At 37.0% G+C, this 72089-nt stretch overlaps 2 protein-coding genes and 1 long non-coding RNA gene across 3 annotated transcripts; 2 read left to right on the top strand and 1 right to left on the bottom strand.

Moving 5' to 3' along the window:
• The first annotated feature begins 1281 nt into the window (after positions 1-1281).
• On the top strand, positions 1282-6567 carry TM4SF4 (transmembrane 4 L six family member 4). Its single transcript, XM_035334429.1, has 5 exons — positions 1282-1713; positions 1971-2060; positions 4405-4538; positions 5569-5758; positions 6050-6567. The coding sequence occupies exons 1-5, from the start codon at positions 1540-1542 to the stop codon at positions 6065-6067; spliced, it is 606 nt and encodes a 201-aa protein (XP_035190320.1). The 5' UTR covers positions 1282-1539; the 3' UTR covers positions 6068-6567.
• On the top strand, positions 2157-3988 carry LOC118171368. The gene is made up of 2 exons (XR_004753173.1): positions 2157-2187; positions 2577-3988. It is a non-coding gene; the product is annotated as an uncharacterized LOC118171368 (long non-coding RNA).
• Positions 6568-12302: 5735 nt separating the features above from the next.
• WWTR1 (WW domain containing transcription regulator 1) lies at positions 12303-42358 on the bottom strand. The gene is made up of 5 exons (XM_035334419.1): positions 42179-42358; positions 24480-24679; positions 16561-16694; positions 16369-16481; positions 12303-16144 (listed from the first exon to the last, which is right to left on the bottom strand). Exons 1-5 carry the CDS (start codon positions 42336-42338, stop codon positions 15960-15962), a joined length of 792 nt encoding a protein of 263 aa, XP_035190310.1. The 5' UTR covers positions 42339-42358; the 3' UTR covers positions 12303-15959.
• Positions 42359-72089: the final 29731 nt, after the last annotated feature.

The raw sequence follows: 72089 nt of genomic DNA, 5'->3' as shown, positions 1-72089 counted from the left end.
CTTTCTGCCTGAAGTTATACAGAATTAAGCGGTTGAGAACAATAGAAATATACCAAGTACACATCTCAATTAGTAATAACTGATTTTCCTTAATTTTGGTGCTTATTTTGCAGCAGAACCCCAAACTTGCTGTCAGGGGCGGTACCTGTCTGTGTTCAATCATACTGGCACCTTTAAGAAAAATGACAGTTAGCTCTCTCAGAAGTTAACCACCCTTCTAATTGCACTTTGCAACTCCTAGAATTACGTACAGAGCTAAATATGATTTCTAGTATTACTACTGTCACTTAAAAAGACATTTCCCTAAGAACAGATCTGACCCTCCACTCCGGTAAAACTGCTTTGTATCTTTCTGTTTCAGCAGAAAGGTAAAGTTAACTGACCGAGGTTCTGGTTCCAAATACATTTCTATAGCATCAATAAAGGCTCAGGATGTCCCTGTCCCTGTTTTTTTTTTTTTTTTTTTTGTTTGGTTAGTTGGTTGGTTGTTTTCCTCTAGCTGCACCATTTCTGTGAAAAATGGTGGGGTGCTTAATCCAGCTTATTCAGCACTGCCACTTAACCTGAAGCTTCAGTTTTGCATATTTCAAGACAACTTTGGACAGTTCACGATGATGTACTTCATCATAGCACAAGTTCAGCAAGGCAATATACCAAGTCTAAGTATCCAGTGTCCATTAGAGATCTACAGGACTTGCTTTAACAGCGGTACTTGCTTAAGTAAAATGCTGCATGCCAAGTCAGTTGAAGCTCAGCTTGAACTCAGAGGTTTGCTGCACACAGTACAATTTTAAATGTAAATTTTGTCTGAGCACGGATTAAATGTTAGTCTTTGATAGAACAAAAAATGACAAAGCATAAGAAGCAGGCCCACTGAAACTTTTTCTGCCCTTTCCTTTTTATTCAGATACCAGCTTGCAAAGCACTGCTTTCATATTAATTCATTATATATTGAAAATATGCAAGCTGTCTGTTTCAAAACATTAAATGACTAGCTCAAACTTCCCAAAGAAAAGAAAATTCACTAGAACTTTTCTATTGTACACAGCTGCTACTAACATAGGCTGATTCACTATGTGTTTCCAAGTCAGTCTCTACGAAGTAGTTTGTAGAATGAAGGACACTGTATTGTAAAAATGATGGTCTTGAACTAAAAAGAATTTCGACCCACAACCTGAGCCCAAATAACCAAGTGTCTCATTCACATTAGTAAAATATTAACAAAGGTCATCGGTTGTCATAGTAAAATGAGCAGTTGCACTGAACGTAATTTCATTTATGGAGGTTCAGAAAATTGACATCATGGCTGTGAGAACATATAAATAACCAGAATACAGCATTTCAGATCAAAGGCAGCAACGTCTCTGAAGGGAGCATTCTATAGGTTGAGTTCATCCAGAGGCACAGCAGAAACTGGATTTTGCAAAATAAACTGAGAAGCTTCTTTTTTAGAAAACATTTCTGAGAACATCTGAGAGATTTTTTCCTCTGCCTTCAGCTGTTTGCAATTTCTTTAAAAAAAAAAAAAAAAAAAAAAACATGTGCACCGGAGGCTGTGCTAAGTGCCTAGGAATCACTCTTATCCCTTTAGCTGTGCTATGTACTCTTGCTAACATTTTGCTGTTTTTCCCTGGAGGAAAAGTGGTTGAAAACAATCAAAATATTACAGATGAGGTTTGGTACTTCGGAGGGATCTTGGGATCTGGTGTATTGGTGAGTATATAAATTCAGATATTACAGTCATTTTTGTACCACCTAAACCATGACTTTGCATTGTTGAATTTTCTCAAATGCAGGCTCCAACACTGCAAATTCTTCTTTGATAAGCAAATAAGTTAAAAATCACCCAACAGTTTAGCAATAAGTTACTTAATTTAGTGTTAAGGAAATAAAGAAGTAGAACTATTGTATTTAAAAGCAATTGTAATTTGAATTCATCCCAAATCAAACTGTATTTCTGCCTTTGGTAGATGATCTTTCCTGCTTTGGTGTTTTTGGGCCTTAAGAATAATGATTGCTGTGGATGCTGTGGTAATGAGAGCTGTGGAAAGAGGTTTGCGGTAAGTGAGAAGAAATGTGGCAAAAAAGTAAAAGATGTATTGTTATTGATAAGAATATATATGTCTTCTGCTCACAATCATTGAGAGACTAGACAGATGCTGTCCAAACTGTAAGATGTAAAGCCATGTCATTTTGCTGAGTGCTTAAAATATAAATAGTAGGTTGTTGTACCTTTAATGCTGTGTCACAGGTACCAAATCTGTACTGCCTTGATATATTCAGCAGTCACAACATACAGTTGTGATCACAATTAAAATGAATTTCTGAAAGATCTGCACTTGGTTTTGCACAGCATAACAGTTTTCTCTTTAGCCATTTTTTTGCTGGCAGTTTTAAAAATAACTTTGACAGTTGTGCATTATATTATCAGCTGAGGCTCCATTACCATGCAGGAGGCTGTGAATATCTGAGGTTCATAGGAAACCTCAAGTTGGAACAAGCCTGGGAAATTCACATAACTCTGCATCCTGCTTAAAGCAGTCAGCCCTAAACCAGGCTCCACTTTGAATTTATAGTTTCCTTTCACACCGCAACTGAAAAGTTTCAAATGGATACCTTTAGCCACTGGTAAACAACTCAAGCATTCTATTTACAAGGTGAGATTAGATATAAAATAGGCATATTTCTCCTAGAAAGTCTGTCCTTCTGAGATAATTTTTTTGGCACAAGTAGATCATTACACTCTTTTATAAAGGAACAGATTTTCACTTCAAAAAAAAAAAAAAAAAAAAAAAAAAAAAAAAAGAACAAGATTCATGGCTGTGAGATTAACAAAGAGCCTTCCCTATATTCCCTATGATCCTATCTTCCTGCAATCCCAAGAGCAGGTGAAACATTTTAGGAAAAAAAATGGAGGCACATATTTCTCTTTATCACACTGCATTACCAACTTTCTGTCAGCAGTGAAGAAAGCTTAGCTTTCAAGACCACATATAACTCAGCATCTACAAAACCACTAATGTTTTGCTGCCAGACTTCCACTCACCACCCTGCAATTCAGAAATTCAGATGAACTTGGAGAACATCTATAGAGACAGAAGTGACCCTCTGAGCTGTGTGTGCTCTCCACCTGCGGTCATGCTGGCACACTTAAGATAAAGCATATGTAAGGATATTGCTGTCCATACAGCAACCTCCATTCTGCAGTGCTGTACCTTGCTGATAAATCCTACTAGTGCTGTAGCTGACTGAGAGACTGGGAATATTAGTACAGTCACAACACTGTATTAAGAGTCCTGGTGGCCTTACCACAGCATGACTGAGAACTGAACTTGCTCTTGTATTTTGGCAGAAGTATCATTACTGTGATGTCTACTACATTAATATAATTTTTGTTAGCCTCATCAGATATGCCAACATAAAAATACATGCCTGTTCGTGTTCGTGAACCATATCGACAACTCCCTCATTAATATCCTTTAACCGTTGGTTAGCCCTGATGTGGTCGGCAGTTGGACTTGATGATCTTTGAAGGTTCTTTTCAGATGAATGGTTCTGTTCTGTTCTATCTCAACACTCACAAAAGATCCTTGTGATGACATCTGTATAAGCGCTCAGAGGCTGGAAAGTGCATTTCTTTTTTTTTCCCCCACTTATATCACTTTGATCCAATAAAAGATATCTAGCCCCCAACTATTATGGCTACCTCTGTCTACAGACAATTAAGGTTTGAATTTTAAGTGTTTAAAATTCAAGTAGAGCATTTTGGATATATTTGGACAATTTGCTTACATATTAGTGTATGTGAGAGTGTACTAATGGAAAGCCAGAAAAATAAGGAAATTCTTCTATTAATTCCAATTGCACTACTAGAGCTAATGGCGATAAGTACCTGTGAGAAGATAAAGAAAAATACACTAATATGAAACCTGAAGGGAAGACTCAAGAAGGAAAAATACAATTACTTGGTCCAAATATGACCAAGATACCAAAGTTAACTTGTAAAGGGTACTGTAGATTTATTTATTTTTAATGTGGTAAGTGGTCCAATACTTCAGTCTTCAGCAGAAAGACAGCTACTTCAGTGAAACACTGTACCTTGAACAAAGAAAATTCTTCAATACATACTGCATAAACGGGAAGAGTGCCATCTACTGTACAGGTACCAACTCCATGAATCTTTAGGCAAATAGTGCCCTCAGCTAACTCTCTCAAAACTTCTAAATACCAGTGCTAGTATAAGTTATGTATTTTTCATGCAATTGCAAACTAAAACATTTCAGCTGTTCAGCAGCTGACTGTTTTGACCATTAAGAGCTGAGCTTAGGGAATGTACCTTTACATTAATACGGCACATTTCATTGTTTGAATGAGAATAAAAATAACATCACTTTTCTCTGTCAGATGTTTTCCTCTATAATATTTGCTGCAGTTGGAGTTCTGGGAGCTGGATATTGCTTTGTTGTGTCAGCAGTAGCCCTAAACAGAGGCCCTAAATGTAATGATGGAAGACAGTGGCTCTATCCCTTCCAGGACGGGTAAGACAAGACAACAGGGAATAAATAAATAAATAAATAAATAAATAAATAAATAAATAAATAAATATGATTTAACTTTGTGATACTTTGTGATATTGTTAAACTTCCAAATCTATTGTATAACAATAGGAATTTTACTATTAATCTAAAACAGATGCTCTTTGAAGACCCAACAATGCACAGCAATACTAATTAAGGGACAAGAACAGATGTGTAAAGAATAATAAGACCAATCAAAACTACTGAATTTCAAAGGAGCCAGTAACGAGTACAGCCCTCTGGTTTATTCTTGGGATTATAAACAGTGTTCGAGGATAAATTCAGTCCACTTGATTAGCAGTGACATCTTTTATTGAAATACAACGTTTTTCAAGTAATTAATGTTTATACCATTTTTAACTTGGTTTTAGAATTTCAAAGTTTTTTCTTTCTCCCACTGCAAGTAAAACATGTTTGCTGTCATTTATATTTATCACTTCCACAGAGATGGCATGAATGACAAAATCTAATGCTGTGCCCAAATAAAAGCCCGGGGTTTGTGCTAGAGGGGGAATTACAGAAGATGCCGTATTCCTAGGGAAACCCTACGATTCTTCCATGTTTTGTGGGTCCATTTACTGCACCACTAGATGTCAGCACTGCTTCGTGCAATATCAGAACTAAACCGACAGTAGGAAAGCCACTTGACTTCAGACAAGATAATAGTAGGGATGAACATCCTTTTGGCACATACTTGGCTATGGTTTGGTAATGTCTTCTTCCCAAAATACCACAAACGATTAGATTGTATCTAACACATTATCATTGATTGTGCCTTCTCCTTTCAAATCAATTACTTCAGAGGATCTAGAAACTACAACAAACGAACGTTCTAAACAAAATGTGCTGTAATGGGAATACTTTTTTACAATACTGAAGGTAACAGAACTTCAGTCACATATTACAAGAGTTACAGCTTGTCAGCCTTAACAGGTCACCTCTCTGGGAGCTAACATAATCTCCATAACCATCTTGTTTCCCTTCTGCACAGGAATTATCTAGGTAACCACACAATATGGACTACGTGTAAGTCACCTGAAACTATAGTTCCTTGGCACCTGACCCTCTTTGCCTTGCTGCTAGTGATGAGTGGGATCCAAGCAGTGCTCTGTGGCATTCAGGTTGTAAACGGACTCTTTGGAACAATCTGTGGGGACTGCAAATGTTGCGGATGTTGTGGGGTGAGCAACTAATGTATTTCTTTCATTATTTTGTGTCCTGATAACAGCTATATATGTACTTGACTGGCTGACAGTTTGAAAAACTAAATGAGCCTTCACTCAGCACCATGATCATGTTTTCTAAAGTACAGTTAAAATCTTACAGTGTTGTCAGGTGGTGAAAATATGAACTCAGTCCTTATTTGTGCTGTTTATCCAACAGCTTCCTGTAGCCACTGGAAAATAATAAAATCCTTTGGAAGTCACAAGAACATTACCCACTAAATAACCTCCATATTTTTGATCTTCCAGGGAGATGGAACTGTCTAAATAATATTAATAGTGCAGAGAACCTTCTCCTCTTGGGAAGCTCCCAGAAGAAACTGCTCTACAGAGCAGCCCTCAAGATATGTTGCCTCTGGCTAAGAAGACCAGAATGAAGGCCACTTCGCTCCACTGATGTTACGAAGCCCTGACTTCCCTTCTAGCTAGCCTTCCTGAAACCCCTCTTCATGGAATAAAATAAGTGAAATTCAACTCTCACAATCATATTTATTTTTGTAAAACAGCTTCCATTTAACATTTTGCCTGAAAATACTCTCTTTTTATTTTTCTCTCCTGAATCAGATTTCTAACTTTGGATTACAAAACAGTTCTGGTACAAGTTCAGTTGTTATACAGTTTCATCTAATTTATTTTGAGATTTATCAAATGGCAATGTCACAAACAAGTGTAACTTCTCATGATTATACATTTATGTACATGAAAAAGCAAGGACTTCTCTCTTCCAGACTGCTATAATTAAAATGCTTTTTATAAAGAGACTCTGTTACAAAAATGATTCATTAATCTCAATGTGAGGTCTCTTTTCTTGACTGTGTCTCACTGATGGGTGTATTTAGCAGCACAACTGTGCCTGTAAGCATATGGTCAAAGCAATAGGCAGAAGAATAGATCTCTGTGGATCTCTAGTTGGCAGCATTATGAACCAGCTTGGACACCACTGTACACAGCTTCAGGAATTCATTGAGAAAGGCCAATGCACAGCCATTTCTTAGCATGACAGGGTTCTGACTTCTTCCAGCATTTTATTTCTCTGATCCATGATCAATTTTCCTGCTGCCACCCTTGAAGGAGGAGATATAACAACACAGCATGACTGTAGAAGATGAAACTGAAAACTGAGAGTATAAGGAAATTTTGTAGAGACTTTAGCAGAGTACTTCCACAGACTGGAATTCTTTGTATTCCAGGGCATCCTGAGAAAAAGGTTCCATCTCTGTATTTAACTCTTCTTGACAAATTTATTCTCCACAAAGCTATCCAGTTGTTTCTTGAATTGCAAGATCCCTTCCGTAGCTGAACTTCATATCGTGGGAAGAACCTCCTTTGTTCATAGATACAAAATGCATGAAAAAGTTTTTCATGCATTCTGTATCTATGCTAGAGATATACAAATAACTTCAAGTATTTAAAAACAGTAAAAGGTGGTGAACATTATGCACAAATGTTAAATAGATAGATATATACAAAGAGTTACATTAATAAAAGCAAAGGGGCCTTAATGAGGGGGCCTACATTGTGCAAGATGATTTAAAAAAAAAAAAAAAAAAAAACTCTTTAGAAACAGCTGTCTCTCCCACCTGTTCTACTGCATTGCTAGGGAATTTGAGAGTACACTTTATATCACCACCCACTGATGCAACCATCTTACATTTACTCTTTCATCTGTGGTTAGCAGCTGTCCTGCACCTCATCTTGCATTTGTCTTGTTTTATTTATATAAAGCCCTTGGGAATATGGAATGTTTTAGCATGTGCAAATGGCAAATGTTAATTGTTATACTGAGTAGAAATCCTGGTTGCTTAAAGGAAAAACACTATTGTTTGTGAAATCTCAATGATGCAGCTGTTATTTGAAACTTTATTATTCACTCAAAAACCTAGCTGCCCAATGACTTGAGTGCTGAGAGTATGGTGATTTTGACATTGTGAGGTGCAGTTTCAGCTGAGAGTTTACTTAAAAAGAAACAGGTAATTTAATAACTCTGATTACAACATCTTGAGCACGTGCATGTGATTTTAAGCCTGCACATTTCAGCTTTCACCTGACAATACCGGTGCCCCTGCAGCGCTAATTGTGTACAATTGGAGCTCTCTTTATTTGTGCTGCCTCCCTCATGTTGTGGTTCCATCTTTCTCCCTTCTCCATGGGCAGTTATGAGGCTTGGCAATGCAAGTTCCAAAGGCGAAGCTGAAATGAAACAGCCACTGGGGATGGGAGTGATTGTTCAAGCCTGCTGCTGACACCATCCCCACAGGACCCTGTGTGTCACAGCCTGCTGGATAGAGCCAGGCACCAAGAACTTTGGGTGAGGGAAAGGGTGGCATTTACCAGTACTTGAAAAGGTGCACACGTGCATAAGAGGGTTTTACATGGGCTCATGGCACCTCTCAAAGAACTGAAGGGAGTGCTGTTACTTTGCTCCAGAAGTCTTGCACTTCTGCAAAAATTGAGAAGATAAATATGGAAATTCTGCAAGACACAGTTTACTATAATGTTAGTTTTTAGAATGAAACAAAACACCCTGACCACAAGGTCTTGATTTTTCTGGACTACTGCATTTGAAAATAATAATCACATCATAAAGAGTTAAAAGACAGCTGAGGGAAGGGACACACGTTACTGATGACAGAGGATATTGTGAGCTTTGAGGACAAGGCAGAAAAAAAGCCTAGGAAAGATTTTAACTTAAGCACTGCACTGAAAATAACATTGTCCGAATGCCCTTCTGACAGAACTCTATGGAGACCAGTGTTAGAAGTAAAGCTCCAAGAAGCCATATGCACACTATTTATTCACCCAGTAGAAAAATGGCAGCAAAGTTTTCTGTAGATGTGCAGCTGTTGGTGTTGCCTGAACAGGCTTTCTGAACTCATGCAGGGAAAAAAAAGAGAACAGAGGGCCCACCAGTGGCACTGCTACATTAAATTATTGTCTGGGAAGGTCAGACTATTGACACTCTTCCTGCAAAATGGATGGGCTTTTAAATTCATCACAATCACAGGAAGTTCCTCCCTAATGAACAGTTTTATTATAGCTCTTGTATGACAAGACACAGGGAGTGGCAATCTGCACAGAACACTGCTGACCAAACTGGAGGAAGGCAGAGATGACTTACCAGCTGTGAGTCAGCATCATTATGAAAAAAACTGAATGACCTTTATAAACAAACACACACTCAGTATTTCTGCCAAAGAAACCTGATTAATATGCCTGAGTAAATACCCCATGAATTAAGAAACGTTTCTCAAAACAGATTCACAATCTAATGCAGTATTATTGCCTAGGGACATGGTATATATCCACACTTACGTTCTATAAAATTACATACACAGAAGACTGGTTCTGTAGTTGATCACCTAAAACATCTCTTTAAGTCTTCTTGAGCTGCATCAGCAAATCAGAAGATACGTATAAATCCTCTGTAGATTTACATAAACTTCCTAGTCCTTCAGAGTTAAGAAAATGGGCCCTGCTTTGCTGCAACTGATAGGGAAAAATGCAGAGAGCAAAGAGTCTAATTTTGAATAAACACTCATTTTCAGTTCGTAGACTAGATTCATATACTATCATGTACATGAAGGCCAGGCAGCCCAAAGTAAGCTGATAAAAAATTGCATTTATATTTACACCTACTAGATGTAGGAGATCCTCAGCAGTCTAAGTGTGATGCATCCTCCACAAAATGGGTGATTTCAGACACTATTTCTGAGAGCTTTGGTGCCCATACATAGCATACCAGTTGGCATGGTCCTGCCTTGGGAGAGTGCTTTCTCTCCACTGACAAGTTCATTTGCAAACACACACCAGTGAAGTAAGCATATAAACAAAATATTCCCATTTTATATGTGGAAAGACTCACTCAGAGGAATGACATGAACTACTGAAGCCTCAGTAGTGAATCTGCGGCAAAGAGAATAGAACAGTTTCTTCATTTTCCCTGCTGCTTGCTCTTTGCCCTAGCCTGTGGCATATGCCATACATAACCTTATCCAAAAGCACTTTTTCATCCAACTGAAAAGCAAATATTTCCCCGTATTTTCGTACCCTAAAATGAGTGAAATGTTTTGGCTATTTCTCATCTTCCATCTTTAAGTTTTTTGTTTTGTTTTGGTTGTTTTTTTGAAGTAATAAAATGTTCCCTTTGGCACAAAAAAATAAAAAATAAAAATTACCATGTTAAAATGGAACTGTTTATAAATATTGCATGTACAATTTACTATGAGGACCCTCAACTAAGAAGCTGTAAATACTTGGCCTTTTTTTTTTTTTTTTTTTTTTTTAGGTTAAAACTAAGCTAAAATAAATGTCTGCCTTTGAATTTCTGTTTGGTGGAGGTTCCAGGGCTTTTTCACATAGTAAGCAGACCATATTGTTAGAAGCATTCTAAAAATTAATGAGAATAAATTGTGTTAGGGAATGATTCTAGGAAGAGTATTAAGTCTACTTAACAGTGACAGTTACATTGAATCTCAAATCACCTAAGAGCCAAATACAGACTGAGTGTATTTCCAAGTGTCATTTTTTCTACACGATATAAGAAGTGCTATACAAGTTAATCTGAATGTTGCTATTTTAGATGGTAGTTGTACAAAACTGTTCTCAGGTAGGATAAAAACACTAAGCAATAGACCTCCTTTCAAGAGTGTATTAGATTACTACCTATATGTGGACATAAATCACAGCATGTGTTTGAGCACTGTAATTTATAAAATATACAGTGGCACACAGCTGATGTCTTGGGAACCCCAAAATGGCCATATTGGTTCAGCCAGCTATGATTTAAAAGATTTTAAAGCCACAGGCTGCATGTAGAATTGATGGGCTTAATAGCCATAGGTGGATGGCCTTGAATTAGGCTCTGTGGGAACCCCTTTATGGCACCTATGGTTGATGGATGTGTGTGTACATTGGCACATGCTGTAGAGTGGATCTATAGAAAAAGTCAGTACCTGAGGCTCAATGTCCATGCTACACACATTTTGGTGGCTTTGTTTCAGATTAACTCCAGCTTGGGCTGTTGGCCTGATTTAATTATAAGGGCACAGTAGATGCACTCCTGAATTAAATATTCTAGGTAAGTTAAATTTGAAGTGAATCCCATTCATGCTTTTCAAGACAGCACATGATGCAAACAAATTAGATCTTCAAAAAGCACTCTCCTGATCCAGAGAAAGGTATTAAGGTATTTGCATTCTACAATTTAATTACATGCTATGGGACAAAATCCCCCTTTTTTGTTGTCTAAAATCTACTACCAATCAATCAAATTAGGTGACTTCCATTCTTCATTGTCACCTTACCACAGCATTCATGTTAAGGACCTTCTTAGCCTTGCCTAATATTGAAACTGTGTCATTATCTCTGATCAGATTGATGGCATTTTTTATAGATTTATAGAGGAACATAATTGTATTTCCTTTTCCTTCACATAATAAAGTATACAGCTCTATTATTTGCTGTTTTTAAGTCTTCTGATAGCAAAACTAATTTCTTGCAGAACTAGACACAGTAACTTCCAAATTTCTTTACTAATCAATAATGGATACTTCAAAGCACAGCATTATTTATGCCTTGTTAGGCCTAATTTTTCCCTTAGACATTACTGCAAATTTATTAATACATTTCAAATGAAATACAATGCCATGTCATTCTCTATTATGGAATACTTCCAAATGTCTTTGTGATAAGATTTAGCCCTCAAAATACTGCATAATTTTATATCATCTGTAAACATTTCACCTCACTCTTCACCTGTTTTTCAGATCATTGCAAGTATGTTCTGTAGCATAACTCCCTGTGCAAACTGTGGAAGAGACTGATACTACCTCTTTTTGAGACAATATATGATTTTATTGTTGTTATTTACAGTGTTCAGTCATCAATTCATAGGTGAATATTTCTATTTATGCTGTCAGAGTTCCGTTTTTGTTTCATCAGCCTTTTAAAATTTTTTTGAAAATTAGAGTACACTTGATTGATTGGATCTCGTTTTTTGCATTTCAATTCTCAATAAAAACATTAGGCATCAACAGACTCAAGTTTAGGACATCTTCAGAATTATTCCTAATGTAGAATGACAGTAAAGAAAAGATATTCAAATACAAGTACTTAGGTTTCATGGCTTGTTCCTAGGAAAAAAGACTGTTATTTTCTTTATGCAGAATTTGAGAAACTTCTTGTTCCTTATCAGACTGAGACCAATGCACCATTTAAGTCCTCCAAACAGAAATTAATGGCAATGGACTCTGTGGTAACTTTTCTGCTTAGCGAAAATTTTATTAAACAGATTGTAACCAAACCTTTGTGTTAGTGAATTACAAGGGACCACAAAAAGAAACAAGTAGTGGTGGCACTGGGAGATGTTGGAGGTATTACAAGTAAAACTGTAATTGGAACTGATGTCCAAAACATCTACTTTAAACTGAAACTGAAACTGTAAAATAACATTTCTTTTGCTGAGTGCCAATCATTTAATTTAATGTATGTCTTTTCCACAGAATAGATGCTTTTACCTTTATTACAAGCACATACAGTTCACCAGGAAGCATACAGTAAAATCCTCCAAGGAAATAAATAAATAAATATGTATCCAGAATTTTAAAATTCATTTTATTTTTCAGGTACAACATCAAAGAAATAAAATAATAATAATAAAAAACAGATGCAAACCCTCAATACAACAGTTTGATCTGATTGCTTTTGATACATACAATCGGTTGTGAGGTACTCTAAATTAATAACAAATATAACACATCATATAACAAAATGGAAAAAGTGAATAAAAAGTTAAAGTATTAGCAAGTACATGGATGCACTATATTAGGAAATAAGTTTATTTGAACACTCATGTTTTTCTGTATTCAAAATAGACATTTTAATTCTCTCCTTCCCTCATATAGCATTTGTCTTCAAAAAGCCAAACCCAGTCCCTCCCCAGATTACAATCTCATGGTATTACCAAAAAACAAACTGTAATTAACAACACTCCATTACTCTCTATCATCAACACTTCTGTATGCCATCCTCAGTGATGGTCAACATTGCAGCTGTACAGCTGGCACATCCTACTGCATTTATTCTACATGTAGATGGCATACATTTAGTGAAGCAACTGTTCAAAACCTGAAATAGTAGAGTAAAATATTGTCAACAAAAAAATAAGTTTCAGAAGAATTAAATGTGCTTTGAATAAAAGTTCTACCATAAGCCTGTTTAAAGCCAGAAACTGTTTTTAAAATGAACTTAAAATAGATTTTGCTGTTGCTGTGCTTCATCTTATACATCCTCTCCATTACAAGAAAGAAAAACTTACAGTATAAATAATCACTTTTAACTTAACCGTGATTTGGCTCATGACTGAGTAAAGATCCGACCTAAGATTCTGGTAGTTGCTTTACACTGACAATAATGTTTCACATAGTAGCACCTTCTTGTTTTATTACAGAATATGGAAAACACAGTTTCAGATTTTTTACCTCTTTAACTTTTTGAACCTAGACAACTAACCACTTGAAACACTAATGAAAGAGGAATTGAATTTCCAGCTTTATAACTCTGATAAACATATGTGACTTTAACAGAAAACTGTATCAGTTTTCATTGTAAGAGCTGTCACCACCATTTGATGAGAATCAATGTAGCCAAACAGAAGCCAGTACAGGCTAGCTAATTCACACTAGATGAAACCTTGACCTGCTTGGAATATGATGTATTATGACAAAACTTAAATTTACAATAGTACTGACTTACTAGCAAATAACAAACTGCATTTTCTAAATGTAATCTAATGATGTGCCATACCAACTGAATCATACTGGAGCACTGATCTGCAGCTATTGTAAATTGTTCTAGCACTGATGTCTTTCAGTCTGTTAGGCCAATAATGCAGTGCTGAAGAGCTGGCCTTACAAGTTGGCACCACAACCAGATGCCAAAACATCTCCAATTCTTTCACCATAGTCTTTCATACAGTCAGTTATGCCAAATAACAAAGTCATTTTTCACTGAGGCTGACAACCTCAAGAAATCCTTAAAAGAGATTAATCATAACTACAGCAACATTGGTCAGCCCTGCCCGGTCCCTTGTTGGTGGAAGAGAGATTACCTCAACAGAACAAGCAAAAGTTAAAAAAGAAACAAAACCAACCAACAAACAAATGAACAAACAAAGAAGACCCCTTGAAAGAATGAAAGAAACACAGTGGCCATTCAGTAATTAAATTCTGTGCACACACATCTCCGCTGTCACATTGCATTTTATATTAAAATATATATATATATATATAAAAGAGCTACTTTTCATTATGTAATACAACTCCATGACTGTAGGATGTTGCCTTCCCTCTCCTTTTTCTAAATTTTGGTGTGAGCATTTTAGGTTTCAACTTTTGGTATAATGTACACCCATCAGTTTGTCATTTGCAAGGTAGTTTACTGTATCAAGTTCTACCATGTCTTCTATTGAATGCTGGTGACTTACTTTCAGTGTATGCCATTTTGCAGTGATCCTTCCCAATACAGATCAAATTTTGTTACATAATCATTCTACTTCCAAGCCTTCTCATGCTCCCATAACTTCATCTCTGACCTTTTCACCTACATTCATTCCATCAGATGGAAAAAAGTCTTTAGTGATCAATACTCTAGCTCATTGGTAATATCTTACTAAGTGTTGTTAGATCTGAAAAACATACATTTACACTGAATGCTACCTCTCTTCCTCTCTCTACACAGCCTAGATTAAGCTCAGAGAAAAGTCTTCACACCTTTCATAAAAAGACATTTTTCAATATAAAAAGCTTAAATTCATAGATTATAAATAACATATCCTCAAAATATTTAAGAATTTTAGGACTTCATTTGCATTTCAGGGGAACTGGATGCTTAATGTCCTTGATGCCTTCTCAGTCCCAAACCTCCGAGAAAGAAGTATTTGTAGGATATACAATAGGTACAAGTGCAAAGAGAACATTATGCCTTGTGTCCTGTACACCAATTACAGTAACTGAAAGACTTAAGAACTATGCAACTTTACAAGACAAATAACAATACTGCTTAGCTTTGCCCTGATAAAGTTACCATCTTTTTTCATGTATACAACTACATGTACAGTTTGACATTGTCAGTTAAACCCATTACTGAAAACAATATGAGCAAACACTTTTTCTCAGTTAAACCCATTACTGAAAACAATATGAGCAAACACTTTTTCCCACTACATATGATATTACCAAGTTGTGCCACATTTTTCGGTCTTGATTTCAACAGCAGGTTTTTGCATTATTTGCCAGATTTTTATACATAAAAATTGTTTATTCATGTGTTAAATTACAAAATTGTAGTGTTTAATATAATAAACATAAAAATCTAAGATCCATTAAAAATTGCTTGTTTGTAACACATTATTATAAAAAGTCTGCACTTAGTACCAGTCTGGTTTATTTTACAACACTCTAGCAGTGTGAAACTGTTGCTGAACAATCCTGGTACTTTAAAAATGTAAGCATATTTACTATCTGAAGACTATACAGTAATATACTGAAAAAAAATAAACTGCAATAGTACTGTTTGTGCCCTTACAAATATATAATGAGAATTGCTATGGCTGATATGGATCAGATTTAATCTATAGTCCACACAGCACAGTTTTGCTAATAATAAAAAATATTTTTAAAGCTTAAGGAAGTTGATAAAAAGGCCTCTGATACTACTGTCATAAATATAGTAATAAAACTGCTTACATGGTCTGTTGCTGTTCTGGTTTTCTGAACCGAGTGACCTAGTAGTTAGCTTTTGTGATTCATTAAGGGTTTGTGATGTTAATCAATACCTAGTAGATCAGTCACAGACATGCACAAATGACACCAAATTTCTGTCCTTAAAGTGAAACATTTCTGCCTGATCTGAAAAGAATTATACAAATATGTAAACTAGTGTGTGCTCTTCTGAAGAGGAAGAAATATATACTTATGTATGCGTATCTATATATGTATTTTACATTTAAGTTAGTGTCAATCAAATCCAGGCAGAGATTAAACTAACAAAAGTCATTAAGGCAGTAATCTCTGAGGATTTTCAGATATTCTACCTCTATCTAAAGAGGAAAAAGAAACTCTGAATTACTTTATAGGCTGAATCATCATTGAATAATGGATGACTACAGCCACGTAAGGAAGGGCTCATTTTTGTTGAGTACTGACTCCACATCATTCAGAATAGGGATCAGGTCTTCTGATTCTAATGTTCCAAGATCAACATTTGTTCCTGGAAGACAGTCGAGGAAATCTGGGAAACGTGTTTGTTGTGTATTTATGTTCATCGTTGTCTGTGCTATAGTTTCTCCTGGGAAAAGTAAAGAAGCATTTTTATACCAAACCCTTCTTAGAAGTAATTTAAAACAACATGCTTGATATCAAAATTAGCCTCCCTGTTTCCCGTAAGCATTTAAAATAATTGCTATCCTCTACAAATGTTACCTTAAAAAACTACACAATTATAAAACATTAATACCTATAACAAAACATTATTAATATCATTATACTTTAAGGTAAATCAGGTTATTCTACCTGTATCCATCTCATCTACATTGCTGAGGAAATCTTCAGGTGTCGTTGGTATACTGTAGCACCCTAATCCCAAACCACTGTCTGTACTCTGTTCCCTGGAATGGTATGGCCCACTATAAATAGAAACAGAAACTGCTTTAGAAAGACAACTTTAAAAGTGTAGGTTGTCTAATAAAGAGGACATGAACTTGCCTGTTCAAGAAAGGATCAGATCCATTATTTGTAATAGGCCTCATGTCTTGTGTCATGGCTGCTGTGCTCACAGCTGTCTGAACTGGGGTCATGTTTTCTGAGTCCATGGGAAGTTGCCTGCACAGTGCAGCTTCCTGAAAAGGCAAATAAATAAAAGAGAAGGCTTATTCCAACAGCTCAGAATCACTGCTGTCTCACAGAGAGAACATGCAATATATATACATCTTTTTATTCAGGAAAGTACAATATAACTGATGACACATCTACAGCTTGCTGGCCACAGAGATAATAGCTACAAAGTCAAATCACCTATGTTGTAATTTAGGACAACTTGTATGTTGCCCCACCATAAACACTGATAGGTCCGCACATTACCACTGATTATTAATTGCCTGTCCACACTTCAAGAGACAGCTAAATCCAATTGAGGGTTTTCACGTGTCTAGTAGAGCTGTGCAACATTCAAATTACAATTTCAGTTTACTTTTCAGTGAGGTCAACTACTCTGAGAGCTGGAGTAGGAATAATAAAACAATTTAAAACATCAAATTTAATCTCTTGTGTCTTTTCTAACATCTTACCTTAAGTGAAATTGTTCTCGGTATAAACTGCTGGGTAAGAGTTAGAATTATGAAATCACAGAATATCCCAAGTTGGAAGGGACCTACAAGGGTAGCTGAGCCCAATTCCTGGCTCCACACACAACTAAGTAAAAATTAAACCCCATTTCTGAGGGCGTTGTCCAAATGCTTCCTGAACTCCAGCAGGCTCGGCGCTCTGACCTGGTCCCTGGGGAGCCTGTTCTCGTGCCCAACTACTCTCTCAGTGAACAACCTTTTCCTGATATCCAGCCTGACCCTCCCCTGTCCCAGCTCCATGCCATTCCCTCGGGTCCTGTCACTGTCCCCAGAGAGCAGAGCTCAGCACCTGCCCCTCTGCTGCCCTTGTGGGAGAGCAGCAGGCCACCACAAGGCCTGCTCCCCTCAGTCTCCTCTTCTCTGGACTGAACAAATCAAGGGACTTCAGCCACTCCTCATACGTCTTGCCCTCCAGACCCTTTGCTATCTTTGTTGCCCTTCTGATGACAAACTAAATTACATAATTTCCTATATACCAAAGTAGAATAATCAAAGTTGCAATCATAAAGTACTTATCAAATTAGAAGAAAACCACTGCAACCAAGAATTTAATCCAATAATGAACCCTCTGCCTAATAATAAGTATCTGCCTAATGATCTGTCTCTTGTATACTGTCTTAAAGATGACAAATGAGCATTAGAGCCAAAGGAAACTTTTTTCAACTCTTCCTGAAATATAACTCCTCCTTGTTGTATCACCATGAAACAACCATGACATCTAGTGGTACAGAGTTCTAATACAAACATTATTTGGCTCCACAGAGATGTTACGAACATCCCAAGACCTTAAAAATACTGAAGCTGTATCAGTAAACCTATTTCAATCAACCTAATTATTATTATATATTTTTATCAAATAAGGAAAATAAATATTTTATTTAAAGTGTAGTAGAAAACCTTTCTCTGCTGAATCAGTCACTCAATCATTCTCCCACATACAGAAAAATCATCAAATTTTGAGGCTAGAATGTGATGTTTTACTATGTTTGCAATTGATTTGTTCACTAAGGAGGATCAGTCTGGTCTCTGCATGAATAATGCAGCCATTATTCATTGGGAACTAAAATCTATTGGTGCCAATTATCAAAATACTTCATTTATAATCAAATTGCCAGTAACTCACTGATATCAAAATAGTAACCTCCACTAGATTATGTAATTATTTAATAAATGCTAAGAATACACAGACTGAATAGTTTTAAAAGTTTACGCGTGATAGCTTATTTATGTCAGTTTCCCAAATGACAATTCTACATTGTCAATTAATTGTGATGTTTCTATTAGTAGTTAAATCAGCTGGAGTCTGTGAAAATATACAAATCTCAGAAAATGGGCAGACCTGCTTTTTTAACTGTCTACATAAAGATGGTGAAAATACTTTTTTAAATATAAGAAGTAAATAGCAACTGGAACAACTCAAGCAAAACTAACACTAGCAAGACAGAGAGAAAGTAATAGACAGAAAGAAAGAAATACAGAAAGATACAGGAAGAAAGATGAAAAGGAAGACAGCGAAAATGATGCAAGATATACTTTGCTAAGATTTTTTTTGTTAAAAGTCCAATCCAGAGATGAAGTTCACATCTTTAATACTTAGGCATTGCATTTTCAAATCTTACTGGACAGAGTTCCACACTAATAAAGGTAAGAACGGAACAAAAAGAAGAAATAAAAACCTTTCCCCTAGTTTGACAATATGTAAAATACCTGTTTGTTACCACTTGGTTGTCATTTCTAAAAATTAAATGCTATTCCTAAAAATAAAGTAATAGAGAACATCTTGTTCAAGATCCAAGTATTTGTCTCTTTCAGAATATAGTGACGATGTCCTTATTTGATGGAAATGATTATTCTTTTCTACCCAGCACGTTAGTGCACTGAAAATACTACTCTAATACACTTTTTTTACTGTAAGGGTGATCAAACATTAGAATGGGCTGCCTACAGAAGTTATAGAGTCTATATTATTAGAGATATTCAGATCCTGACTGGACACAGCCCAGAGCAACCTGCTGTAGTTGATGTTACTTTGAGCAGGGTAGTTGGACTAGATGATCTCCAGAGATCCCTTCAAACCTCAACGATCTTATGATTCTATAAGAGTGACCATGTGCATACATGCATCTATATCTTTAAGATTTTGCTCTTCTGCTTTGGACACTCTTAGTATTTTCTTGCCAGCTATCATGGCATTTATTCGGTTATCAGATTGAAACTCAGTTTTATTCCTCAATACAACTGCACAGAATGAAACATAAGACTAAAAACCTCTTGCCTGTAGGAGGTTGTTGAAAATCTTTTCTGTAGCCAGCAACTTCTCAATGCATCATATAGTACAAATCAGTGTCTCAACCTGGTGGGAACTGTGTGTGTGCTGGGGTTGGGCTGGGGGGGGGGGCCGGGGGGAGGGAGCGTGTTAATGTTCCTGCTCATGAAAAACAAAAAACTGAACCAACAATATACTGACTAGCAAAATATTAAAGCTGCAACAACCTAACAAATAAACAAGAACCTCTCTCCCAGTATTCTGACCTCATAAAGGCAGGTCAAAATTCTTTGAAAGTGGTTATTCGCAAAATCTTTAAAAACTTCAAAGCGCCGCAGTGTATTGAATTATTTACTGCCTCTAAACACAGTTTTGATATAAACCCCTTTTATTCTGTGTGACAGATGAGTCTAGAAATTCATTGTCACATTTTCTGGAACCCTCCTTGGCAGAACTAAAATGAGCTCCACACTCATGGCACGGTGTCTGAATTGAGTTTACGTTGCCAGTCACTGTAATTCCTTTTCTGCCAGCCCTCATACTTATGGCAGAATGTAAAATACCCAGGTATCACCTGTGCCATCAATGATTCAGACTATGGGCCAACCAGTGAGGTGGAAAGAGTGCAGCAGGGAATTTTTCTGTCCAGGCTGTAGCATCCAAGTGACCTTCTACTCTTCAGCCACAAAACTGATAAATTTTCATCTGTGTCCCCATGCACCAACCCTTCTACAGCTGCTTTTGAGCCCCTGTACCTTTCCATACACACATTTATGGAATACGATCAGGGGATTAGCAAGCAACCTATGACTTTTTGTGACTATCCTTGCCCTTCTAGATGAGCTGAAAGATGGCATTTGTACACGCCGAGAAGAGCGCTTGGATATCTTTCCTGTATGACACTTTCAGAGATTTTTTACTGAAATCAACTCTAGTTACTTCCACTTCCAAGAAGGCTCTTTGGCAGCAAGAGGATTTCTCCCATTTCCTTTGGAAAGCTAAGAAAAACAAACCAGTAAGAAACTCTTTCCAGAATGACAAAACTGAGTAAGGAAACTTTTAAATGGAAGTTGAGTCATACTGGCTTTCTGAAACACACCACCCTTCCTGCATGCACTCAGTTTGCTGTTCTAGCAGCTTTACCAACTAATGCAGAGAAGGACAAAGCAGTAAACAAATCCCCTAAGCAGAGTGCCTCCAGAACCATGCAGAGTGCCTTCAGGCTGGGTGTGCTGCTCTACCCAAGCAGCTGCAGCCAGGAGTGGCTACAGGGAGCCAGCAGCTGCTGCCAGGCTGAAAATGGATTTGTTAAAGGCCTGAAGAATTCCTCCCCTCTTGCTCAAGCTCTCTGCACCTCCTTGAATTTGCATAGCAGCAGTGTGCACTTTTAGTCAGCATTTTTCCCTTAGATAGGTCAAAAAAAGCAAAAACAGTAGCGAACGGTCCAGATCCAGAGCGGTTTGCTACATTCTTCTCAGATGCCAGGGTTCACTGCTATTCAGGCTAATGGCAGGATGTGTACAAAGTTCTGTTGCAAAGAATAGATTTTACATCTTATCTTCCTTGAGTGGCAAATATGTTGTCTCCTAGAAGCTAAACTAGTTCTGAAAATTTTAGTAATTCAAAGTGATACTGTTCTGCTTTATATAATGTGTATCTTAAATAAAGAGCATCGGTGCAGGGTGCTACACAGCATAATAAATTGAAGACTTCATGAAGCACAGTTGTGCATGTATTAGTTTCAAAGTAAAACAGTCAGCAGGACAGGGAAACCAGCCCTTCTGTTAATGGTTCAGCTGTTCTGAAGCTTAATTTGCTATTGGCCTGAAGCAAAAACAGGGCCAAAGAAAGTAGAAATAGCTAGCTGCATTATTAGCATGATGACAATATGACTAAACTCATAGCAGATTAGGCCCACTCTTCCCATGGCCAGCACTATTATGTTCTGAGCTCTTGACAGTAAAGAATGTATGCGCAAGACTTGGGATTACTCATCAGTTCAGAGAACACCACCTTGAATGTAGTTATTCTGCACACACAGGTGATATAATCTAATGTAGTTCACAGAAATTAAGGTAAATGGAAATTGAACATGGGCACAAGACATTGGTGTCAGCACAGTTTTTAGACTCAGGTCTGAACCATAAAAGTCAAATTCAGCCCTGAGACAAGTAGATAAAAAAGTTCAGAGACATTAACAGACTTGTATCTGCATTTCATATGTCTGTTCAGCAAGAGCACTGAGCACATGCTTAACTTTGAGCATGTACAAATATTCACCAAAGATGCTGGGAATAATCACATGCAAAAATAGGTGTTTCCTCAGGATTTATAAAAGGAACATATTTTTTTTTTTATTTTTTTCAGATGCAGTTAGATAGTGCTGTACAGATTCAAAAACTATAAATGAATTTTTGTTAATTTTGTTAAAGAGAATTTATTTAAGTTCTTATACATTAAGAGGAACAAGGTAAAAGAGTAAAAATATAAATGTTGTAAATATATTATTGTAAACTGTTTTTACAAATATTCTCACTAAATTTTTTCCAATTCTGCCTTTTTTTTTTTTTTTTTTTTTTTTTTTTCAGAGAGCAAACCAAAACGCTGGTCACTAATTCAAGGTTTTCATGACTGCTGCTTCTAAAATAAAACAAATTATTTGTGAGTATATTTTCATTTTGATAAATCTGCTCTGATCATCCAGATCTCTGTTTCACATCCACCACATGGGTATGTCCCCCTTTCTTTGCTACCCTACAATGCCTTCCAGAGGTCATTTAGATGTTCCAGTCTGTTTTCAACACTGATATATTTTTTCTCACTCATTCTCCTCCGACTTGGCAGAAAAAGAGTGAGTATCACTCTTCACTTACTTGTGGCTACCCATCCTTTACACAGACTCTGCTACTCTCCCTTAAAGGTCATCCAAGTGTGAGGATTTTTCTTACATTTCTTCTTGCATTCTGCAGAAGTCACTATCATTTCCAAAAATTACAGTAACTTAAGGTACTCTAACACATCAGAAAAGTTCAGCCTATTGGCATCGTTAACTTGATCACAAACATGCTTTTACCTGCTGCCAAGACCCGTCACACTGTATTTGTAAATACAGTATAAACAATTGTTACCCTGAAATGACCCAAAGGCAAAAGAGCTACAGACATGAAATAGTAATTCCACAGAATTATTAATTTCATAGAGGCTGTCAGTAAGGACGGGTGACCAGGGAGGAATACAGAGACATTGTCCAAGCATGCAAATATGACATCAGGAAAGCTAAAGCCCTATTAGAATTGAATCTGTCCAGGGATGTAAAAGACAACAAAGAAGGGCTTTACATATGTGACAAACGAAAAACCAGAGGAAATACAGGCCCACTGCTGAATTAAACTGGCCACCCAGTTACAGAGGACCTGAGAAAAGTGAGCTACTGAATGCCTTCCTTGGCTCAGTCATTACCAGAATGACTGGCCTTCAGGAATCCCAGGTCCTGGAGACCAGGTGAAAAGACTGAAGCAAGGCAGATGTACCCTTGGTGGAAGAGGACCAGGTCAGGGAGTATTTATGCATGCTGGACATACTAAGTCCATGGGCCCTGATAGGATGTAGCCATGAGTGTTGAGGGAGCTGGCAGATGTCATTGTGAGGTCACTCTTGATAAGCTTTGATCAAACATGGTGACTGGGAGAAGTGGCTAAAGACTGGAGGAAAGCAAATGTCTCTCCTAACATCAACAAGAGCAAGAAGGAGGACTCAGGAAACTATAGATTGGTCAGCCTCGCCTTGACCCTTGAGAAAATGATGAAGCAGCTAATCCTGGAAAACATTTCCAGGCACAAGAAAATCATCAGGAGTTGTCAGCGTGGATTCCCCAAGAGGGTCATGCTTGACCAACTTGATAAACAACTATGATTATGTGACTGGCCTGGGAGAAAAGGCGAGAACAGTGAATATTGTATACCTAGGCTTCAGTAAGGCTTTTGACACTGTCCCCTATATTTTCTTCACAGAGAGGCTGTTAATGTGTGGGCTGGATGAGGTGAGGTTTGAAAACTATCTGAATGGCTGAGCCCAGAGAGTGGTGACAAGTGGCATGATGTCTAGTCAGAGGCCAATTTGTGATTCTGTGATTTTGTGAAAATTACCATTTTCAAAGCTACTTGGACCTGTAATTGTAGCATTTACAAGGTCACTGGCCATAATGGTGACATCCTTGATAAAATTTACTTAGTTCACATTTTTCCTAATGGAAACAGGTTATTTATTTTCTCTAAGGAAGCTGATTAATATACTGTGCAAAGCACAATATCATCAGTAGAGTGGTCCCTAGCAGAAAAAAAAAAGACTGTTTATTTCCTTAAGGCAGTGTACAGGAAACTACCTATCTATTTTATACAATATGAGTCATTATACAGAGCTAAAACTTATGAAATAGAAAAATAAACAAAACATCTACAGAAAACACATCTCTTAAAAGTCTGCAAATTTGAGGTACTCATGTAATATATGAATGTGTTTTTATTTCAGTTAAAGGTAAAGGTTGCAAATTACAAAACTGGGATCACATTCAAGAACAATTCCAAATGTTCTGCCTTATCTTCAATGAAGCATGAACATGGTCTTTTACGGAAATCAAAGTAGACTGAGAAATAATCAGTGATAGTTGTTCTAGATTTATAAACAGCCATTAAACAGAATTTGTTCTTTACATTGCTATCATAGCGAGTAAGAAACAGTTCACGTCTGTGATTCTTGAGTCTCTTTCCTTATACTTCATTTTCCGAGAACTGCTATATGACATTTTGTGCTCTCTCTGATCAATGCTAGTTGAGAGAAAAAATGAAATGTTCTCTGTTCATGAAGACCTTATTTATATTAGTTTTTTGGTTATCCTTACTTAAAGCAATGTTTAACCTGGACATAAATTAACAATGCTACTAATTGTACCTGGTAAAAATTTGGATGCATCGAACCAAAAGCTCTTGAACAGAATAGAAGCGTATCCTTGGTGTTACCTGTCGCAGTAACTCCTCCTGACGCATCCTAATTCGCTCCCTCTCCATTTGGATTCTCTGGAGCCTCAACTTCTGCTGCTGCTGCTGCTGTGTGGTCAGTGCATTGGGCATATTCAACAGCCCTGGCTGTGGGGTCTGGGGAGGACGACTTTGCTGTGAGATGGCTGTGCTGGGTGTTATTTGATGCTGGTGATTCATAACTGTGGGAAAGAAAAGAAATCAAGTCTGATTAAGAACGATTGTACTTTAAGATAACAGAATGCCTAGGACACATGTTGCTCATCTACAGTGAGTATAGCATTATTACAATTATTTATTTCTAATGACTGAGAGAACTACTCTACCTGGCAAGATCTGATACTAGTAATTGCTTAATAAATAATCTGGAATATTTTATATGTGTATAAACCATAAATACTTATGATACAGCAAGTATTTAAAGTCATCTTTTGAGCAATCTGATCCAGTGGAAGTTGTCCCTGCTCATGGAAGGGAGGTTAGAACTGGGCTATCCATAAGGTCCCTTCTGACTCAAACCATTCTATGATTCTATGATTCTGGTATGTTCAAATATTTACCTAATGATAGGTAGTAAATGATAAGCAAACTTTTTAATTGAAAACTTCTCTACAAGTGTGTGCCTATAACACGCAGTGAGCTAGCTAGATGTTTTTGGTAATCATGCCACAAAGCCAAAATAATCAACTGGCACTTTCAACAGGAGGTATCACTTGTCCATGGAAACAGAAACACCCCATCTCTCTAGAGATGTTTCCCTATTTGTAGTGGAAGAAACAGGAGGAAAATGAGACAAAGCAGGGTGGCTGCACAGCCTCTTTTGTACCTCCATTTTATTGATAGTATGTGACAATGGATAGTATTGGTAGAAAGAAAAGTAAGTTACTCTAAGAGTTAGGTTTGATTGCACTTCCATTTTATTTTTGAGTAAAATACATCTGTTCTCAGCAATACAATACCTTTTGTGAACCACAGAATGAACATTTCTTCTTTTCCTCTTCCACATTTCCAGTAAAAAATACATACAGTGCCTAAAGCCAGTCTGGATAACAAGTGGTAGCTACATACTGCTTTAAAAATGACATTTTTGCAAGGATTCTTTGACTAGTGAGGCAATAGTATAATTAACTAAACTCTTCTCTTTTAACAGGAACATCCCAGATACTAAAATACTTCCTAAAAAAGGTACAATGTCTTTCTTTCCAAAGGACTATGATTTGTATCTTCCTTTTTGTCCTTCACACATTGCTCTTACCATCTGAAAACAGAAATCTCAACTCAGCTCTCTGTTTCTCAGACCTGGATATTTATGTTGTGCATATCACTGACCTTGAAGGATATGGTACAGCAAGCCCTCTTGAAAGTGTGCATTGAAAGAAATGGGTTGATGATTTTAAAGCCTGGATCAAATGTATGATAACCATACAATGCAACATGTTGATCTTAACTATCTCTGCTAGTCCCAAGTTAAAAATTAAAAAAAAAAAAAATAAATAAATAAAGAGAGAGAGAGAGAGAGAAGTTGACTTCTTGCTAGTCAGCTTTTTGCCAAATTGGGTGTTGTTTTTCTGGAATAAAGCAGGTACACAGCATTGGGTCAGCATAAACTTTGCCTTGCTTCATTTGACAAATTTATTGATGTGCTCACACAGATCTGAACTGAGTTTTAACTTCTCGGTGATCCAGCATCACATAGGTCCAGCACTATGGAACCACTTGGGATTGCAGCTGCATGATATTTTAGCTTCAGAAGCAAATTCAGCTCAAGAAATAATCCAAGCTAAAAGCAGCTCTGCAGCAATATAACCTTCTTACTGATTCAGTGTATGTGTGGCCCACAAACAGCTGCATCCACACAAATGACATCATGCTTCCACATGAAACCAGGGTATCGACTGCTATCACCTCTTACACATTCAGTTGCTTCCTCCTTCCCATGTTATCCTTTTTCTTGGCTGGCAAAAGCATTTTTGTGGCCACACAGCAAAATAGAATTTGCTTGGAGATAAAAAGAAAGTATTTTCTGGCTATATCAGTTCCTAGCAAAAGTCACTGCGTAGTCATGAAAATGCTTATGCTCAACCAAGTGCAGGTGGCAAAAAGAAGCTGGTCACAGGAAAAGAGGGACAACTGACAGAGCCAGCACTGATTAATAACCTTCCTGTGGCAAAACCCCCCAAAGGCTAGCGAACTGCAGCACTGAGAGGGAAAGGTAGGAATGAAAGCTGGATGCAGGAATCAAGCCACTTTTGTAATGGGAAAACAATGTATGGAAGCACACTTTGAGACATAATGGGTCTAGTCTTATTCTCATTAAAATAAATGAGAAATATTGTAAGTAAAATTATATAAATTACGTCAGTGTAAATCTGGTGTTAAATTTCCAGTACCATAAGCACTTAGGGATTTAACTCTTCTTGCATACATAAGCACATGTTTAAATTTTTGGCATGTCAGTGGTTGAGTGACAGGACAACCATGCTCAGAATCCGGGCTGGCTGATGGAGAATCACAGTATAGTAAGTTCTCCATAAGAAAACTGTTTCCATCTAAGTAGTACATACAAATGATAGAATCATGCAAAATTAAGTAAAGATTAATAGACTGTATGGTGTGTCAGAGCTATAGCCTGAGTTGTCATGGCTACTTGTCTTGGCTATCTGATGTCTTTGCTGTAACTCTCATTTTTCCAAAGTCTGATCAGCACCCATGTTGCATCACAGCTGAAACTAGATATGCAAGAAGGCAAAGAACAAGACTATATGTAAATGCTGAGGAGTACTTCTCCCTGAGCTATGGCCCTCATTGACCCTCCAAGTCATTTCTTCTCCTGGGAACACACAGAATATTTTGGTCCGATCAACCCTAACTCTTAGAGTAACTTACTTTTCTTACAACCAATACTATCCACTGTCACATACTATCAAGGAATTACAGGAAGTTTAGTACAATGAATAAAGCATTCCCACACTTGACATTACGAGTGTAGAAATTATACTGAATTGCCTACAAGTTAGGTATGCCATTAAGTGTGTGATCATATTTCTAAGAAACAACAAAAACCCATTCTACTTCCAAGAAAAGGGACTTACATCATCTGTGTTTGATAAAGCTACAGCTAAGGGAATTTTTTACAAGTTTCAGTACAGGAGATATAAAGAAGGCAAAGGACTAGGTAGGAGCGATCCTCAGCCAACTCCACCACCTGTGTTATTTGGCAATGCTCCTGTTTCTGTCTGTGCCTTTCTTCTCAGAGGTTTGTAGGTCTAAAACCTCTGGACATAGGTCCAGAGAGAAACAGCTCCGTTCAAAACTGCCACTAATTGGAATGACTTCTAAAAAGCCATTGAGTTGAGTAATAGGGACAAATTCACCAGATGTCATTTGAACCTGCTCACACCACATTTATCTCCAGCATATGCTTCTTCAAGAAAAAAAGGGATTCAGGTAACTCTTCATTCACTTTAAATACCAGACACCTACCTTAGCAGCAGACGAAACTTTATGAATAGACTCAGAAACAGCAAGTATAGAGAAATCACGTGTCTGTGCTTTCAAATGAGTACAGATAGTTTTGTCAAGGTATCTCCTAAAGTACATGTATGACAAAGTCCATCTTAAAATGTAGCATTAAATTGATTCAGTGATAAAATCACTTTTCTTTTTGTTTTTTCAAAACCAGTTAATAAATGCACAGAAGTTAAGGCCCAGGTTTTGATCTTATTAGCCACGTTACAGCACTGTGCCACTTGAATTATTCCTGAGTGCATCACAATCATGTTCCATAGGCAAATTTAGGACCCAGATGGTCTACTTTTGCAAAGACAGATCTAGTTTGTGTGTGTGTGCATGGACACATAATGCAAATTACTCTAACTTAGCTCAAAACAAATATTAACTGGAAATAAAAGTAGTGTAAACTGGAAATAAAAATAGTGTAAAACTGAAACTGTTATGCAACTCATTATAGAAAACAAAATGAAACTAAAATCTGGGACAATCCGTAGCACTTTCCACAGCAACTGCTGCATTCAGCTGTTCTAAAAATATATCTGAAGGGTCAAAATGTTACTTGTACAGTAATAAAACAGCTGAGTCTGGGAATGAACTGATGTGTAATTAAATAACAGCAGGTTTGCAAGTGTTCTTCTTTTTCAGTTCAACTGAAAGGCAATATGCATTGTTATGAACAAGCCTTTAACATGTTAGGTTTTAGAGCTTTTCTATACCAGCAGTTCAAATGCTATGGCATGGGGAAGGTGTCTTCTGTAAAACAGCCTGTACAAATGGTCTTCCAAACTTCTGGAAAGCATTGCTCATTACCTTCCTGGGCGCTACTGAAGCCTGGGTTATCTGAGATGCAATATGCCATCTTCAGGTTGAAGCAATTCCACAGGATAAATCATGAGGGCAAAGCCATGCTGTGCATGGAAGTTGAAGAGCTTGCTCACATTCCTGTCAATAGCCTTTGGTCACAAACTCCATATAGTTTGTGGACTGGCCAATGCCCAGCAGGCAGCAGACAATCCTTTATACGTGTCATGTGTCCCAACTCACTCAGTTCCTTGCCATACTCCTCATTGTGCAGGAAACCAGTTGATTCACTGTCCTCACACTGATAGAAATTATTGAGCTTGAGTTTGTGTGTGAATATGCACACAGGCTTGCTTGCATGTGACTGAGGTGTATGACACTAACCAATGATCTCTCCAGAATGTTTGTTCTCCAGAAAGAATGTTTTGCAGAATGTACTCTTGAGGGTACAGGGTACAAGAAAAAAGTTCAAAAAGCTGTTTCCTGCAAAACAGCCTTGCTGCTGCAATTGTGCTAGACAATACTCTGCAAACACAGATTATATATACATACATTGATAAAGACTCCACTTTGTACACAGAGCTGAACACAAAAGACAACAATGTGTAAACAGAGAAAAGATGTTGTTATGTTGCTGGGAAAAGTGTACAAAAATGACTGGGACGGTATTACTGGGTATAATCTCCACAAATAATACAAATGTACTAGATATACTACAGAGATGATAACTTTTGGGTAATCTTACATACTTGAAGAGTCCCTGATTCAAGACAGGAAACATTCATTGAAAGCACGACTGTGGCTCTCACAAAAGACTACTGACAGAAAACATAGCAAAATGTCTTCAAGCACACAGAAAAGTTTAAGTGAACCATCCAGGAAATTGAACAGAACAGTAGCAGCCAGGAGTGCAGAACAAGTATATTGGCTCCAGCTAAAGGAACTGTGAATTAAGAAAGAGTAAGGCAGTCTGACAACATTGTCCTGAAGGCACAGTGTTAAAAATTCCTATATTGTACACAGCAATCAGAAGACTGAGAAACAGAAACACTTTAATTTTTTTGTGCCAGAAATACCCTGGAGCATCTCGTTGCGCATATAGTAGTTGTTGGAGTCTTTCATTTTCAATGGTTTGCTATTGCACAAGCAAGTACAGTACCTCTGATATTGAGCAACCCAAAGACACTCTATGGGCCCCCAATTTACCCAAGACAAAAGTTCTTCTTGTTCATAGTGTTAATAATCGCATCCAGCATTGATAACATCCAGATAGATCAGGAGTGAAATACAGTGAGTTTTCAAAGTGCCAACCATAAGGTTTATTCATGGTGCAGATTTACTTTACTACTTCTGCAGATCAGTACTAGCCATATCTAACAGGCATGGATTACTCCTGTGCTATACCTACTTTGGGTCTAGAAAGAGCTTTATTACCTGTAGGTGGTGCAAAGCCCACACTAGTAAATGCTTCCAGGGCCTGTGGAAAGCATGCAGGCATATCTGAACTATCTTTGCAATGTGCTTCCAGAACCAGAAGTTCTGGAGAGTATAGCACAGAGATGCCAGTGTGTCCTTCAATGTGACTTCTCCAGAGGCACTCATCTGATCCCCATCCTGGAACCCACAGACTGCAGCGCAGAGCCACCCACTTCATTCTGTGGAAATGCATTAACACCAGCTTTGAGAGGACCATAAGAGACCCGGGCTAGATCTTCACACAATTTCAGATTTGTGTTTCTTTACATGATGCTCCTAAGTTAAAGATAGCTATACTACATGAACGCAGACAGGCTTGTGCTGAAAACTGTAGCTTCCTACATCAACAGCTATTATCTGTAAGAAATTCTGATGTGAGAAAATCAGAAGACCTAAAGAAACGTCCAGGTCAAAGAACATAAATGAAGTTTACCAATGATAAGTGATCTCCCCAGGTTCCCTGCAAACTTAGTGGAAGCTGGAATACTCAAGATAAATGATGCACGGAAAGGAAATGCCATCATGTTACAGACAAATCCAGAGGCAACAGAGAGAAGCACTGGCAGTACTAATGCAAAACTTCCAGCTCTCTTAGTCTTCCTAAATGAACTAACAGCCCAGAAATCCTGCAGTTTGGCAGAGCAGTTAAAGCTACTGCATGATCCATCGAAAACCTAATGCAGTAGTGCTGTTCAAGCTGCAAACAATAGCATTTGCCACTGGAGTTTTGACATGAAGAAAGGGTAAAAAGACTTCTTGGTGGACTGAACAATTCCATTACATAAATAGCTGGATACAAAGCTCTGAGATGGTTGGCAGAAATGTGCATATGCTGCACATTGCATCTGAGTACATGGGACGAATCCAACAATATGGAGTTTACTGGGCAGGGGTTGTTCAGTGAATTCTGAATGTGCACTAAAGCCATCCACAGCCTTGAAAATCACAGTCACCCTGCTGTGGTGGGTTGGCCACCCCCAGGCAACAACTAAACACCCACCCTGTCACACACTCGATCCCCAGCCCCACAGAGCGGGGTGGGGGAGAGGATTGGAAGAATGAAAGCACAAAAAAAAATGTGCATTGAGATAAAGACAGTTTAGTAAGTGAAGCAAAGCTGTGCACACAAGCAAAGCGTAATAAAGAATTTATTCAGTATTTCCCGTTGGCAGTCAGTTTAGCCACTTCCTAAAAAGGAGGGCCTCAGCACTTGCACAGGTTACTTGGGAAGACAAGTGCCACAACCATTAATGTCCCCCCCTTCCTCCTCCTTTCCTTAGCCTTTTATTGCTGAGCACAAGGCCACACAGTATGGAATGTCCCTTTGTTCAGTTCAGGCCAGCAGAGTCCCCTCCCAGCTTCTGGTGCATCCCAGCCTGCTGCTGGTGGGGCAGCTGTGTGTGGTGGGAAATAGAGTGGGGGTAAGAAGAAAGCCTCCATCCACACTGTGCAAGCTCTGCTCAGCAACAACCAAAACACTGCTCTGTTATCAGCACTGTTCTGGTCAGGAATCCAAAACACAGCACCATACCAGCTGCTATGAAATTAATTTCGTCCCAGCCAAACACTACAAAAGCACAGCAAATGCACAGCACTTGCATAAGACACTAAATGTTTCTGTCAAGTGCTGGACTTTCAGTTCAGGTGCAGTATAGCTAGCTGATCTGGTGTAGTCTGCAGCACCTTCCAGTCAGGATGCTGGAACTCATAATTCAAAACAAATATAAAAAATCTTTAAGCTCTACCCAAATGATGTCTAGTTAAAAAAGGAAGCCACATCTAGAGACAACTGGACATACTGCAGCTCCACTGAGCTAGCTTCTCCACTGGAGATGAGGTTGCAGATGTTGTCTAATATCTCAAACTTTCTGACTGCACAGTGACCATAGCAAGACAAATCTGGGCATAAACCAAAATAGACTAGCAAGTGATTTGTGTTTTGCTACATATGAAAAATAAGCACCCCGAACCAATCTTCTTCATTACAGAAAACATCTTTATACATTGTAAAGCTAAACAATCTGATCATACTGGTCCTGTGTATGCTTCTCAACATTTTATGACAGAAAATACAACTGCCTCCTTTCACTGCAGCAAAAAAAACTACGGAAGCTCTGAAATTATGCATTTAATATGGTTGAACCTTCTGCAGAATAAATTAAAACCAAGATTCAGTTTTGCTGGAAACCCTTTCTGTGACCTGTTTTGTGTTGAGCACCATCACGTATTTTTCCCTAATCTATGCCTGCAAAAATGACACTGAGGTTTACAAATCCATGCAAATTAAAACACTGCCCTAGACAGGGCAATTCCAAAAGTCTCAATAGACTATTTGATTCTTGCAATTGTTACCCCCTAGTTTGTACAGTAATTGATAATTAAGCATGCTTTCATATGTAATTACTTGCATCCTTCTAGACATTTTCTTTACAGAATCAGTATCAATAAAATCTGTGGTCACATTTATCTACCATACAATTGTGGCAACACTTAGGATCACTTAAAAATACTTCCCCCTCTTTTTCCTCTACACCTTCCTTTCCCTCCCCTGTTCCCTGCCTCATATTTCCTGTTCAAAACACTGTATGTAACACCAGGTAGGTCTTACCCCACAAAGCTATCTACTTGGGCAAAAAACACCATCCAGACAGAACTCCAGTTTCTTCAAAAGATGTGTGAAAAAGTATGATCACATATTACAAGACCAAGAATTCTCACTGCTTTCAAATTCTTACTGTATGAGTTCTTCAAACAACAAGAAAGGAAAATATTTTTGGAGAAGACAGTAAGTTGATTTTCTGAAAGGTAAGCTACAATGATATGTATAGGCATAACAAAAAAATATAGTACCTGAAAATAACTTCAGGCATGTTTGGTATGATTTAAATATTGGCTAGATTTAAAATTAATAGTGAATCTGTAAATATAGGAGTTGGAATAAAAAGAATCTCAACAATGGAAAAATCACCCCTGGGTGGTATACATGCAAGCTCATTTTGAGAAAAGTCTTCACTTCGCTGCTGTTCCTGGAACCATCCCAAACTGTTACTGATTCTATTTTACCATTCTCAACTGAATTCCTGTACTGAAAAGTCCAGGAACACTTTTTTGTATGTAGCTGGTAACTAACTCTTTGTCAATGAAGGTTTGAATGAGCCCAGCCAAGTCAAAGAAAGGTCTTGTGCCAACTGTGCTGTGAGCAAGGTAACAGTACAACAACATTCTACAAATCTCTGTTCCATATGACATAATCATATGCCACATTTTTGTGCTACTTACTTGGCTTCATTACTGACTGCTATGTTATATTTGAATTCTGAATTTATATTAGAATGTTATGAGGAACATAACAGAGTTTGAGTTAAAATAGAAAAACTTGCAGCTTAAGATCGAACTAGGTTGCCCAATATGAATACCAATTTCAGTTTAATGACACATCTAATAAATAAGCAATGCCATAACAGCTCTTTTCAGCCTGTGTTTTGGGGAGCCTTAGAACTTCTGGATTGATTCTGAGAGGTCCAAGGATAACTAACATCTTCAGAATGATTAAATTCCCTAGGCAGGGTTTGCTGTTCCCACTGGAAGATTTCCAAGGTTCTGCAAACAAACACAAAATTTTAGAAGATCAATTCTACCACCACATGGTAAAGGAGATTGGATAAAACATAGCAGATGAAAAGCAGTCACCCTTCCAGCAGACTGACTTAAGATGCCCTTGAATTCAGTTCTCTTGGGAGAAAAAAAAATTGTTTTGTAATATGAAATAAGTCTCTTCATTAAACAGCTGTTACACAACTTTCTAGCTCAAATGAAAGTGAATAAAAATGTAGAGCTAAGTTCCAAACCTGGAGTATTTGGCCACAGTCTCACTGCAGTCCATGGAATTATGAAGACTTATTTCACATCTCAATTAGTCCTATGTAATTTTCTTTTTCCAGTTAGATGAAAATTAAAAAAAATCTTTTATTGGTTTTATTTGTTTTTAAATTAATAATGATATTCTAGCAAATCAGGTTTTCTGACATTGTGTGAGACCTTTCTGTTATATACTAAGTTTTGGGTACATATTAGACAAGGATTATTTTGTGGGCAAGACAATTTGCAAGTCACAGAAGTCAAAACATGCAAGCACAAATTGTTTCTGACACATGCATTGAACTGATTGTAACAACTTTTATTATTTTAGTGTCAAAAGTGTCTCGATGCAATTCTGGATTTTTTTCTCTACTCTGTTTATGGGCAGTCCAGAGACTAATTCATATGAGCTGGCCAGTGCCAGGAGTCATTCACACAACACAGTTTGATGAAAACCACCTGTCTATAGAAGTGAAAAAAATAAAAGAAAAAAGAAAGAACCCAGCCATATTACAATTTTGACTTAGTCATGATATTTTGAGGAAAAAAAGACTAGGCTCCCCTCCTCTTCTCTCTCTCTTTCTGCCAACAAAGAACTGCTTGTTTCACTTATTTCCCAGAAACAGCATTAGCCTTCCAACAAGGTCAGCAAAAAATGCTGCTTTTCAGTTCTAGTGCATTCTGTTCCAAAAATCTGTAAAGTATTAAACCAAAAATTGTTCTAGGTAGTTGCACTTTCTCTATGGACCCAGTACATAGAGAGTCCTTTATTCAGATTTCTGGGCAGAAAATAGCTATGCAGAAATTTCTCACAGTTTGAATCACTATGTTCATTTCTATGATATGCACATGTAACTCATTTTTCCTGTCTTCAATGCATCAAGATTACAAAAAATAAAATTAAAAAAATGCAGGTGCAGCATCAAAGCTATGATTTAGCAGGAAATTATTTTGAAGTTTACAGATTTACTCTGTAAGAACTTAGGTACTTCCTTTAAATAACCTAATAAATAACAACAAATAACAGTGGGGAATGCTTGACTGGGGAAGACAGCATTAATGTTAATGACCAATTATTGATAACCTTTATTATTTAAAATATGTATTAAATGATTTTTTTTTTCTTTCAATTGTTTCATGAAATCTTTAGCTTTTGCATTCTATCTCATTTTCAATTGTGAAAATGACACTCCAGTCTCGCACTAGCACAGTTTAGATTATTATTAACCCTCAACAGAAATGCTTACAACAACAGGAACTTCTTGATGTTGAAATTAAAAATTGCTAGATTTTGAAAAAAATACCAACATCTCTTAAACACATCAACTTTTAACATTTCAGATTTACAAGTCAGTTGGCTGCTGGTGTAAAGGTCTGTATCTGTGTAATAGGCAGGAAAGGTTTATCTCACAGGGGCAAATGGGTTCTGGGACAGGAATTAGCAGGGCTCATTTGGAGAGCTTTAAACCAGATTCGAAGATGGACAGGGTTGTAGCTGGGCTTGCAGCAGTGGGGCAGTGCTGTCGCACTGAGGAAGACTGTGAGGTCTTAGAGACTGTGAGGTCTTAGGGCCATGAGGTCCCTAGGGTGAAATCATTGTGCTCAGCTCACTCCCTGAAGTGCCTGTACACCAATTTATGCTGTATGGGAAATAGGCAGGAGGAGTCAGAAATCCGCATTTGGTCAGGAGATTATGATCTGGTGGGAATTACAGAGGTGGCAATTACACGGTGGGACAGCTCACATGACTGGAATGTTGTCATAGATGGGTATGTCCTGCTCAGGAAAGACAGGCCAGCAAGGCGAGGTGGTGGAGTTGCTCTTTATGTGAGTGAGTACTTGTATTGAGTACTGTCCAGGGGCAGTAGGTGGTGTGTGGGTATGGGCTACAGAGGGGGAAAATGTGTTCCTGTCATTGTTACATATTTGTAGCCACATTTCCATCCAGTGCAAACCACGTCTTGCAAAATCTAGACCATTTAATGTATGATAGTTGTCACTAAAATACATACTGACTGTTTTTAAAAACCTTAGGGGTTTCCTATCTCCAGATCACTTTGACACAGTAACGAAAACTGTATTTTATCATCTTCAAACAATAGTAGCTACACCTCTTTTATCCTGGCAGGATATGGAAACCTTGCTTCATGTGTTTATTGCTCTTAAACAGGTATACTGCATTGTTTTATTGGTTGGATTTCCTGGCTGACTGAAAAAAAAAAAAAAAAAGAAAGCATATGCAAAGTGCCATAAAACCTGTTTATCCAGACCCAGCTAAATTACCTAGAGCAATACACCTGAAAGCTAAACTTTTTAGATTTGTGGATGAATTTCTAGAACAGAAACAGTTGTCAGCGTGTAAGAGGTTCTCCACATGAAACTCTATCGTGTAATACATAATGGCTTTCACATTACAGAACCAGTGTATTTAAAAGTATCCAGCTCAGATCACTTGGATCATACCTACTGGTGGATTTTGATCACAGAATCACTGAATGGCTGAGGTTGAAAGGGACTTCCGGAGGTCACCTGGTCCAACCCCCCTGCTCAAGCAGGGATACCTAGAGCAGGTTGCCCAGGACCATGTAGAGTTGATTGACAGAGTAAGCTTCTAAGGTAAAAAGCTTTCTCTTCTTCAGTAGGAAATAAAAGCAAACAATTCCCCATTTTTAGTTTAACACAGTAAGTTAGTATGGTTCATCTCTTAGAATCAATGCATGCATTGACCATAAACAGATTAACATTGGGCTTTCCATTGTCTTATGCCTGAAAAGCCTGACCTATTAAATGGAGATAATATTACCAGCTTCTACCACAGATGTGCCATGATGTTTTACTTTTCTTACACTCTGTATTTACACATTGTATAATCAGATGAAAGTGCAGGTATCAAGAGCAGACAAAAATATATAGAGTAACCTTCTCCCTCTGCCAGAAATCACTGTCTATTATTATGTACATATTACACATTCTGAAACTCTACCATCTCGTATTGATTATTCAGCACTCATTTTATTTATGGCGCCAGGCTCCCATCTAATGAAAGCATAAAACTGCACCAGGAACCTCAAATATGTCATAAAGGTTTTCAGGACCTGAGTGCATAAAGTCTTGAGGAGCTTGGTGTGACCTCAAAGCTGACTGCTTTGTTCTCACCAACCAGGCAAAACTACAATGACAAAAGAAATCTCTTTAAAACAGTCTGAAGGCATCAGGATGAAAATAAAAATGTTTCTGAGTGTTGCATAATGTAGAATAGAGAAAAAATACAAAACAATCATAATTTAATTAAAAATAATTGCAAAAGACAAACTTTTATAAGGATCTAATTTTTTCCCTTAAATTTTGCTACACACACAAAACAAACAAACAAACAAAAAAACATACTGTCATCTCTTTTCAGTGACTTTCCAGTGACTGCCATTAAGGCAGACTAGCTTCCTTAGCTTGGACTTAGGCATTTACAGAGAACAGATTAGTCACTTAAGTGAGGCAGTAGTTTGATCATTAAACTGGGTGCACTGGAGCTGCTTTCTGCTTCCTTTCAGTTACAGGAAACCCATGTGTACTGGGTCTGGCTGGGATGTTAACTTTCCCTGCAGCAGCCCATACAGTGCTACGCTCTGCACTTGTAGCTAGAACAGCAGTGGTATCACACTTGTGTTGTGTCTGCTGCTGAGCAGTGCTGGCACAGCATCAGGACTCCCTCTAACCTTCCTAGGGGGTGGGCAAAAAAAAGTGAGAGAGAAACAGTGCAGTGAGAGAAACAGAGAGAAACAGAGAGAAAGAAACAGAGAGAAACAGAGAGAGAAACAAGTGCAGTGCTGAGCTCTGCACTTGTAGCTAGAACAGCAGTGGTATCACACCGGTGCTGTGGCTGCTGCTGAGCAGTGCTGGCACAGCATCAGGACTCTCTCTGACCCTCCTAGGGGGTGGGCAAAAAGTGAGAAAGAAACATCAGCAGGGCAGCTGACCTAAAGCAACCAAAGGGATATTCCGTACCATATGATATCACACTCAGCAATAAAAGGTGGAAAAGGGAAGAAGAGGGGAGGGGTGGGCTCTCGTTGTGAAAACGTCTGTCCTCTTCCCGAACACCGGCTACGTGCGTTGAGGCCCTGCTTCAAGGATGTGGTCAAGCATCACTCATTTGTGGGAAGTAGAGAGTAATTTCTTTCCTCTGTATTTCCACATAGCCTTTGCTTGTTTTGTTTTGTTATTCCCTTTCCCCCTCCCTCTTCCCCTTTCCCTTTTTTCCCTTTAGTTGAATTGTTTAATTAATAATAATATTTCCTTAATATATATGTATACTTTTTTTTTTTTTCTCTTTAATTAAATTATCCTTATCTCAACCCATGAGTTGTTCTTTCCTTTACTTCTTCCCCTCCTCATCTAAGGAGGGGGAGTGAGAGAGTGGTTGTGGTGTTCAGCTGCCTAGGATGGTAAAACCACCACACTATGGAGCTAATTCAGGGATCTACATCTGGTACCAAAAACAAGGGTGCACAAATACTCCTCCTTCCACACAGGGTCTGATTCTACAACACTAATGGAGTTGACTGGTAGTAGGTATGTAATACTTTATCAATCAGTTGAAAAAGGCCATGTTTCAGACTGGGCAGACAACAGATTCAGAAACAAAGTAAATGGCATTTATGAAGCTCTCATGAAGAAATAAAAAATACACTGCTTCTGGTTGTCTTCAGACAGAGGCTGATCATTTTCCATCTGGCATTCCAACAACAACATACTTAAAAGACTGCTGTTAATTTTGCCCTCTCCTTAGAAAAAAACAACAAAGGTAAAATATTTAAAAAGGTTAGACCAAACAAGTCTGAGTATTTGCTAACCTGCAACAATATGTTTTCAGTATCTGAGACAAATTTCCCTTTCCACTCAAGAAACTTCCCTGAATTTTGTGGTCTTTTGTAAGCAAACATAGAAATCCACTTACCATATATTATTAGTTTTACGTAAATTTAATGAGATGCATCAAAGAAAGAAATGCCTTCAGATGCCTTTGTTATACAACATTTAAAAAGCAATGCTTTAAATGTTGGTGAGAAAACAAACACTGCTAATGTTATAAAAAAGCCAGTATGTGTAGCTCAAAACAGAAAACATAAATCTGCAGTAAGAAGGTAGAAAAGTACAACAGATTTTTTAAGGTAGGTCTACCAATTTCAGTGAATTTTCACTACAGGTTTCTCTCTGTCTCAAGCATAAGCATACTATGATGTGGTATCACTTAGTCACACTGTGCTTTTGACAGAATGTTTATAAGTGCCTTTGTACACTTCCCAGCAAATATTGCAGAAAGGAGTTTATAAACCAAAGCAACAAGCTGTACAGAACACAAAGTATTTTCCATCTCTCTATAAGAAGCATAGCAAGGAAAACACGTGTTAATAATTGGAAGTGCAGACCAGTATGCAATACTGGAATACTTAGATCCTTTTCTTGTAGGTGGCACATCTTCAAAAGAAAACTTGTTAAATTCCTACAGTACCAAAAAATGTGAAGGCAAAAGACAGATGCATAGACTTCAACTGCTAAAAAAATTACAAATTATGTCCAGAAGAGTTTAACTTGTTATCCAGTTTCCATTTTTCCCCTGGTGTCTGTAGGATGTTGGCACAATCACGTCTGGCTAGAGGTCTCACCACCAGACCAAAGAATTGCTGCTCAGTTAAGAGTCTGAGCAGACCCAAGAAAACAACTTTAGAAGTTATACTTTTGTATCACAAAAGAGTAGAAAGGTATCCCCCTTCGTTTTGGCCAGGATAATTTCAAAACAGAGATGTTCTACTTTAACACCAGAAACTGCACTCATATGTATTTTAAACAGTCACATTAATAATTGAGAAGCTACTGCATCCTGTACAGATATGTAAGTACTTATAAGTACACACAGAAATTACAAGATTGTGATGATGTATATCTAAGCGTTTATATATATATCCACAATTTCTAAATAAAACATTTTGTTGTTCTATTATTTTAAAAAATAGTGTTATACTTGGTGTGTTCAAGCAGGCGGTGGACTAGAAAATTATGCATGGTGATACTGAATTTAATAACAGGCTGCAGAAAGTGTTACACTATTGTGTAACCAGTTTTTTGCTTCCAAAGAAGTGTCACAGCATGCCTTTAGAAAGCCACTGGATCAAGGAAAAGCTCACCAAAACATGTTGATAAACTATTTTCTTGACTAAATAAGTATGGACATTATGGAAATTTCTATATATTTGTAGTGGGCTAATGTTTAGTAAATTCGGTTGCAGACCAAAACCACTATGCTAAGCACTGCCTAAGTACCTAACAACAGTACCTTGTCTATAACCTTAAGGATACTGAATAAAATATTGTCTGTAGTTGATGTGACAGATTTTCAAGTCTGTGGAATTGACCCTGTTGGGCATATGAAGTCCCTTCAAGAACGGACTCTGTCTTAGGTAGTGGCCTTTATTTCTAATCATTTGTATCCTGAGAAATACCCTCCTCTAAGCTTCAATATGCAAGTATTTCAGTACATGATTTGTCTTTGATTAACCTCACTTCCATTGACGCACTGGGGGAAAAAGCTTGTTGAACACTGTGCTGATTTATGGGACTTCCTCCGTTTCTTAATTATAGTGAACAGATGTCAATGTAAGCTGAGGAGATGGTATGAACAAACAAAAAAAACCCTGTCCTACTCTTACCTCTTGGACATTTCGAAATTAGGATGGCCAGATCAACATAAAGTAGTTGTGGTTTGAAATAATGTGCAGACCAACTGTTAGTTTTGCCATGTAGTATGACAGCCCACAGTACACCATAGCCTTTCATTCTTTACTTAGGTTTCTTATGATGTCCACTCAGTATATGATCTGCTACTATCTGCTGACTTACATAGCATACCCAGCAATGCCTTTGTACTGAATATAGACAAGCAGGACAGTTGTTGAGGGAAAGTATGAACTAAAATGATCTACTTCAGGCCTAGATATTTAGTATAAATTCAAGACATAAATAAAAATGCATTTTGTATTACTGCTATTGGTGACTATCATCAGCCAAATGTTTTCTCAAGTTTCATGGTATACGTGAAGAGACAACCCCAGTGAACTGCAAATGAGTAATCATGAAATCATGAGATCCACTTACCAAAATTAACTTGAACAAGAATCAGGTTTGTGTTTTTATGACTGCCTATTTGACTCAGTTTTGTGATCTTGAGCCTGTAAGCTGACCTATCTGTTCCTCATTTTCTTGAGAACTAGAGAAGTTAACACTACTGGGCTTTCAAATGCAGAAGCAAAAAATTACAGAAAAAATGCCATTCTTAATTATACATGAAAAAGGTTTTCTTCCATTTACATTTTTTCTTTAATATTTTCAGAATTTTCATGGTTTTATTTTCACTAAGGTTTATAAGAGGCAACTTCAGATGAACATAAGTTGATGCTTAAAGTTAATCTTGAACTGCTAAACAGGAACATCATCAAAACCACACAACTTAGAGAAGGCCTTCAGTTAATCCTTACTGCAAAATAAACTTCTAGTATTCTGCAACTAGATTCCATTACAGAACCTAACTATGCAAAACAAACAAGCAACAAAAAGAGCTACAACCTCTACCCTGAAGAAACACAGGAAAGACTACAGAGAAATTACTTAATGCAGGACTTCATACAGTAAGCTTTGAAAATGATATAGTGGGCCTGTAGAGGCTTTATACCACCTCTGAATGAAAAAGCATAGGAAGAATTTATTTTACTATGTTCAATACTATGTCAAAAAATTGTCACAGAAGCTCTAAAATAAAATGCATGAAATGCCAGAACTTCAAAATTCAAGCAGTGCAAATCCACTTGCTGCCAACTCTGCAGAAGAAAAAAATAAGAAAGTGGAGAACATACTGTTTGGCTTGATAGCAGAATTAGAGCTACCCATTTTGGACCAAAAATTGATTTGGCAAACAAATTAGTAAAAGGTGGCCCTCCTTTCTTGTTTGAATTTCCACCACAGAAACGACATCCAGTACTCACCGAGATTTGGCTGAGACATTGCCATAGACCTTTGTGGTATTGGTGTGGAAGTAGCAGCGGGATGGTGGCTCACGTGATTCAGTGGTTGGTTCATTGTTTTTCGAGGATCTTGCCAAGTCGTAATTTTTTCTATGTGACTGAGAAAGTAAAGATAAAGCATAAGCTTAACAGAAAATGTCCAAGTATATTGTATACATGGTAATGCATAATGCCATAAAAGTCTGTCCTGGTTTCAGTTAGGACAGAGCTATTTTTCCTCCTAGTAGCTGGTAGGGTGCTATGTTTTGGATTACGATGAGAAGAGTGCTGATAACATGCAGATGTTTTAATTGTTGCAGAGCAGTGCTTACACTAAGCCACGGACTTCTCAGCTTCTCACTCTGTCCTGCCAGCGGGCAGGCTGGGGATGCAGCAAGAGCTGGGAGGGGACAGACCCAGGACAGCTGACCCAAACTGGCCAAAGGGGTATTCCATACCATCTGACATCATGCTAAACAATATATAGGGGTGGCTAGCTGGGGTGGGGGCCTGGCTGCTCGGGGATAGGCTGGGCATCGGTCAGCGGGTGGTGAGCAATTGCATTGTGCATCACTTGTTTTGTACACACTATTATTATTGCTATTATTATTATTATTATTATTTCCTTTTTTAATAAACTGTCTTTATCTCAACCCACAAGCTTCACTTTCCTGTTTCTCTTCCCCATCCCAGAGAGGGAGGGGGAAGGGTGAGCGAACGGCTGTGTGGTGTTTAGCTGCCGGCCGGGTTAAACCACAACAAAGTCCTATTTGTGTTTCTTATCCTGTATCTTTCTACCCTTATCTCACCCCAACCCATTTGAAATTATCCATCATCTTGTCATTTCTTTAGCCCTTGAACATTATTTTCTTTTGATCTTCTACCCCCTGCCATTCTAATACTTCATGAGCTACTCGTGAATCAGTTACTTTTACTTGAACAGATGGTGATATCCATTGTGATTTTGAAAATCTGTAATAGAGATTTATCTTCCAGACTATTTAATTATTCAAAAATGTTATTCCTGATCTAGCCATCTTTTTTTATATACTCATACACATGTCCATTATTCATGAACCAATAAATGGTCATTTTGCTGAGTTTTGAAAATGTGTTTTGCTAGATCCTATTGCTTTATTCCTTACCAACCCATAAAAACTAGTCTGTCTACATGTCTCCAATAATATCAGAAAATATTCTCGTTGCCAAAATGGGCAGATTATGTTCTGTTGACTAATGTGTAACTGCTAATTTCTCTGTAAAGGCACTAACAGTTTTTATTGCAAGATAGTCAATGTGGGTCAACAATGCACCCACCACTCTAGTCACATAAAGCCTCATGTACCCGTATTACACTGAAAAATACAGTGACATAACTAAAACCTGTCATTTCTGTAAAATATTTTTGCTACAGAATGAAGTATCGTGAAGGGACTGTGTTTTCATTGTATCAATTTAGACAGTAACTTAATAGGACGAGGATTTTAAGTATCAGCATGTATTCGATTTGAAAGAAGAGAAAGACAAATAAGAAAAAAAAAAAAAAAAAAAAAAGAAAAAAGGAATCACCTTAAAGGAATCACCAGTCTGGTATATACCTAGTGATGCTCTGTTTGCATGTGGTTCCATCTTGGCACATCCAGCTTTTTGCCCAACTGACTAACCAGGCAACAGATCACAAATTACTGGCTGTACTCAAGTAGGTTTTCCTCTTTTTTTTTTTTTTTTTTCCTTTTTTTTTTTTCTAGAAAACTTTAAAAGAGGAAAGTCTTTAAGTAGAACACATAAAGAAGGATAAAACTTTTAAATGCTCTGTGTATGGAAAACCATTCCAATCTACCTTTTATAAAAGCAATGTCTAACTTCATCTTTACTGAACTTTAACTCAAAACTTCTCATTGCTATTTTCACCTATTGTAGCATTGCCATTAACACTGTGACCACCTCACAGCTTCAGACTCAGCTGACCACCAGTATTTCACAAGCAAGTTTCTATCTACTGCCATTTTAACATACCCAAACTCTTTACAGTCAATCTGTGGTATTACCAAAATAATGTGAATTACAAGCAGGAAAAAAACAAAAAAAATAAAACCTCCCCCCAAGACATTTTTTAAAGAACAGAAGAAAGCAACACTGTCTTCATTTAGTCTGCAGCCATTTCCTTTTCTTAATATTCTACATTTAATGTACAATTATAAAACTGCAACCAAAGATCACACTTTCACTTCTATGCACGTCTAAACCCCAGCCCCTATGCAGTTGAGTCTTTGTTTCTTCATAGCTTCTGGAATATTTACTACTTGTTATTATCATTGAAACCATTTCTTTTTAGTCATACATTATTTTTCACGTATAAGAATTCTTGTATCCAGCTCAATTAAATGATCTTCCATCCAAAATTAAATGTCATTCTGAATTAAAGACGCTGGTATAGCAATAGACTGGGCAATGTTTTCTGTAGCACTAATTGTGTATAAGTGAGATGAAAGTTATATTTTTTTGAAGTTCCATTGTTTTGTTTCTCCAGCATTTTAATTCAAAAAAAGAAGCTACACTTAATCAAAGCTATGAATTTTGGAATACCAAAACAAATACCATAAACAAGTATAATAGAAAAGATTATTCCCCAAATAGTGAAACATTTCTTTTAAGCATGAGCCTTAGTGATTAAATAAATACTGTCTTTACATAGCTTGTATCAAAACAGATCTCTCACTTTCAAACATTTTTTACATGTAAACCCTGTTTAAATTAATGAAAAATGTTTAAATTAAATCAGACTTTTTTAATTTTTTTTTTTTTTATTTTTCCTGTAAGGTTCGTCTGTAGAAACTGAAAGTATAAATTGCTGTTAGGAAAATCTGAAGCACAAGTTAAAGTATTTATGAAGTTAGTCATATTAAGCAATCGGCAACTTGTTTGAACATATTACTCTAACTACAAATCTTAAACCTTTAACTACAACTGCCAATCATGTACAATGAGCAGTAACTGAAGTGCTCTTAAAAATGCAATAGAATACCAAAATGGTCAGCTTTGAAATTCTCTTTTATCACCAAAGTTCCTTTCAGCTTTAACATCCTCCTATTTCATGGACGTTAAAAGACAATAAAATATGATCACTCATTTTCTGATTCAGGGGGGGAGAGCTATGAACACATGCAGAGTCATGCACGTGAATTTGAGGATATGCATGATGATTTGAGGAATATAATTCAAGGATCCTTTCATTTTAAGCTTTTAGGAAAAGAGTACAAGACTAACATCCTTATCATGTTCCTGGACTACCTCCTGCTGAATAAATGGACAGTCACTGCTCAGTGAAGAACTGCACACCGGAAGCTACACTTGTCTAGCCTTGAAGAGGCTCCAAGAAGCTCTGAAACACCATATTCAAGGATGCATCCAAGAGAAATGGCGTTTATCTCCTGGGCAGAGTACAATTGAGAAACCTGTTCAATGAACTCAGATGACCACAAAATTCATGCAACTGGAGTTTATGAACCACTAGAACATACACTGGTTGTTCCAGTGTTTCTTTCTTGTTACCTTTTTTTGCACTTTATATTTAGTTACATGCAATAATTGAAAGATGTTACTTATAACACAAAATACTTTATATATAAACAACTCAATGCTGCCATTAATGGATAGAAAATGTAGCATAGATAAAAGCAAAATGTAATCTGCTGTTCTTTGTAAAATACGTCAGCAAGTAGCAAAATCAGACATTGATCAAGAGATGGAAATCTTCACTTAGGCCTTGATCCTGAAAAACTAAAGTCACTAGAAATTTTGCCACAGATGATGATGGAAGGTAGGTAATCTTAAGTTTGCACAGCCTCACATCACAATACTTAGGAAAGAACATGACATCAGGAGTGCTTGGTTGCAGTTGGTAGTTAGTTATCATAACTATATATTTTTTTGTCTTGCATTTTTAATACAGGCTTGCTGGGTTCATTTTATTGAAATAATTTTTAAAATGTATTTATTGAGTATCTTTAGAAAGTAAAAACAAGATACAGAGTTTTGTTGACAGAAGTCATTACAAATATTCTTCAGCAATACAGTTTATATAGTGCTGACAGTAAATATGATCATAAGCTCAGCAAAACATTGTCCATATAATGACTTTGAAAAAAAATAAATTATGAACAGTACTATGCTAATATTATCCTCAGTATACTAGAAATGCCACGCAATCAAGCTATAGTTACTCTTTTATGAACACATTTGACGTAACACTGCATGTGGAAACACTTTGTTTCTGATCACCAAATTAGGATAAAATTAGGTAAAGGAATTTTTTTCTAGGTTGTACCATGAGCCGATTCTTCATTCTTTCCTTTTTTTTTTTTTTTTTTTTTTTTTTTTTTTTTTAATATATATAAATATTCCCACTAAAAATGTCCAGCCTATAAAGGTTTATAAGCTCTGCTATTTGCTTTCTCTGAAGAGTGTCTTTTCTTAGTTATAGGTATAGTAAGACAGGTAGAATTTAAGCCAACACAAAAACGTGAAGAAACACATCATTTAGCATCTATGAACAAGAAATTATTTTCTAATCTACTATTTTCCCTGATCGTATATTTTCACTTTAAACAGAAGTTATAATAACCTGCAGATTTTATTTTTCATTTGAAGTAAAAGATATAAATTCAAAAAGGTCTTAACAAATTCATGCAGCCTGTTCTCACATAGAAGTACTTACAAGAAAAGATAAAAATGTTGTGCAAATCACCATGCAAAGCAACTGGTCATGAAATTGTAGTTCAAAACTAACACTGCTTTTGTTCAACACCTCTTTTCTCCTTTTCATAAAGAAAATGATCTGTACTGTAATCGCACATGTAAGAAGCAGGGCAGCAACAGCCATTTGGAAATACTTCTTAACATAAAAAAGAACTGAAAAAATGGTCAAAAACATAAAGATCATAGATCTATCTGCACATATTTAACTGCATTAAAAACTAACAACATCACAGGAATTTTTCTGTGTAAACACGATAAGCTCTCAACAGCCATAGCTGGGATCCCTGAGTGGCTAACAACTTAAGAAAACATAACCAGGAAACCAACAATGCCCTAACATAAGCACTGAGACTCTAAACTAAAAGGCTTGCTTACAGGCCAGAGATGTCTTCTGCCCTGCCACAACTTCCATTGTTTATGTAAATATTCTTCCTTTATTTCTATACAGGTATTGGATAAGGTTCCATTAAACCTTAACAGAAATGGGTGCTGTCTCACTCCACTTGAAATTATTGGAATTATTGGATTTACACTTTGATAACAGAATTTTGCCTAGTATGTTTTAATTTATACAGGAGAATAAAAGATTTTTATTTTTTTAAAACATTATTACAGCTTCATGGGTATCAGAACTGATAAAATTAAAGCAATACTTCAGATTTAAGTAAATCCATATTTTACTAGGATTTTTTGATTCTGTTCCTCCTGTTGTACCTAAGGTTTTTTTGGTAAATGCTTCCTGTTTGGGTGTCTGCTTCCCACTCTGAAAGGTCAGTGTTCTTCAGAACTTGAGCTACTGCTGTGTATTGCATTTTTTAACTACTAGGCTCTAATACCATATCTAGTATCTAATTCTACTAGATATTATTATAATTATTATTCTACTAGATATTATCATTATTAACTGCTAGGTTCTGATACTGTATCTAATTTCTAGTTCTACTTCATGACTGTATATTTTTCTAGTATCAGCAAATTCAGACCTAATCATCTAAAAAGGAGAATTGAATAGAAAGAACTGATTTGAAATGTTTTATTCCGTAAGTGTGCTCTCACCTGAAATAACACAAACTCAGAGTTTGGCTAACACTGTAATACTCGTATAGGGTTCTTTATCAGGGCTTTGTCAAAGGGACTATGAGAGGGGATTTTGTGACTGAGTTACATCAAAGTAAAGCTGCTTCAGGGCAAGTGGGAAGTTGATGACTCATCAACATGAACAATCCATATGTTCTGACTCATTAACTGCTCCAAGCAGGATGATAGCTCATATTGTGTTGGGGAACATCCAAACATACACTTCCGGCTACACCATCGTTATTGAACATTGGGAAATCTGCTTACCTCACTGTATGCAGAGCCAAATCATTGCTCAACTTCTTCACTCTGTTGTTGTCCTTTGTAAGCAAAAAAGAGGCAAAAAGGAAGTTTGCTCTCAAATAAGATTCCATCGGAAATGCTTTGTCACTGCATGATGTAGCAGACATACTTGAACAGTTTTTGAATGGACAAACGGACAGTTCTTGAAATTTTGAAGGAATGTCCTTGGGGCCACAACATCTCAGTCTGTTCTGTGTTTGCTCACTGTACGTACTGAAATGCAATTTCTGGCTATAAAACTACAGCCAGATCCAACCCACACAATATTTCAGCAACGAGTAGGATGATGGATCTAGCAGCAAAAGTGAAACTGTTTATCAGCTTTTTGTGCCACAGAAGCTTGCTTTAAAGAATGCCTACAATGAAAAAAAAAATATTCACACAAACCAGATGTGCTCCTGGTAACTACAGGAAAAGCTTCCCATTTCTGCCCCACAACTGACCTCAGCCAGGCTCTGAAATTGAGTGACTCCTCTCCCTGGGCAGTTGCTACTGTCTCTGGCCCCCTTTATGTGATCCTGGTGGATGCAACAATCAGTGCCAGGAGGCAGCTGGCCCAGAACCCTGAGAGACCAAGACACACAACGGCAGCCCACATTCACTGTGATCACAGGTTCAGCATGACCCCAGTGCAGCAGGAATACAACTAACAAAGAAAAAATGATGTTCATTTTTGTTAATGCCTTAATCTGATGTAGGAACTTAACCCACAAGGGTGCCAAGCATTCAGCCCTTCATATGACATGAGAGATCGAGCAGCATTTCAGGTTATCACCTGTCTGCAGTATGCTTGGTGAGGCCAGACACAACATCACAAACAGTTCTGCACCTTGCTCATTCCCATCCTCTGCTATCTCCTCAGCTCAGCTAGTACAATAGGTTTAGGTCATGTTGTTTAAAAATAAATACAAAGGAGATAAATATAGGCTCAAGCAGTTGGATTTCCTTGCCTTTGACCATGCAAAATCCTCTCACCTATTTTTCAGCAACCATCTTTTATAATCTATTATCATGTGGTAAGGCAGAGATGAAATGAACCTGTATTATTACCATTACTCTCGTTTCCTCTACAACAGCAGCTGAGGTATGTCCAGGATACTTTGTGTTCTATGGATCTTTTGGCACTCCCTGCATAAATGGAGCTTACAATTACGCCACAACACAATGGGCAATTGCTAAGTGAAAGTGTACTTGTATGTGCTCTTGAATCCACAAAAACACATTTCTGTGAAGGGAAAAAAAAAAAAAAGAATCAAGTGTAAACTCTCTTTACAATTATTTTCTGAATTAAATTTATTTTAAAAATTCAGCCTAATTTAAATATTCAACAACTCTTATGAAATGATTGATTACAGCACATTTACATTTAAAAAAAAAATATTGAATTTGAAAACCAAATTAAGACTTCATCTTGTATACACCGACTGAGAAATAATGTGTGGTAGCATGCCCACTAATTACGATGGTACCTAATAGGTGCATCATCTCAGCTTGGACCAGAAAACAAATGCTAATTGTTTCCTTTACACCTTAGCCCTGGTACATTCATGGCTCTCCAAAAAAAATTGTCAACTGCCTTAGCACAGAACATGAACCGCTACTGAGGGATAGAGTCCCTCATTTCCTCTTCTACAGTAGAGTACTAGAGTATCTTCCCTTCATCTTTTCAAGTACTTCTTCTATAGTAATATCTTTTACAAAATCGGTTCTAACTGCAAACACCTTCACTGGTTTTCTGGTATGTCAGGTTCAGTTCAAAATTACTTCCTGTAACTTTAGTACTGTCAAGGTACTTGACCCAGCTATCATCACAGCAATTTCTCATTTTATTCCCCTTCCCATGTCCTTTGCTCATCTAACTTGTGCTTGAACTCTCCCTCTTCAAAAAACTTGTGCCAAAAATATAAGGTACTAGCTTTCTTCTTTCCAACTCTGTCCACTAAGAGAAACATCCTATCTGGTTTTGCCTTGTGAGCTCCCCCAAAACTCTTTAAGCCACAATTTCATTTAGATTTTCTCCTTTGCTTTAGTTTTAAACTTATTTCACACTCTAGTCCCTTTCACTATGGTTTTGACTTCATGGCTGAAAAAAAAAAAAAAAAAAAAAAAAAAAAACAGCTCTAGATGGCATTTAGTGCAGTTTATTTTAAAGGTCCTATGCAAATTCCACTTGTTATGCTAAAAGGAAAGCAGCCAACTAGACTGGGGAATTTGGTCAGCTGTATTGCAGATTGTGAGATGGGAAAAATCCTTACTAAGAAACATGAATAAATAAATAAAGATTTCAGTTTCTTGATAAATTACTTCAGAAAGGTTTTTAAAAAGTATACATCTTGTATTCTCAATGTTCATAGAGAAGATCCTTCTTCTTGGGCTATAAACTCTGGTTAACTTTTCACAGACAGTTGTATTTGAGAGAGTTGGAGAACAGCTGATTCATGTTGTCCACAGACAATTAATTTTGAAGAGTGTGGTCCGGATTTCACTCAGTGCCAAATAGAAACTAGACTCTCTGTGTTAAAAGATACCACCATAAACATAAATATGTTTCTATATCCAAAACAGTTTTGACATAAAAGCTTTTCAGAATAAAACTGCTTTATACTCCCTGAACTATACTAAATGTAGAATATTTTTTTTTAAATGTTTCTTCCAGGCTTTTTCTTTCTCTCAAACATATACACCCTTTCATGCAGGTTGATGGAGATTAAAAATCCTTTTTTGTGCAGTGGGAACTAAAATAGATGAACAGAGGATGAAAGAATAGAGCCTTTATTTAGGCTATCTTGTGAATACAAGGGGCTTTGAGCAACCAGGTCTAGTGGAAGGTGTCCCTGCCCATGGCAGGGAGGTTGGATCTAGATGACTTTTAAGGTCCCTTCCAACCCGAGCCATTTTATGATTCCATGAAGCATGATCTAATTATTCAATTTTTAGCAAACAATGGGTAAAAGTTGTGATCCCCACAAACAATATTTAGCATATCCTTATCTTTTATCACCTGTAACAACCATGTCAAAAATGAATATTCTCTGCAGAATAAGTATTTCTCCACTAGTGTGACATTTTTTCAATATCATATAAAAATGTTGATAGAACTTGTTCTGTTCCAGATACTTGAAGTAGATTACTATTTCCTTTTTCATTCATACATACAAATGGAGTAAGTGGAATATACATTTATTTTTAGATTGGCTCCCTCCCCTGTACAAAGATATGTGAAATATAATGAGTTATTGTAAAAACACAATGTCGGCTAATAGCACACAAGAACCTAAATAGGATGAGTCAGACTCTGTTGGCAAGAGTACGCATGTACAACGTATGTATGTACAACAGGCTCAGAACAGGCACCGAGAATTTGTCTGACATAGACACTGGCCTACCTCAAGTGCCACATTACAGGCATATGGTACAGTGCTGGCTAGCAATGAATATGTTACATTCTCCTTTCATGGGACAATACTTTGAAGTAGGAAATTAAGACAGTCACAGTGTGTTTGCTTCTTAACACAAGTGACTTGACTAATACTGATGTTTCTTGATGTTCCAAGCCTTTGGGTCAGACCATTGGACACGTGGACTATAGCCAATTAAGATTTTTTTTTTAAAAAAAAAAACAGACTTAAGGTTCTCATTTTCTGTGGTTCTAGATCACAAAAAATACATGAGGCATCTTAAGGTCACAATTCAACCCCAGCATATCGGATTAAAAAAAAAGCACAAACAGGTAGCCTCTGTTTGTCTAACAGAATAACGGTGGCTTCATGGCCACCATAATATGGAAGGGGACAGCCCAGCAGGTACTCAGCTCCAGGAACCCTCTCACCATTTCTTTGTGTCAGGCCTAATGACCATGCTGTGGCAAGGTGAAGTGACCAAACCCTTCTGTCAACTTGTTGAACCTCTAGAAACAAACCCTGCTAATTATTTCTCATCTGGATGAACAAATTGATCTGGTGGACCCTGCAACCCTAAGAATACTAGTCAAAACAAAATGCAGAAAAAAGTTTGTAAATATGAAGCAGGGAATGTAAGGTCAGGGCTGAACTATTCCTTTCAGCAGCACCCTGCAGTCAGAATAGATTGAACTGTGAAATAGCTGGGTTACTTTCAGTCTATTTCACACTCAGCTCTGGTCTAGCAATTTCTGATAGAGGGAAGGATGGGAAAGATGAATGAAAGTCAACAGTGACATTTTCATTTTATACCAAAAACAGATATCAAAAAACACGATATACTAGGTTTTTACTACAAAAATCTTTTACAACTCCTCTCCCTTAAATATAGGAGACCCTGCTTATGCCTATGGCATTCAGAGTGCTCACTGGCACTTCAGAGTAAACTCATTTTGTTAGCCCATGCTCATAGCCACTGCAAAGCACTCAGGGTGGTCCTTCTTGATATCCTCAACATACCAGAATGGCTGTTAAATATTGTTTTCTAAATTCAGCATTTTAATTATTGGCTGGCAGTATTCACTGCTAATCAGGAAAGCAAAAAAAAATAGTTTGTCTTACTCAAAACCAAAATGTTACTAATATTTTACAAAAGACCATACACACAGTATATACATATGAGGACAGAATACCTACTAGGCTGAAGAGCTTAAAGCTGCATGTTAGTGATTCCAGTTATACTGCTCATTTCAACAGTTGGAAAGAAAAATATTTTATCTTTCCTGATAACGCTAGAAGCACACAAACACATATAACAACCTCATAGCTCAACCTGCAGATTTAGCTAGTAACATTCATGGCACTTGCTTTTTCAGACACTGATGTTTCATGAAAATTTCATGAAGCTTTAACAAGGAGACACAATGTAATTATTAAACTGACTGAACCATGGACTTTGTTTCCTTATTGCATGTTCATCATAATTTCTAATCTTGAAGCTGGAACATTACGTAAGTATTTGAATATTTATTATCCTATGTTAAGCACTAATTAAAATAACCTTTTAATGACATGAGTTGCTCTTTTACTGAATTAGTTTCAACATTACTTGCTACCATGAAGAGAACTTTAAGAATGCCCTGCTAAGCTTCCCTGTAACTGACTGATCCTATTGTGAGTATATGCTGGGGACTTAAAAGACTTTAAACTAGTTATACAAATGGAAACAAACCCCCTTTGAGTTCTACTGACAACTTAACCTTTAGAATTTGGATGAAATCCCAGTTCTTGAGAGAAAGAAGAAAGGGTACTGAATGAAACTATTATAGAGAACATTGTTACGGAATTTTTTAATGTATACAATATATAATGGTGCTAATGCATTTGCTTGCTTGACAAATGTCTGTATCATTCATATTTAAAGATACATATTAATCATTCTATTAAAAAACATTTATTTTGGGAAATATGGATTAATCTGAAAACAAATGCTCCTGTGAAAGGGACACATGACTTTTTCAGATTCATGAAGTTATAGAAATTTTTAAATAGGTTGCAGAATGAAAAATAATTAACTGTCCTCCACTTGAGCTAGAAGCCTGTAACTATCTTTTGTTGTGACTGCAACTCTTTACCAATAGAAAACCCCAGTCAAAAGTTAACATATTTATGAGCAATCAGGGTATATCTAAACAAAATATAAAACGGTGCTACCTTGTAACAAGAAAAGGAGAAGCAGCGCAATCTAATAAATGTTCTTTTACCATTAAGGTGGCATTTCTAGGCAAACCTTTAATATTTTAAGATATTCTGCATTCTAATAAGAACAGCCAATCCAAAACGAACCACTAACAACAAAAAGAATGTCCCCTTTATCTATGCAGAATCCCCTTATAGGACAATAATCAAAATCTCCCTCATGCAAGAACAGATTGTTAGGACAGACAAACATCCTAAAACAAAACCGGATGTAAGAATAATTCTCCTTTATGGTTATATCACACTCCATCAGCCAGAGGCAGAGAAATGCATGACATTGCAGAATTCAGCCCAAGAGCTCCCTGCACTCTAAACTTTTATTTCACATTGTGCTTTCTGTGTCTGTCAGAAAATTCACCATTAACAATTCCACAGCATTGTACATTTTTTGCGTATATTAAAATTTGGATTTTTTTCCTAGTACCAGTGTATATTTGATTAAAAAATTATGGGGTTGAACTCATTATTTTATCTATAATCCCAATAAAACTCTGTTATTTGTGCTATTTAACTAACCATCAAGGACTGTCTTCTCTTTTTAATTTTAATAATAACTGTAAAGCACTTCAAGATCAATACAATTGATCTGCAAATCGATTGCACAAATGCAACAAATTCAAGCACATTTTTAAAGAAGGGTTTTAGCTACAGAAACAAAGTATTTTCTACTCCGAACTTCACAGCAGGCACATCTGTGGTCTCATCTTTGATTTTGATACTGTACCATTTGGATCAGCATTTCAGAAAAGGACAACAAATTGAGGTTACCACAGCCTGTAGAATTTCTTTTCACAAATGCTGAGCAGTTGTTCTAACTTTTTCCTATGACAAGCTTTCTTCTTCCAGTTCTGCTTGGTCAGAGTTTCCAAATGATAACAAAAATTGGCTTGAGGGATACATTTCCCAAACAGATGATTTGCCTTCACTGGAAACAAAACTCTGGCTCAAAATACACACATTTGTGCAAAGTAGTTCCTGGTACTGCAGCTCTCACTCAGACACCATTCTCACAAACTCAGCTTTCAGGTCAGTACATTTATTAACCTCCAGAAAAAGTCAGAATAGCTTCTGCTCTTTGAACTTTATATGCAGCAGTCTTTATATTTTAACACAGATGCCAATGGTTACAGCACAACAGATGCAGAGCCAAGCTAGGACCTAAAATATATTTTTCTCTGCTGTCGTGGCAGCAGTTTGTTTTCCCTTAAAGCCCCAAATCCCTAATTCTTCAGACCAAGATACACACCCTGTCAATAAGACTTTAACTAGTTCACCAAAATTATTTTGGAAATGGCATTTTCTCCTATGGCTTAGTTAGAAGAAGTGAAGAATGTTTCTCAACCGGCTTCATTTATATATGTTCTTTTTCATCACGGATATCAATATTCAGTAGAAGAAAATTACTTTGCATTTATATTTAGCTACCACAATAGTGGTAAAGAGGAAGCTAGAATTATATTAAATTTCAAACCTCCCTCAATCTCTCAGTATTTCAGAAGGTTTTTTTTTGTTTGTTTGTTTGTTTTTTTTTTTTAATGTGCTTAAGGATGCCACCTTAGGGAAAGCCATCAATCAAAATCAACTTCTGTGTGATAAGGAAAATGGAGCATAACTCTTTTCTCTTCCCTCTAAGATTAAAAACAAACAAAAACAACAACAACAACAACAAACATTAGGACTCCTGATATTCAAGAAACACACCCATTTTCAGAATGTGAAGAAATTTTCCATGATAATGGCTCGAGTCTGGCTCTCATCAATATCTTCTCTACTATTCCATACTTATGTATTTAGAAGGTGCCCTCGGAACACTGGTGAACTTCAAAGAGTTCATCTCTTACCTGAAATGAAAAATCCCACTGCTTCTTCCAGTTAATTGATTCACAAGAAACAAATTTAAGTTTCTTGTAGCATCTTTGGATTTACATGCTTTTATTATCTCCTTGCTTTTAATTTTGAAGGATGGCTTGGAATAAAAAAGAAAAAAAAAAGTTTAATAAAGAAATACTTCTTTTCACATTCAGTTCTGATTATCCATTGTGTTCTGCTCACACAACTTCTATCTCATGGGTTATGTGCTGTAAGGTACCTCATTCTGATACACAAAAATGGATCAGGTTCTAAATATCTTTTTCGGGAATTTTTTACAAAACTTTGATTCCCAAAATTTCAGTTTCTGCTCTTCAGAACATTTAGTACAAAAAGGTCAGGAGCTGTCCTATTTCAATTACTTTTTTTTTTTTTTCTTTGTGATTCATGGTGGAGGAGGTCATTAGCTAGCAGATGAATTTTTCTTAGACCCTATTTCTACCTTCCATATGATGAGCTGATTAGTTCCCATGGAAGAAAAGGCCATACAAATAACCATACTAATCACTGGAATTCAGAAAGTTGTCCTTTTATAATCCGAAACTACTGTGTATCCAGGAAATCCTGCCAGACAGTCACTGTTTGCAAATGGTTGGAAAATGTGATTGTTTGCCATCAAAAACAGATGAAAAGCAGGATCTGGTTAAAAGACCAAATCTCTGCCCAAGCAAAACCTTTCCGAAATAAGGATACAATGTCTGCTAGCTGATAGTTGACCTCAGCTGAAGAAGGGTGACAGTTCTGCACTGGTGCTCACCGGTAATAAGTTGAGCATTTTAAAGTGACACCATGGTCTGAAATAATAGTTAGTTAGAAAGGAATTGTCAATTCTGACACTGTAGTAATATTCCAATCAAATACATTCTACTTGAAAGTAAAGCTATCTTTTAAAATTTTAAGTACACATGTGGACAAGCAAGATTTCCCTTAAGCTGAGAATAATGTACAAAAATATGACTTAACAGTATAGGTGCATCCCACTTATTTATAGTGGAGTGCACTGTTCAGTTAAGAATTGCAAACCCACACTTTTTTTGAGGATTACTGGTACAACTCTGAGAAGCTGCATATATTCTCAAGGAATATATTGTGTTGTATGTAAAAATAATAATGTTGTGATACTGAAGCAGCATATAGTTACTAAATTCTTACCAGTATAGACTCAGGGCCTAAGCCTATTTATTTAGTAATGCAAAAGAGAGTGACTGATCAGGTTATGTTTAACTTACATATTAAACCTGGTGAACAAATGTAATTTCTGGGGAAAACAAATAAGAAAAAAGTTTCCTATACTCAGGAAAAATGTGACAATCTTTTGAACATTAGAAGGCCGTACTGCAAAAAGTGCTGATGCTAATTAAAAAAATAAAAAGGCAGTGTTACAGAATTCTGTAAATTTCCTAAAGCTACAAAACAAACAAACAAACAAACAATCTGGTCTCTCAAATATGATTTTTAAAATATAGTAGAAATGAAGTATTTTGGATTAACTTCTTACCTGGAAAACAGTCTCTTTTCAGCTGGACTTATTAAATAAAGGTGCAATTATGTCACACTACAAATATTTTTGATAGACTGTATTTTAATTTAGTTCAAACCCTTAAAATCCTTCATGGTCTTTAAAAAAAAAAAACATAGAATTTGTAATATCCAAATTCAATAAAATATTAAATGAACTCTTAACCAAAATTAAACTCTGAAGAGGCAAAAGAAACTTTGTGAGATTGCAAGTAAAGATATGCCCTGCAAGGAGCTCTGTCATCTTAGTAAAGGTTTGTGATGTTATATTTGCATACTGAATTCAGAGGTGAGGAATAAAGCACTATTTTATATATATTTTAAATAAAATATTTTAAAACTGTTTAAAACTATTTTAAAATTAATCTGGTAAAATCTAATGATTTGTTGGTACTTTCACAATTTACAATAACAAAAGTATTCAGAATGTTACCTGTCTGAGAGGTAAGGACAATCAATCTGCATTGAATGATGACGCCAATCACACATAACTGGAGGGGCAACATGCAGACACTGCCAACCAGACCACAAAATGGAGGGAAAAAGGCCAGCTTACCTTGTGCACCTCACTTAAAATCTGCTCCAGTCTCACCCATCTACTGGGCTCAAGTGAGTATACATATTTTATTTTTTACTTTGCAATATCACAGTTATCTTCCACTACAAAAGAAAATATTGTGCTATTACTGTCATCAAAATTGGTGTCAGTACTTATACTAACTCCTGTTAGATAGACTGCATCATGTAATACAACATTATGTACTAAATTGTTAACATAAGGCATATAAATAAAAATGAATAGATACAGGAAAGAAACCAGAATTGCTTTTTTTTTTTTTTTTTTTTTTGTCATGGTTGCTGATTATTTTCTGTTTCCACAGACTCCTGATTCTGGGCAAAAGGGAAGCTGTGGATCCTCTCTTCGTCTTCCAGACTCTAAAGTCATAAAGGTCATTAAATAACCTGAGACAAGTAATAACTTAGTATTTCTATATGTTTATTCTTTCTCCCAAGCTTTTCTGTATGCTCTCTGGAAACAGTGCAACAATATTCTGAAGTATAAACAAGTAAACAAACAGACAAAAACCTACAATATTACACACCAAATTTTTTCTTACAGAAATCTTAAAAAATGGAAACCTGCATATTATTCTACCAAAAGCAAACATATGGTGGGAAAAAACAGAACAGTCTTTTGTCCATGTTCAACGTGAAATGAACATTGCATGTGACAGCTTCTGCTGCGATCCCCTAGACTTAATGAACAATCTACATTCCACCCAATTACTTGACTGAATGTCTCTGCTAAAAAAGAACCATTCTGTGCCTGTAACTTGCAACACTGTTTTGTCACCCACACACAAAAAAATATTATTTTAAATTAGAAGATTTTTAAGCTTATAGTTGTCTGACTGTGCCCTCAAATCAGAAAGCCAAATGATAAATTCCTTTCTTATTTTACTTGAGACACTTGGAACCTCAAAGCTGAAGGAAAACTTACAGATTCAGTCATTGTTTCACAGGCAATCCTCTCATAAAAAGAACTGCAAAAATTGAGAAAGTTTACAAGGCTATCCTTAGGACTCATGAAAGGGCACCACAGAAACCAAATTGTAGTTTGCAGTCAGTAAGGTATGAAAGCACACAAAGAGAAATGAAATTAAGTATCTTGCTATGTGTTAACTGTGAACTCTTCATCCTGTGCAGTGAATGAGACAACAAGCCAGGGAAACAATATGTGAGAGCTTAACTAAAGATAGCTTTAGCTATAGAGCTAAAGGATTTTACAAGGGGTCAAAATAAATGTTGCATAGGGAAATAAGAACTGGACCTAATGAAGCATCAGGAAGTTTCATGGAAAAAGAATGAGATTAATGGGTCTGGTTACTATAAACTTGAATGACTGAGATTCTTCTTGCTAGCGTTCAAGAAGCATTTGGATAATGCTCTCAAACATATGGTTTAATTTTTAGGTAGTCCTGTGTGGAGACAGGAGTTGGACTCGATAATCATCATGGGTCCCTTCCAACTCAGGGTATTCTATGATTCTATAAGAAAAAGGAGGGGAAAAAAGATGAGTTGAGATGTCATAACTGTTCAGGCACTAAAATTGCTTGCAAGCTAAACACACGTTTCAAGTCCCCCTGTTCTTTTTTCATGTAGAATGCAAGTCTGGCTTCTATTTCTAAAGAAAAAAAGTTGCTTGACATCTAGTTTGTAAAAAAGGCTTAAAATGCCAGCAGACTCTTCACAGTATAGTCAGCTGAAGACCAGAAAGTTTTTCAGTACACCTTGCAGCAAAGAAAATTAAGTGTTGATGAATTCAGTATGGCCATGACTGTACAAGTTATCTCATTTACTGGTGTATTTCATAGCAGACAGCTTGCTAAATCTACAGAGCATGAAGCACTGCCTACAAGGATGACAACTACTCTGTGTTTCACTGAGATACATCTGCCTCAAGAACCAATTCTGTAAGGGGCATCCAACAACAAAACCCCAGCAAGAGAATGGCATCTTTGGCAAAAACGAACAGTTCTGAGTTCAGTCCAACCATTCAGTTACAACCCTGTGCTGAGAGAACCAGTGATAGTTATTCCTAGAACAAGTGATTTTTGCAGATGTTCCTACAGTACATAGTTGTCTTAACAAAATGGTATTATTCAACATCAAAAAGAACCTGGACTCCACACGCGTATAATCATGTTAGAAGGCATGTCATTTATCAACTATGGATTTAAATTTGTAGTAATTTTTATGACCTAATTAGACCTGATAGGTGAGGTTTGACCACACAGAAAAGAAAGGCCAGTCCAAATTGTGTGAACTGAAGAACATGGATGTATGCCTAGCTCATGTTTAATGTGATTGCCATCTTGCTTTACATCAAGATTATTTTAAACAGATGAGCATTACACAAAAGTAAATGAAAGTAGAAGTGGAATGCTAGGATGCTTAATAATGCTAACAGATTAAGGACTAAGACACAGTCTAGTCATTACACCAAATCAATGTGTCATTTCAACAAAAAAAAATGCTATTTCGATCTCACAGAGATGTGAACCCCCCAAAATGCATCTGTTAAAGGTGACTCAAAATTAGTAAGAAAAGGGATCATATCCATCAATTTCAGTGGCAGTTTGATAAAAATCCTGCAGTCCAGTTACAACAATAACTAATCTTCTATTCACTTTCCAGTTGAAATAATCTTTCACTCACTTTCCAGTTAAAACCTCTGGGACTCGGCCAAATTCAGCTAGCTCCAGATCCCAATTAGTATTATAATTTCCCAGTTTACCAACAAAAAGACTATGGAAATAGAGTGTTGCATTCAATCATCATACAATGATGGACTGGAATGGAACACTGATGAGCTAGCTCTCAGTCCTGTTTTAACCACTGGAAACCAATATACTAAAATATATTAGAGAATTTTTCATATTGGACTAAAAATACATTACAAAATATATTAAAAGATGGTTTTGTCATCAACTTCTTATGCTTATTTAAAATGTTAACTATAAATGTGAGTTGACAATGAAGATTTATGTGTGCTTTGTTTTTAATTTCAAACATAATTAAAGACAATATTATCTTTATATTGGATAACTGGAACAGTATTTCTATTGCCTTCTTTGTGAAGATCCCTCTGGAATTACAGTGTCAAAGGAATACTAGAACAGAATAAGTCATTTGTAAACTGCTCATCTCTCAGCAGTGAACAACAACTTAAAAAAGATGTAATTTATGTAAAACTTCACTTATCGATTACAATTTGAATGACTGTCATAGAAAAGATTTCCCTTCTGACAGTATCTGAAACACTATCTACAAACGCAAGCTGCAACACTGACATGCATAACATGCAAACAAGAAGTCAGGCCAAATGCCATTTCTGTATCAGGTAGAACTTTTGCAGTGATATGCTCTTTCCCTGTGACCCTAAGAACAATTTCAGTTAAGACATTTTTTCCTGCTGTTCCTATTACAGTCACTAAGAAAACAAACAAACAAACAAACAAACTAGCCAAATGTATTTATTAGGAGAAAATTTGTGTTCTGTAGTCAAAAGCTTAAAAGCAATTTAGGAGCTTGGGATTAAGATGCTTGAGGCAGTTGAGCTGGCACTGGTCAAGCAGGTTGTCGGCAGTTACAAACTACCAAATGTATTTGAATTATTTTGTGCAATGAATCTACAAAGACTGTAAGCCAAGTGGTATCACTTCTTATTTGGACACAAATCTAAAGTTTCTTGCAGCATTACCACAAAGGTAGGTTTCAGAGACTTCAGCTCACTGGATCAGATTAATTTCTGATGGTTTTGCACTTTGCAAGCACTCTTTACAGTCAATATGATCTTCCCACTGAGTATTTATCTACAGAAGTAAAGACTGAATTGCATACTTTCAATATATCCATTTCACTATAGTTTTTAGGCAGTTCACCTCATATCTGTCAGAAGGTAAAACTGTGAGATTAGCAGAAGTCTTTTAACTTGACTTTTCTTAGGATGCATTCCTGTTACATTTCTAAGCTTCCACTCTCTGTCACGGGTATTAAACTAGAAGGCCTGATCTTTAAGTTTCATCAACACATGTTAAGGGGAGAACTTCCACCAACACACACTGCAGCAGGGAAGACTACTGCCACTGGGATAAAGAACAGTAACAGAGCTACTAGAGTGGAGGACCTGGCTACGCATGGCAAGGTGAGTACAAGACAGGTACCGGTGATACCCAAAAGTATCAATACCTCATCACTTACTAATTGCATATACTTATCATCATCATCCTACTGCAGTGGCTACTGTAGAATGTGATTTTTTATATTCCACTTTCCTTTCAGTGTGCGGTCATTCTGCTTTTTACAGGTGCAAAAAATGTCAGTGGGTATTTCCAGCAGGCAGGAAACCAGAATAGCAGATTGGCAGGCTTCTTTAATGCAAATCTGAGAAGAATTTGCCTTTAGGATTGACCTTTTCTACAGCAAAAAGAGCTATGCAGTATGTCATTAGTAACATGATTATTAATATGCAGACTTGTTTCAGTCTACTGAAATTAATTGGAACATCTTACTCATTAATCATGTAATTCCATTTCAAAAAAATCTCAAACTCATACATGGCCAGAAAGAATCTTCAACACAAATTTCTACATCTGGTGTTTTCTCTTGCTTAGAAAAATACTTAGTTATAGCCAGAATTTGTACCTGTCATAGTGCAGCTGCAGTACTGAACACCATTGATAGGTACCATAGCTCACAAAGAAGCAAAGACCGGATGTTTTCAAACCACATCCTGCTGTATTGAAGCTGCTTTAATTTGAGGTTTTCATATGTGCAGATCTTTGTTTGTTTGTTTTAAACAAGCTCATCTTGAATTGTTTTTCATGTGAGGTTCAGACAGCAGGAGGAAAACAGTAAAACTGTTTTTTTTTTTTTTTTTTTTGCTTTACAAATTACATTGTGAGTAATAGCATGCATTTCTTTTTCAGCCTGTGTTCTTTACAGCTTCCTGTTTTTTCTAGGAAAATGAATCAGACATTTGTTTCTTCAAGATAAAAAAGATGACTGGAAATACAGTTCTTAATAGAGGCCATTCTGACAGAAAAAGGAAACGTTCATGAGACAATATCCTCAGCAAAAGACATCTGTTTAGAAAAGCATACCAGACAGTATCCCATAACTACTATGATAAATGCAAACATATGTCTATACCTACAGGAAAAGTAGCACAGAATGGTAACTGGCCGTGCTCTTGTGTCTTAATTACATCTTCTTTGTTTTATATGCAAGATTATGCTTCTTTCTCCAATAATTTTATTCTCTGTTACAAGAAAGATCTGTGATAACTGCTAAAAAATAGCATATCAAAACGTCAAAATTTAATGGATGTTTTGGGAAGGTTTTGATTCTAAATATATGGCACCAAACACCATAAGCAATTACAGTGCCCAAATTTTGGCAATTGTTTGACAAGAAAATCAACACAGGTGGCTCCATATGATAATCTAGTGTGTCTCTTAAATACAAGTTTCTTTCTTTTGTTTGTTTGTTTGCTTGTTTTTTTTAAAAAGCAGACAATCAGACGTGAATAGGATTACTGCTTTTACCTTAGCACTGCCCCAGATCACACAAGAGCTGCTTTCTGGACGTGTATAGCTTATGAAACCACTTCTGGTGCCATAAGCTGTTCATAGATTTTTATGCTGCAATACTAAATAGTGACTTGTCACAGCAGCATTAAACTGCATCCAAATTGTTGCCAGTGGAATGCCATAACAAGTCTGTTTCTATGAAACAATTCACATGAAACAGTAAATCTAGCTGTTGATATACGTAAACAGTATTTAAGGAACCATAGTTAGATTGTCCCTCTGTCTTCAGAGAATATTCTACCACAGGAAGAAAATATACCTAATAATAAGAACCATTGTCACTGCAGATGACTGGTTAAGAAAACATTCCTCTAGTTTCTCTACAGATTTGGGTGACTATTAGCATGTACTAAGAATTAGCCTCTTCTTTACAATTTATGGACTTGAAAAGAACTGCAAAGTTATTTGAGAAGCTGCCATATACTGAATTATGGTATACAAGTAGAACATAAATTTGTAGGCTTCTATATCATAATGTAATATGTTCATTATGTACAAAAGGAAAGAGACTGCAAAAAGTCAGGATATTACCCTCCTATCTGAAGTTTCTGCAATTGTCTTAACAGGAAGAGCAGGCTTAAAAAATAAAGCATTTTTTACGAAATATTAGATTATATGTGTTATACAAAGGAGTTATCTCTAATAAAAGGGGACTGGACTAGATTCCAACTACATCCAATGTTTCTACAAAATGGCAACAGTAAATCAGAATTTACATTAAATAGTTCCATAACATATTTTTTTTTTTCCAAAATTTTGTCAATGAATGAGATTTCCCATTCCCAAGAACACAAGGTAGCTTTTTTGTCATTATGTTTGGTTGTTTGGTTGGTTTGGTTTGCTTGTTTTTGTTTTTGGTTGGTTGGTTGGTTTTTATATATTGTCATAAGCAAACAAGGTTGACAAAACACTCCTGTAATTTGTTTACATGAAAAAATAAGTTTTCAAACTTCTGGTCTACACTTAATTTTTTGGGAAGCTATAAAAGTCTCAACTGCTTATTTGAAATTGGATGACACTTTCCATCTCATTACAGTCAAGTCCATTTTAATCTCTTCTTGTCTTAGCACTGCCTTCAGTGTCTAATGCATGCAAAAGAAAAGCTGGAGAATGTGCAGCTGTAAGTCATAATGCCTGATGATACTGTGCTGATTTTAAAGATGGAAAATTTACATACCTTTTTCATTTTCATTATTTCTGCTTTAAAAGCAGTTGTCTTTCCAGTTAAAGAAATCTCAGTGAAGAAGCCCTCACAGTTCAGTAATTTTACCACACTTAAAAATTTGAATGAGAAAGAATTGTATATGCTCACAGTTTGGATAATTAATCTTGGGACAAGCAATTCAAGTTATTCAGACTAACCAGCTGCTGAAGCATTTTGCTTTTCATTAGCTTTCATTAAGGTAATACAGCAACCTATGATGAGAATTTAATGTTTTCTTCACCCAAAAGCAGTGTGATGGTTGGTCCCACACCTGCAGGTGCACCTGCAAGGTGAACCATGCTCCAATGCAGTGGTCAGCCTTAAACCCCTCTACACACCTGTATCACTGGCTCGAGATTCTGCTAGCAGGGGTCCATACTTCATGTACTTCACAGCGCTAAAATGGTATTTGCTCTTGAACCTAGAGAGTAAAACTTCTACACATATTTTTATTCTTTTTCATTCTATTTTTATTCTTTTTTTACTCAAATGCTCTTAAGAAGTCCAATATAATTGTTTCTGTTTAAAAGAAAAATCTGTAGAATCAATTAGAATAAGTATTTCAATAGTGTACCTCTCAATAGACTATTTACTTAATCATTAAATTCAGGAAAATTACCAAGCATTTTTGAAGTCCCTTTTCAATGGTCTAATACAACTACATTAATTAATTATAACTAGTTCCACAAAATCAGGTGCTCTGCCTATCCTAAAAGAGCAATGCTGTTCTCACGAAGCGCAATACTCCAAAAAAGAAAATATACATTTGTTATGTGCATACTTGCTATGTTTATGTGTTCCACCTCTGAAAGAAATCCACTGAAAATACGAAGAATATAACATACAAAATTCTGAGGTGAGAACTACTACAGCATCCTAGGAATTGATTTTTTTTCTCACAATAAAATCAAACCTGGGGAGGAAAATATCCTACATTGTAATCATTGTTAAACAGAAGTTATCTAACAGCATGATACAGCTGGGTGAGACAAATGGAGGCACTGGTGAACAAAAACAGATTATTCATAATGTCAACAGTTATTTAAATTAACTTTGAAAGCCAAGCACATGTGGTTAAAGTCCTAGCCAAGACGCCTCCATGCTGGGCTGGCTACTAAACACATCAGTACAAAGATCTTCTTACTTCAGCTGCTTGTAGGAAAAAATAGTCATTATTTTGGGTACTTAAAATGGAAATTCCAAAAATAAATTCACCAAAATAAACCTCTGTCTCACATTAGTAAGTGTTAAGCACTTACAATATGAACTATCACCTACAGAAGTCGTGGAGAATTTACCACCTCAGACCATGAACTACCCTCTACAACTATGAAAACCGTTTAGTGATTAGAGAAGCCTTATTTGGATTAGATGAGGAATATTGGCAATATCAAATTATAAACTGAAATAAAAGCTTGAACCAATACATGGAATATTAAAAAAGGATAAAAAATGCTTTTGTTGATCCTTCACAGCTAGTGGAGAAATACATTTTCACTCAGTCTCTAAAATCATCACGTCATTTACACACAGACTCCAAAAGCAAAGCAAAGCATAAAGTGCACTGTGAGGGCATCTGCCACACTGGATAGAGCACATTGGCATTCTGTTAGGGAACTGACAGGCTGGAATACAAATTCTCGAAGGGCATTCCTGACTTCCACATCACACTCTCTCTGCTTTTGGAGGGGGAATCGAAGTCCAGACACGGTCACTGGCAACCAGCTAGGAAGCCAACTGCTCAGAGCACAGAAGGAAATGCTGAGAGCTGGAGCCCACAGGGGAGTCACTCCACTAGGGCTCTCCATACACAATTCTGATTTGTGTGCTTTGAGCTACGGTCATCTAGTCCTTCTTGAGTAAGGACACGAGAAGAACAAGTCCATCAGTTCTAAATGTAATGTTATGGGACTGTTTTCTCCTGGGAAGAGTTGAGGGGGACCTCTTTCTTTTAGAAGGCATATTCTCACTGACTCACTTGCTCCAAGCACAAACAGCAGCACACCAGCAGGGTCCTGACACACTGCACTTGCCACCTGCAGTGTGACACGCTCCCTGTCCTGCTGTCCCTGCACGAGAGACACAGGGCTGTGTTGGGCAGCGCAGTGGGGGCTGCTGTGAGCCCCAGCTATGGCCCTGCAGGGCAGCCTGTCCCTGCACATTGTGCTCTTAGCTCCATCCCACCTGGGCCACCAAGCACGCTTTGCATCATTCACTTCATGTGTTTGTAAAGCAGCAGGGTCTGGGTCCTCTCCTTCTGGACTCAATCTTGACAATGCATAGTTAAATTCCTACTCACAAGAGTAGTCCAAGCCTCAATTGCGGATCTGTAGGATCAAAATTCTCATTTCCAAGAACGGAAACCAGTACAACAATCACTTAGACAATTTCATTTCACAAAGCATCTTTTGCAAAAAGAGATGGTTTTGTACCAGCAAGTTACCTAATTTGATATTTTGCAACCTTTTTTTTTTAGATTGTAGGCATGATAAAGACACTTAAAATATCCATCAGAACAGCTAAGCTCCTTCCTTTTCATTGCATCAACTTGTTTTTCTTCCACTGACTTATAAATAGTCATAAAAGAACAAGTCCAACAGCACTTTTCATACAAGAAAGCCTGCTGAAATTGTCTTAAAAAAAATAAATCAAAACCAAAACCCTAAGCCCTGAAATGAACTATTTGAACTATTAATTCTAAAATAAAACATTTGTCCAGTTATGTGTGGCTGCGTGTAACACTTAAAAAATGATCTGTTGCTTGATGTCTCAGACTTCTCAGAGAACTTTATTTTCCCTGTCCAGACATAAATTAAAAGCAAGGGAAAAGGAACAATAACAAGCATTCCCAAGGCTGGAAAAAAGTACAGAATTTTGGCTGGGTGACCTTCAGCTGAGGCTCCACTGCAGCTGATCACATCCACAATCCTTGTACCAGCAACTGTCTACAGAGGCCTTTACAAGGCTGTCATAACAACTTTGAAACAGACCTTTTAAAGTTCTTAATCTGTTTGGGGGCAGGAGGGGACCTAGAGCAAATCATAAATGAAAAAAATGTAAACAGAACATAATCAAAGTAAAATCAGTACCTCCAAAAATTTTAATAAACAGGAGATTTATTTATTTTTAATTGGAAATGTGCATTTTTTTCCTCTCTCTTTTAATGTGCCGACTGATTGAAGATTTTTCTGTTTTCATATTTCATAAAAGACCTTCAAAAAGGTCTTTTTTTTTTTTTTTTTTTTTTTTTAACCCTGGGAAACTCAGAGATCTCAGAAAATGATCTTTCCTAGCTTTCAGAAGATACTTTTGCAACATACAGACCTTCACTGACTACCCTCAGTGTTGAATCTTCAACAAAACCTTAATTTCTCCTAAACATGTTTTTTTTAAATGTTCCACTTTCAGTGAGTTGTAAATAATCACACTAGAAATCTCTTTTATTCAGCTTTACATTGTCCACTCTTTTGCAGTGGCATAATGTCATTGATTCTCCACCACCACAAAGTCTTTCAGTAGCAGGTTAAATCAAAATGCCTATTACAAAACATGAACAAAGAAGCAGAACCCTCGGTCACCCCCTCTCCCCCCCAAAAAAGGTGTTTTGTCTAAAATTACAATCTAACACTTGGGTGACATCAGGGCTGAGATACAGTGATGGCAGCATCTGTGAAAAATCATCCCATAACTGGGGAAATCTTCACTAAAGAACTAGCTGTCAGAAATGCCAGCTGTACCTGATGTAACATGAAGGGATGTAAAAGTCTTTGGCATCCTGACACCACTCCTGCCCGCATGGCTGCCTCCTCACTCGCAGGAGCTGCAGGTTGCACCTACACGTGTTTATTCAACGCATGAAAATCTGATCCATGGTTTCCAGAGTAACTTCACATCACGTCAAATCCTCATTTTTGATGTATGCCTGTGCAATTGTCACTTATATTTGAAAAACAAACAAATAAACAAAAAAACCCTCACCTCTCAAGACAAAAACCATTACACTTCTGTTTGAATACATATAGTAGAATGAGTAAAATGTCAAAAGTGATTATGAAAATGTAGTGTCAAAACCAAACATGAAATAATAAAAAAAAAACTTTTTTGAAGAACTCCCACGCTAAATCCTGCTCTTGTAAGCTCAGAAATGTTGACCTTTTACTACATTCCCCACAAAGCTGTACAGTGATGACCACACAGTGCAGGCTGCAGTCATTTACTGATGCAAAGTCTGCTTTTGTGTGAGTCCCCAAATATCCAACCTAGGTGAACTGTGGCTCTGGCCAGAGGCTGAAGAGAAATGCATCCACAAAATGTACCTACTGGAGTGGCTCTAAAATCACACAGAACAAATGCTGAGATTGGAGAGGCTACTTTTGTCCAAAGTGTCCAACTAAGAAGACAATCCAAAGCCTTTCTAAGTGGTAATTACGTTTACTCCTGAAACCCTTGAAAATACCGTATTTTGAGAAAATTCTGAAAACAACATTCACATCTGCACCTTGACATGTGCAAAAGTCTGCTTAGGCAAAACAGTTACACAAATCAGATTTTCTTTCTTTGTTTCCTTCTTTTTTTCCTTTTCTCTTTCTTTCTCTCTTTTCAGAAAAGGAGGCTCTAAAACCACCAAACCAAAAACAAATTGCTTTTTGGGCAAAGTGGCCTTTGAAAATATGGTATGCAGATCTAACACACTGTAGTCAGTGAAGCTGCCTTCTTCTTAGGTCTGTAAATTCTGTTCTATGGAAGCTTTGGGGTGTAGACTGTAGCTTGCACAAACTATTCATTTGACAGAAGACTTGCTTCATTCTGTGACGCACTATTGCTCACCAACCAATTGCTGAAACATAGGAATGTAGAGCATTTAATAAAAACGCCAGCAACTGAGAGACCAGGAAAGTTGAACACAGATGGGAAAAAAAGGGATTACTTGTGGTGCAGGGCAAAAACTCAGATGATCTGTGGAAGCATCTTTCTACGCATAAACCTGAAGGGCAGACGGCATATTGAGCCCAAAAAGGACTAGGGACAGAATGGTACCTGATGAAAAGAAAGGAGCGTTCTGGCCAAGAAAGCAGTGAGGTGCCTGCAAACAGAACATTGGGTCTGGGTAGACAACTCACCACCGCAGGCATACTACGCCCAGGCTGCAGCCCTGCTCCCCCTACACGAGGCAGCAGCTGCTGAAGCACAAGCCACTGGCCACCAGAAAGCACAGGACAGCCAGGTCCTTCCTCTTCACCTCCCCTTTCCATCACAGTGCTTTGTGGCAGCACTTACAGGCATTACTTCAGTTTTAATGTGGCACGTTCTGCTCAGCTCTCTAAGCAGGCATTGCTCTGTTCGCTCCCAGCAGCTTCAGTCACACCCACCTAGGAAATGGCCAAAGGTAGGGAACAGGGAACACTGGTGCCGTCCAGCACCCTTGAGTCCCACGTTACCTGAGTTCATACAGTAGTTGCAGGCATTATCTCTGGGTCTGGGCTTTGACTTAACCAAATGCAACAAAATCCCCCCAGAACAAACAAAAACCCGACCACCCCAACACTCCCCCTCTTTCTGAAACGAGGGGGGGAAATGCCACAAGACTGTATGTTGAAATTCAGCGCACATGACGTTTCCTTTGGATCTAATTGCTTCCACACAATTTTCATCTGCTAGTCACGCTAGGTCCCAGAGCACAAAATATTCTGTTACAAAGGAGCTCTTGTCCTCCTCCCACCTCCATAATCAAAGTGCAGGATATGTGGCTAAAACCAAGCAGAGCAAGTGAAATAAACAGGTTTCTACCTTCATCCAGAGCACCCAAGCAGGAGGCAAGCCCAGGCCATACTGCCAACTCCACCAGGATGTGAGGGAGCGAGCAGTGTGGGCTGGCGAGGACGGGCTGCGTACAGCAGGCAGGCCGAGAAGCAGCTGGCTCTGCATGCTGACCTCTATTTGCAGACTGTGGAGTGGAGATGGTTAGGGCAGGGCAGGTTGTCTTCTAGATGCTGCCTACAGCAGCTCACAAACTGCATGAAAACAACTGGCTGTTCCTACTTTGGAGCAGTCCAAACCATTCATAAAGCCAATTCCCCTGTAGATGTTTCCAGAAAACATCTACTGGGGAAAAATGTTCTCATGATAGCATTAACACCTGATTCTACACCAAGATTCATTCCATACACCACAATTCTATCATATCTTTCTAAAGTACACTAATTGACATTCTTTTCTGATGATTTATGCATAAAGCAATTGTATTTTAATCTTGTATTATGAAATGGATGTGTGATTGTTAGCATCTGTTAATGAACAAATGACGCTGGGTTTAAAACTAAGGTTTTAAAACTAAGGGTTTAAAACTAAGACTAATGGGTGGATTTAAGACAAAATTCACTAAACCATTGCACTTCTCTGCATGAAAAATAATTGTTCACTGATAAGCTTAAAAGTGTACATCAGTCCAATACAATCAATTTTACATGAACACAACAGTGTCTATAGAAGGGTTTTCATTGTTTTCCTAAATTACTTAGGAGTATGTATATTTAAATTTAATACAACTTTGGTGTCTGGACAACCCTTCACAACAAGTTTCTTATATATTTCTTCAAAGGAACCCTTCCTGGCAACGCTTCTAAAGTCAACACAGTCTTGCATTAAGCTTTCTTTGCTGACACTTAACAGCTGACTAAGTGAAAATGTAGATCATATCCTAATGCAGAAAACCCAGGAACCCTGCAAAAGGAACACATCCTCAAATCAATTTTATTCTAGATCTGCTTCCACCCTCAGACTTTATTAAGTGCAACATTTTAAGCACCATATTAACCAGCAATTTTTATTAAGCACTGCAGCTGATGTGATTTTAGAATTTGAGAAAACAGTAAGAAAAGACACTATCTTGGATTAGAAAATGAATAATTATCAACTGTCATTGAAAACTGAACTGCAGCCACTCCTACTATTTGGATGGTATTCCTACCATCCCCAAATTCAGAGGGAAAAGGTGACTTACAGATCCTTAGTGTTTATTTATTTATTTATTTATTTAAGAGGGGCTATAATGTCAACAGAGAAATTAGGTTATTTTTTTTTTAATTTCAACGGTATTTTATAATTTTATATCAAAAGAAGTTATTTATTTATCCATGTCAAAATTTCCTCCAGTGATTCAGTCTGATTTTAAACAATCTATTCCAACCTTTTATAGCTATCAATGGAGAGAGACACTTTAATTTCCACAAAGTTAAGTCAACATATAACTTTTTTTTTAACCTCACTGTAAATTGAAAGCATAAGCCTGGCAGATTTTCCTGTTAGTATTCAAAACAGACACTTTAAAACAGACCATTACAATGAGTGTCAGT

Source organism: Oxyura jamaicensis, chromosome 9 (genome assembly GCF_011077185.1).
Source record: "Oxyura jamaicensis isolate SHBP4307 breed ruddy duck chromosome 9, BPBGC_Ojam_1.0, whole genome shotgun sequence".
In the NCBI taxonomy this organism is placed as follows: Eukaryota; Metazoa; Chordata; class Aves; order Anseriformes; family Anatidae; genus Oxyura; species Oxyura jamaicensis.
This window is presented reverse-complemented; position numbering and strand designations above follow the sequence as displayed.

Coding starts and splice junctions, on each gene's coding strand:
- WWTR1 (XM_035334419.1), bottom strand. CDS start 42,338: ATGCTTTATCTTTACTTTCTCAGTCACATAGAAAAAATTACGACTTGG. Junction 24,680..42,178: donor AATGTCTCAGCCAAATCTCG/GTGAGTACTGGA, acceptor TCTTTCCCACAG/TTATGAATCACCAGCATCAA. Junction 16,482..16,560: donor TCTGATCCTTTCTTGAACAG/GCAAGTTCATGT, acceptor TTCTATTTATAG/TGGGCCATACCATTCCAGGG.
- TM4SF4 (XM_035334429.1), top strand. CDS start 1,540: ATGTGCACCGGAGGCTGTGCTAAGTGCCTAGGAATCACTCTTATCCCT. Junction 1,714..1,970: donor TCTTGGGATCTGGTGTATTG/GTGAGTATATAA, acceptor TGCCTTTGGTAG/ATGATCTTTCCTGCTTTGGT. Junction 2,061..4,404: donor GCTGTGGAAAGAGGTTTGCG/GTAAGTGAGAAG, acceptor TTTCTCTGTCAG/ATGTTTTCCTCTATAATATT.